Source organism: Blennius ocellaris (assembly GCF_963422515.1).
Source record: "Blennius ocellaris genome assembly, chromosome: 16".
NCBI classification, from domain to species: Eukaryota; Metazoa; Chordata; class Actinopteri; order Blenniiformes; family Blenniidae; genus Blennius; species Blennius ocellaris.
In genome coordinates, this window is record NC_137665.1 from 19,191,071 (window position 1) to 19,262,143 (window position 71,073).

The 71,073-nt window shown below is 47.8% G+C and overlaps 4 protein-coding genes across 5 annotated transcripts in view; 3 read left to right on the forward strand and 1 right to left on the reverse strand.

The window, feature by feature from the left end:
• The first annotated feature begins 4,877 nt into the window (after window positions 1-4,877).
• hdac5 (histone deacetylase 5) lies at window positions 4,878-34,551 on the forward strand. The gene is made up of 28 exons (XM_080510813.1): window positions 4,878-5,093; window positions 14,213-14,302; window positions 16,676-16,884; window positions 17,067-17,211; window positions 17,678-17,783; window positions 18,598-18,713; window positions 21,015-21,146; window positions 21,222-21,355; window positions 21,433-21,549; window positions 23,182-23,293; window positions 23,368-23,478; window positions 23,563-23,756; window positions 24,355-24,473; window positions 24,555-24,759; window positions 24,907-25,027; window positions 25,741-25,874; window positions 26,319-26,439; window positions 27,049-27,098; window positions 27,215-27,322; window positions 27,731-27,786; window positions 27,922-28,009; window positions 28,528-28,647; window positions 28,804-28,901; window positions 29,014-29,132; window positions 29,269-29,402; window positions 29,824-29,905; window positions 29,999-30,158; window positions 30,369-34,551. Exons 2-28 carry the CDS (start codon window positions 14,245-14,247, stop codon window positions 30,406-30,408), a joined length of 3,189 nt encoding a protein of 1,062 aa, XP_080366939.1. The 5' UTR covers window positions 4,878-5,093; window positions 14,213-14,244; the 3' UTR covers window positions 30,409-34,551.
• A 1,937-nt stretch (window positions 34,552-36,488) lies between these two features.
• On the reverse strand, window positions 36,489-40,594 carry pex12 (peroxisomal biogenesis factor 12). The gene is made up of 4 exons (XM_080511778.1): window positions 40,375-40,594; window positions 37,522-37,682; window positions 36,925-37,448; window positions 36,489-36,850 (listed from the first exon to the last, which is right to left on the reverse strand). The coding sequence occupies exons 2-4, from the start codon at window positions 37,642-37,644 to the stop codon at window positions 36,490-36,492; spliced, it is 1,008 nt and encodes a 335-aa protein (XP_080367904.1). The 5' UTR covers window positions 37,645-37,682; window positions 40,375-40,594; the 3' UTR covers window position 36,489.
• A 2,396-nt stretch (window positions 40,595-42,990) lies between these two features.
• Window positions 42,991-51,236, forward strand: foxred2 (FAD-dependent oxidoreductase domain containing 2). Of its 2 annotated transcripts, none has more exons than XM_080512021.1 (10): window positions 42,991-43,130; window positions 44,723-44,943; window positions 45,016-45,321; window positions 45,817-46,068; window positions 46,936-47,241; window positions 47,314-47,480; window positions 48,375-48,540; window positions 48,897-49,123; window positions 49,195-49,365; window positions 49,682-51,236. In XM_080512021.1, the coding sequence occupies exons 2-10, from the start codon at window positions 44,729-44,731 to the stop codon at window positions 49,993-49,995; spliced, it is 2,124 nt and encodes a 707-aa protein (XP_080368147.1). In that variant the 5' UTR covers window positions 42,991-43,130; window positions 44,723-44,728; the 3' UTR covers window positions 49,996-51,236. The 2 variants fall into 2 exon arrangements, with proteins under 2 accessions (XP_080368147.1, XP_080368148.1); XM_080512022.1 differs by having other exon boundaries at window positions 43,004-43,130; window positions 44,726-44,943.
• A 12,871-nt stretch (window positions 51,237-64,107) lies between these two features.
• ppl (periplakin) overlaps window positions 64,108-71,073 on the forward strand; it is a 23,231-nt gene continuing 16,265 nt past the window's right edge. Inside the window, exon 1 of the mRNA XM_080511010.1 lies at window positions 64,108-64,311. Within this exon, the coding sequence (XP_080367136.1) occupies window positions 64,262-64,311 (50 nt within the window). The 5' untranslated portion in view covers window positions 64,108-64,261. The remainder of the gene's footprint in view (window positions 64,312-71,073) is intronic.

Here is a 71,073-nt window from a genome sequence, read left to right on the forward strand (position 1 = left end):
AGAAGCGGGAGGTGAAGGAGGAGGAGAAGGAGGTTTGGGTGGAGGAGACGCAGGAGGTGAGGGAGGAGGAGAAGGAGGTGAGGGAGGAGGAGAAGAAGGAGGTGAGGGAGGAGAAGAAGGAGGTGAGTGAGGAGCAGAAGCAGGAGATGAGGGGGAGGAGGAGGTGGGGAGGAGGAGACGCAGGAGGTGAGGGAGGAGAAGAAGGAGGTGAGGGAGGAGAAGAAGCAGGAGGTGAGGGGGAGAAGGAAGTGAGGGAGGAGGAGACGCAGGAGGTGAGGGAGGAGGAGAAGAAGGAGGTCAGAGTGGAGGAGAGGCAGAAGGTGAGGGTGGAGAAGAAGGAGGTCAGGGTGGAGGAGAGGCAGAAGGTGAGGGAGGAGAAGAAGGAGGTGAGTGAGGAGCAGAAGCAGGAGATGAGGGAGAGAAGGAAGTGAGGGAGGAGGAGACGCAGGAGGTGAGCGAGGAGGAGAAGAAGGAGGTCAGGGTGGAGGAGAGGTAGAAGGTGAGGGAGGAGAAGAAGGAGGTGAGTGAGGAGCAGAAGCAGGAGATGAGGGGGAGAAGGAGGTGGGGAGGAGGAGACGCAGGAGGTGAGGGAGGAGGAGAAGAAGGAGGTCAGGGTGGAGGAGAGGCAGAAGGTGAGGGAGGAGAAGAAGGAGGTGAGGGAGGAGAAGAAGCAGGAGATGAGGGGGAGAAGGAAGTGAGGGAGGAGGAGACGCAGGAGGTGAGGGAGGAGGAAAAGAAGGAGGTGAGGGAGGAGAAGAAGGAGGTGAGTGAGGAGCAGAAGCAGGAGATGAGGGGGAGGAGGAGGTGGGGAGGAGGAGACACAGGAGGTGAGGGAGGAGGAGAAGAAGGAGGTCAGGGTGGAGGAAAGGCACAAGGTGAGGGAGGAGAAGAAGGAGATGAGTGAGGAGCAGAACCAGGAGATGAGGGGGAGAAGGAAGTGAGGGAGGAGGAGACGCAGGAGGTGAGCGAGGAGGAGAAGAAGGAGGTCAGGGTGGAGGAGAGGCAGAAGGTGAGGGAGGAGAAGAAGGAGGTGAGTGAGGAGCAGAAGCAGGAGATGATGGGGAGAAGGAGGTGAGGGAGGAGGAGACGCAGGAGGTGAGGGAGGAGGAGAAGAAGGAGGTCAGGGTGGAGGAGAGGCACAAGGTGAGGGAGGAGAAGAAGGAGGTGAGTGAGGAGCAGAAGCAGGACATGAGGGGGAGAAGGAGGTGGGGAGGAGGAGACGCAGGAGGTGAGGGAGGAGGAGAAGAAGGAGGTCAGGGTGGAGGAGAGGCAGAAGGTGAGGGAGGAGAAGAAGGAGGTGAGGGAGGAGAAGAAGCAGGAGGTGAGGGGGAGAAGGAAGTGAGGGAGGAGGAGACGCAGGAGGTGAGCGAGGAGGAGAAGAAGGAGGTCAGGGTGGAGGAGAGGCAGAAGGTGAGGGAGGAGAAGAAGGAGGTGAGTGAGGAGCAGAAGCAGGAGATGAGGGGGACAAGGAGGTGAGGGAGGAGGAGACGCAAGAGGTAAGGGAGGAGGAGAAGAAGGAGGTCAGGGTGTACGAGAGGCAGAAGGTGAGGGAGGAGAAGAAGGAGGTGAGTGAGGAGCAGAAGCAGGAGATGAGGGGGAGAAGGAGGTGGGGAGGAGGAGACGCAAGAGGTGAGGGAGGAGGAGAAGAAGGAGGTCAGGGTGGAGGAGAGGCAGGAGGTGAGGGAGGAGAGGCAGAAGGTGAGGGAGGAGAGGCAGAAGGTGAGGGAGGGGAAGAAGCAGGAGGTGAGGGGGAGAAGGAGGTGAGGGAGAAGGAGACGCAGGAGGTGAGGGAGGAGGAGAAGAAAGGAGGTCAGGGTGGAGGAGAGGCAGAAGGTGAGGGAGGAGAAGAAGGAGGTGAGTGAGGAGGAGAAGAAGGTGAGGGAGGAGGAGATGCAGGAGGTGAGGGAGGAGGAGATGCAGGAGGTGAGGGGGAGAAGGAGGTGAGGGAGGAGGAGATGCAGGAGGTGAGGGAGGAGGAGACACAAGAGGTGAGGGAGGAGGAGATGCAGGAGGTGAGGGGGAGAAGGAGGTGGGGGAGGAGGAGATGCAGGAGGTGAGGGGGAGAAGGAGGTGGGGGAGGAGGAGATGCAGGAGGTGAGGGAGGAGGAGATGCAGGAGGTGAGGGAGGAGGAGATGCAGGATGTGAGGGGGAGAAGGAGGTGAGGGAGGAGGAGAAGAAGAAGTTGAGGGAGGAAAACATGAAACTGCAGGATGACCTTTGACCTTCACCTCTGTCAATCAATCCATGGCCGCCTGCTCCAAAGCTCTGCACCAATCAGCAGTCCTTCAAAGAAAATACCCAGAAGGCACCTGTGGAGTGTCTCCATGGCAACAGCATCATTCCCAGAATAGCTCTTTCTTCTTATTTCTGTTTCTGTCTCTGCTTCTCTCTCCTTCCTCCTCCTCCTCTTCTTCATCATCCACCTCCTACTCCTCCTCTCCTTCCCTCCTCCTCTCCTTCCGTCCTGTTCCACCTTCTCCTCTCCTCCTCCTCTCCTTCCGTCCTGTTCCACCTTCTCCTCTCCTCCTTCTCTCCTACCCTCCTCCTCAATCTCCTCCTCTCCTATCCTCCTCTCCTTCCTCCCTCCTCCACCTCCTCCCCTATCCTCCTCATCCTCTCCTTCCCTTCTCCTCCACTACCTCCCCTCTTTCTTCCACCTCCTCCTCTTGAGGTGCACTTCTGCTCTGGTGCAGCTCTAGAGTAACTATTGGGTGCAGCTATAGAGTAACTATTGGGTGCAACTCTAGAGTAACTATTGAGTGCAGCTCTAGAGTAACTATTGGGTGCAGCTCTAGAGTAACTATTGGGTGCAACTCTAGAGTAACTATTGGGTGCAGCTCTAGAGTAACTATTGGGTGCAACTCTAGAGTAACTATTGGGTGCAGCTCTAGAGTAACTATTGAGTGCAGCTCTAGAGTAACTATTGGGTGCAGCTCTAGAGTAACTATTGGGTGCAACTCTAGAGTAACTATTGGGTGCAGCTCTAGAGTAACTATTGGGTGCAACTCTAGAGTAACTATTGGGTGCAGCTCTAGAGTAACTATTGGGTGCAACTCTAGAGTAACTATTGAGTGCAGCTCTAGAGTAACTATTGGGTGCAGCTCTAGAGTAACTATTGGGTGCAACTCTAGAGTAACTATTGGGTGCAGCTCTAGAGTAACTATTGGGTGCAACTCTAGAGTAACTATTGGGTGCAGCTCTAGAGTAACTATTGAGTGCAGCTCTAGAGTAACTATTGGGTGCAGCTCTAGAGTAACTATTGGGTGCAACTCTAGAGTAACTATTGGGTGCAGCTCTAGAGTAACTATTGGGTGCAACTCTAGAGTAACTATTGGGTGCAGCTCTAGAGTAACTATTGGGTGCAACTCTAGAGTGACTATTGGGTGCAGCTCTAGAGTAACTATTGGGTGCAACTCTAGAGTAACTATTGGGTGCAGCTCTAGAGTAACTATTGGGTGCAGCTCTACAGTAACTATTGGGTGCAGCTCTAGAGTAACTATTGGGTGCAGCTCTAGAGTAACTATTGGGTGCAGCTCTAGAGTAACTATTGGGTGCAGCTCTAGAGTAACTATTGGGTGCAGCTCTAGAGTAACTATTGAGTGCAGCTCTAGAGTAACTATTGGGTGCAACTCTAGAGTAACTATTGGGTGCAGCTCTGGAGTAACTATTGGGTGCAACTCTAGAGTAACTATTGGGTGCAGCTCTAGAGTAACTATTGGGTGCAACTCTAGAGTAACTATTGGGTGCAGCTCTGGAGTAACTATTGGGTGCAACTCTAGAGTAACTATTGGGTGCAGCTCTAGAGTAACTATTGGGTGCAGCTCTCGAGTAACTATTGGGTGCAGCTCTAGAGTAACTATTGGGTCATGACATTTTTCTGTTGCTCGATGTGCTGCAGCTTGTTCTCTAGAACCAGATCTTCTTAGTGAGCCAAGTCATTCGATCCAACTCTTTTTACTGAGCCGAGTCATTAAAGTTGATCATTTTTTCGTAAGACAAAATATTGTATTTGACTCTTTTAGTGAGCTGAGTCATTAGGTCCAGTTATTTTAGTGAGGCGAATCCTGCGATCTGACTCTTTAAATGAGCCATGTCATTCGGTTGGACTCTTTATGCGAACCGACTATCTTGATCCAACTCTTTCAGTGATCATATTCATTTGATTCTCTTCAAGTCAGCGGCCCCCAACCTTTTTTAGCGCCACTGACCAGTTTAACGTCAGATAATGTTTTCACGGACTGGCTGTCAAGGTATGGCGTATAAATACAATCAAATAAAATTATACGGACAACACAAAAACCGTGATAGTTTGCAAATATGATAATCAAGGTGCATCCACTGTGTACTTGTATGTCTTTCTACTCACCTGTATGTTATTCTTCTGTCTCCTCACTGGACCTTTTCCCTTTTGTAAAGAAACTTTCCAAAGACGACTGCTTGTGCGTTCAATATCAGCGTTAATGTGTCATTTTTCAAAATGAAAGATTGTTCAGACTCGGATAATAAGTCAAATGGAAGTAAAGTTATTTATTCTTTCTGTGCGGCCCTGTACCAAACCGGGGCCCAGAGGTTGGGGACCGTTGCTTTAAGTGATCAGATTCATTGGATTCGACTCTTTAAGTGAGCCGAGTCATTAAGTGATTTGATTCATGGGGTCGGAGCTGGAACGATCAACGACTGACAGAAAAGTAGAAACAAGAGCTATTAAAGTTGGACTGTATCATCCTCTATTGCTTTCTACTGAGTCTATTTTTAGCTCCAGCAGACTGGTCACGTGGCAGTGAAGATGACGTCATAATGTTGTTGTTGGAGGAGAGAGAGACAGCGAGAGAGAGGTAGAGAGAGAGCGAGACAGAGCGAGGGAGAGAGAGAGAGAGAGAGAGAGAGAGAGAGAGAGAGAGAGAGAGAGAGAGAGAGAGCGAGGCTGTAAACATGGAGGAGGTGAAGCGGTAGAGACTCGACTCCGTCAATCCCGCATTTTCCTGCGGAGCGGCGGAGAGGGAGAGGCGGCGGCCGGAGGACGGAGCGGAGGACACCGACGCTCCTCCAGAACCCAACCGGAGGAAGACACCTCTGCGCGGATACATCCACGGTACGTGTGTGTGTGCGTGTGCGTGTGCGTGTGCGTGTGCGTGTGCGTGTGTGTGTGTGTGTGTGTGTGTGTGTGTGTGTGCATGCATGGATATTTCTGCAGGAAGACAACAGTGAAGTTAGAGCCGAGCCGAAGCTAACTGAGCTAACAGTAATAGAACCAGTATAACTACCTGGTTAGAGAGTACTATCTAGTACAGGTCATACTGCGCGAACAGTAATAGGACCAGTATAACTACCTGGTTAGAGAGTACTATCTAGTACAGGTCATACCGAGCTAACAGTAACAGAACCAGTATAACTACCTGGTTAGAGAGTACTATCTAGTACAGGTCATACCGAGCTAACAGTAATAGTACCAGTATAACTACCTGGTTAGAGAGTACTATCTAGTACAGGTCATACCGAGCTAACAGTAATAGAACCAGTATAACTACCTGGTTAGAGAGTACTATCTAGTACATACTGAGCTAACAGTAATAGAACCAGTATAACTACCTGGTTAGAGAGTACTATCTAGTACAGGTCATACCGAGCTAACAGTAATAGAACCAGTATAACTACCTGGTTAGAGAGTACTATCTAGTACATACTGAGCTAACAGTAATAGAACCAGTATAACTACCTGGTTAGAGAGTACTATCTAGTACAGGTCATACCGAGCTAACAGTAGTAGAACCAGTATAACTACCTGGTTAGAGAGTACTATCTAGTACAGGTCATAATGAGCTAAAAGTAATAGTATCAGTATAACTACCTGGTTAGAGAGTACTATCTAGTACAGGTCATACCGAGCTAACAGTAATATCTCTGTGGACAGGATGGCTGTAGCAGCTCTCATTTTGTCTCAAAGGACAGGGTGTCTGTCGGGACGTTTAATTTGTCATTGAGGACAGGATGTCTGTCGGATAACTTGTTTTGTCTCAGAGGACAGGGTGTCTATAGGAGCGCTTGTTTTGTCCAGAGGACAGGAGGTCTATAGGAGCGCTTGTTTGGTCCAGAGGACAGGATGTCTATAGGAGCGCTTGTTTTGTCTCTGAGGACAGGATGTCTATAGGACATGTGTGTGTGTATGTGTGTGTGCGACAACCCTTCCCATGTGCTCATGTCCAATCAGTGTTGTGGCTCCGCCCACACCTGGAGCCGGTGTGGATGTTGGCCGTCAGGCTTGGTGGGGCGTCTCTCAGGACTGCCGACTCCTGCAGGTCAAAGCAGACCAGCATGGCGGCTCGTCGTGGACTCAAACAGTCCAGCCTAAATGTCTTTCCGGAAACCCGCGAGGACAAAGACGCTGCTGGTTCGGTCCTCCGCTGCAGCGGCCTGAGAGCTTGTCGGAGACATTTGGCTGCGTCGTCGCTCCTCTTCCTCTGCGTTAGCGTGAATTTGCATATGCTGCTAACTCCTGCTGCGATTTCGCCTTCCCTGAAACGTCGCGGGCGTTGGAGGGACCAGGAGGGACCAGGAGGGACCAGGAGGGACCAGGAGGGACCAGGAGGGAGTGAGCTGCAGCTCTCTGCAGCGCTCGTGGGCCGTCGGGCTTCGTGACGGCGGAGGTGAAGAAGACGCCTCGCCAAACATCTTCTCCTATGAAAAACCGAGGCCCGGGGGCCGCTTCAGATGGAACCGTGTACTTCCCGCGGCGCCGCTGCTCGTTTGCTGCAGTTCCCGTGGAGACGGTGGCACGACGTGAAGGCGCTGCACCGATGAGTCACGCTGGTTATTTTACTGAACGTGAGACGGAGGGAAGATGAGGACTGATCGCTCTACGGCCTCTAGAGACGCTCACCTCACTGGCCTGCCTCACCTTTTTCTGGATTCATCTGGATTATTGCTCCTTCCACTGCCATCTGAACGTGCAGTGTTTATTTCATCTCGGGGGGGGGGATCTGGATTCCATCCCCCTCGGCTCAATGTTAAAGCTAAAGGTAGCAGGAGTGCTAACGCCAAGGCTATTAGCAGCAGTGCTAACGCTAAAGCGAGCAGCAGAGAGAGACTATAACTATCACATTCCAACTAGTGTGTGTGTGTGTGTGTGTGTGTGTGTGTGGGTGTGCATATGTGTGTTTGTGTTTGGAGAGAAAAAGGTGTTCAGGTGAATTGTTGCCATGGCAGCCAGCAGCCACGGTTGCCAGGGCAGCACTTCCTGCTCCTCTCTTCATAGTAGGAGGGGCGAGGTGTTTTTAGGAAGTAGAAAAGCAGAGAGACACTTTATTTTTCCCGGGAGGAAATACTTGCGACGGCGCCAACACGGAGAAGGGAGAGAATAAATGGGATAGAAGTGAAAACATCAACGTGGCAGTACAGTTATGTTCACGTTTGAAAACACAACAAACACTTTTTACAAAGAGGAGCTGGAGAGTCTTGTCGACACAGGAAGGACAGATCTGAGATGTGAGGGAGGGAGAGAGGGAGGGAGGGAGGGGTGGAAACAGATAGAGCGACAGAAGGGAGAGAGAGGGAGGGAGGGAGGGAGGGAGAGAGAGTGAGGGATGGAGGGAGAGCGTGAGGGAGGGAATAATTGTTCTTGAACATCATTGAAACAAGTGACTTAACTGGTTGAGGTGTGTGTGTGTGTGCGCGCGCGCGCGTGTGTGTGTGTGTGTGTGTGTGTGTGTGTAGGCTGACAAGCATGTCTCTAACAGCTGTTATTAGCAGCAGTTAGCTCTGTTAGCACAGTTAGCTATATTAGCTCAGCTTGCAGCATGTAGCAGAGTTCAGAGTTACGTGATGTCCCTGAACGTGTCCCTGAGGACCGCCGGCTCCTGCAGGTACAACCAAGAACCCCTGGCGGAGCAACATCCGGAACAAACGTTTAGGAATACAGGCGGAGTCAAACGTTTAAAGCAGTTACTGTCAAACCAACATGCCACGCCCCTCATACAGTGGCCACGCCCCCTCACAGGAGGAGCACGTCTGTGAGGCGCCGTTTCAACTTTTCAACGGAGGCTTATTTCTCACTTCCAATGTTTTCAGAAACACATTTCTCTGAACTGTCTCAGTCATAAAAGAGAAAGTTTGTGTCCGAGCCGCCATGTTGGTCTGCTTTTAACTGCAGGAGCTGACTGATGCGTTCAGGTGCATCACGTAACTCCACCCTCCGACATATTAACGAGCTGCGGGGTTCACACAGTAGTGAGGTTGCATGTTGATATAATTAAAATATGACTGGTTGTTGTTGTTGTTGTTGTTCCTCTTCTTCTTCTTCTTCTTCTTCTTCTTCTTCTTCTTCTTCTTCTTCTTCTACTTCTTCTTCTTCTTCTTCTTCTTCTTCTTCTTCTTCTTCTTCTTCTTCGCAAAGGATTTTAACTCAGCTGAACTGTAGTAGAGACAGACTCAGGCCACTCCTCGTCCATCTTTCACGTGTTCTTTTTTTGTTTTTCATGTCTAAATCTGTCGCTTTCATATTTTAGTTTTTGAGGCACACAAATATTTTAGAGTTTCAGTTTTCGCCTTGACAGCCAGCCTGCTCACTGGGGGCTGAAGCTGTTTCAACACATATAATGACGGAATAACATGGAACAGCACGGACTGTCACTCTGCTGCATCCTGGACTACTAAATACTGCATCCTGGACTACTAAATACTGCATACAGGATGCTAAATACTGCATCCTGGACTGCTAAATACTGCATACAGGATGCTAAATACTGCATCCTGGACTGCTAAATACTGCATACAGGATGCTAAATACTGCATCCTGGACTGCTAAATACTGCATACAGGATGCTAAATACTGCATCCTGGACTGCTAAATACTGCATACAGGATGCTAAATACTGCATCCCGGACTGCTAAATACTGCATCTTGGACTACTAAATACTGCATCCTGGACTGTTAAATACTGCATCCAGGATACTAAATACTGCACCCTGGAGGCTAAATACTGCATCCTGGAGGCTAAATACTGCATTCTGGACTGTTAAATATTGCATCCAGGATACTAAATACTGCATCCTGGAGGCTAAATACTGCATCCTGGACTACTAAATACTGCATCCTGCACTACTAAATACTGCATCCAGGATGCTAAATACTGCATTCTGGACTACTAAATACTGCATCCTGGACTGCTAAATACTGCATCCTGGACTGTTAAATACTGCATCCAGGATACTAAATACTGCATCCTGGAGGCTAAATACTGCATCCTGGACTGCTAAATACTGCATTCTGGACTGTTAAATATTGCATCCTGGACTGTTAAATACTGCATACAGGATACTAAATACTGCATGCAGGATGCCAAATACTGCATCCTGGACTACTAAATACTGCATACAGGATGCAAAATACTGCATCCTGGACTGCTAAATACTGCATCCTGGACTACTAAATAGTGCATCCTGGACTGTTAAATACTGCATCCAGGATGCTAAATACTGCATCCTGGAGGCTAAATACTGCATCCTGGAGGCTAAATACTGCATTCTGGACTGTTAAATATTGCATCCTGGAGGCTACATACTGCATCCTGGAGGCTAAATACTGCATCCTGGACTACTAAATACTGCATCCTGCACTACTAAATACTGCATCCAGGATGCTAAATACTTCATCCTGGACTACTAAACACTGCATCCTGGACATGACAACAGTTTGCCCATAACGGCAGCAGCCTGTTTATAGTAATGTGACAAAATCCTGTGTTCTGCTAAACCTGCTGCTCTACTAAAGCTGCTGCTCTACTAAACTGATGCTCAGTTAAACCTTCTGTTCTGTTCATCGTGCTGCTCTACTAAACCTGCTGCTCTGCTAAACCTGCTGCTCTATTAATCCCGCTGCTCTGTCAAAACTCCTGCTGCTCTGTCAAACCTCCTGCTCCTCTGTTACTCATGCTGCTCTGCTAAACCTGTGTTGAACCATGACAGCAGATTTCCCAGCCTCGTAGATTGAACTCCACTTTGAGTGGATGTTGTCTCTTCTCAGATCCTCCTGGCAACCTGGAACAGCTTCAGCTCTTCCACCGTCTGACTGTCATGTGGTTGTCATGGATACAGATATAGAGGACACACACACACACACCCACACGCACACGCACACACACACACACACACACACACACACACACACACACACACACACACACACACACACACACACACACACACACACACACACACACACACACACACACACACACACACACAGCAGTGTGACTCCAGTAGTTGATGCGACTCAAATAGAAATGCAGAGATGAGTCATCCACTGAACTACTGCAGTACACACACACGCACGCACGCACGCACGCACACACGCACACACACACACACACACACACACACACACACACACACACACACACACACACACACACACACACACACCATGTAAACAGCACATGTATTTTAAGAATTGGTACTTCTTTACAGATACTCAAGGCCGATTCAGCCTTCATAAGAACAAGAAGAAAAGTTGGGCTGACGTCAGCCAGCTGCCGGAAAATATGCAGGAGGCTTCCTACTCTGGGAAGCAGCTGTTGAACTCACAGGCCCCGCCCCCACAACAGGCCACGCCCCCTCACAGCACGCAGCACCGTTTTAACTTTTCAACTGCACAACTTATTTCTCATTTGCAATGTTTTCAGAAACACATTTCTCTGAACTGTCTCATTAATAAAAGAGAAAGATTGTGTCTGAGCCGCCATGTTGGTCTGCTTTTAACTGCAGGAGCTCACAGCTTTTCGTGATGCGTTCAGGTGCAACTTGTAACTCCGCCCTCCAACATGTGAATGAGCTGCGGGGCTCATACAAGAGCAAGGTTACATGCTAAATGCTAGGGGTTGCTCCTGCAGGGACACTGCTAAATGCTACATGTCCAGAGATCTGAAGAAGTCTCTCATGAGACTGAAGAGTCTCTAACAAGATTGAAGAGTCTCGAATGAGACTGAAGAGCATCTAATGAGACTGAAGAGCCTCTAATCAGAGACTGAAGAGTCTCGAATGAGACTGAAGAGCATCTAATGAGACTGAAGAGCCTCTAATCAGAGACTGAAGGGTCTCTAATGAGACTGAAGAGCCTCTAATCAGAGACTGAAGAGTTTCTAATGAGACTGAAGAGTCTCTAATGAGACTGAAGAGCCTCTAATCACAGACTGAAGGGTTTCTAGTAAGACTAGCTGAAGTGAAGTGACAGGGTGAATGGGGTTGTTGGACCTGGAGCTGAAGTCCAGGAGGTCAGTGGACCACCAGTAGGTCAGGAGGTCAGTGGGTCTTTGGAACACCAGGAGGTCAGTGGACCACTAGTGGGTCAGTGGACCACCAGTAGGTCAGTGGACCACCAGTAGGTCAGTGGAACACCAAGAGGTCAGTGGACCACCAGTAGGTCAGTGGAACACCAGTAGGCCGAGAGGTCAGTAAGTCTTTGGAACACCAGGAGGTCAGTGGAACACCAAGAGGTCAGTGGAACACCAGTAGGTCAGTGGAACACCAGTAGGTCAGTGGAACCCTAAGAGGTCAGTGGAACACCAGGAGGTCAGGAGGTCAGTAGGTCTTTGGAACACCAGGAGGTCAGTGGACCACTAGTGGGTCAGTGGACCACCAGTAGGTCAGTGGAACACCAGTAGGTCAGGAGGTCAGTAGGTCTTTGGAACACCAGGAGGTCAGTGGACCGCCAGGAGGTCGACCATCTGATGACTCCTGAGCAGAGTAGACTGGTGGTCAACCTGCTGACCAGTCCAGAAGCGTCTCGAACATCATCTCTGCACTGAAGGCCCGTTGTGTCCCGGTCAGTGAGCGGGGCTTGTATTAGGCTGATGGGCACCGGTCGCCAGGTATAATCAGCAGCCTGTGCTTCTCCACCCTGCATCCAGTGGATTCTGCCCCTCTCTCATTCTGCTGCGTGTGACTGCAGGGAGGGATCTGATTGGCTGGAAGTGCCGCCTCTCAGCCCGTCTGGACGCATGTGTGTGATTACCCGACTATAAATGTCTCCTTTGACGTCAGATGCTGGCTGCTGTGGAATGCTGCTCTCCTGCCAAACACACACACACACACACACACAAACACACGCACACACACACACACACACACACACACACACACACACACACACACACACACACACACACACACACACACACACACACACACACACACACACACACACACACACACACACACACACACAGGGCCTGTCCTGTTAGGGTTTCTTTCTTCCTGGTGGGCGTCACATCTCCCCATTTTATCAACTCTTCATTGGCTCACAGTCAAATTTCAAATTGACCAGAAGAAAATCTTAACCTTCACATTCTGGACATCCCCGTCTGGCCCCTCCTCCACGTTCTGGGCGTCGCCGTCCGGCCCCAGCTGTAGATACTATTGCGTCTGCAATACATTTCCTGTAAAGACTATTAGATACTACCGCGTCTACGGTACATCAGACAGTCTGTAGCCTCTATTGCAGTGGTTCTCAAGGTTCTGACAGCTGAGGGCAGATTGAGGAACCCACCATTGGACTGAGTAATCAGCAATAAATAAATTTTAATAATAAATGAGGCTAAACCTTCAACGCCGGAGGAAACTAGAGAAACATTGTAATGCACACAACCATAGACATTGTAAAGGCTCGCCGGCTGGTGGAGAGCGACGCGGTGCTGCCGCCATATTGGATGGGGCGTCTCGCCCTCAGAGAGCATCAGAGTCAACAGGAGTGACAGAACCAGCAACTTTGCGGTGTTTTGTTTCTAAAAGTTGAAGAAGCTGAAAAACCAACCGGTGGAGCTTCTTCAGTCTTTCTCTGGAACTGAACCTCCATCTGATGATGGCAGTCTTTATATGGTGCTTAAAGCTGGATGGATGGATGGATGGATGGATGGATGGAAAGATAGATAGATAGATAGATAGATAGATAGATAGATAGATAGATAGATAGATAGATAGATAGATAGATAGATCCTAAAACCTCTGATGTAGGGATGTCCTAAAACCTGTGATGTTGGGACGCCCTACAATCCAAGGCCAAGTGTCCCCTGAAGACAGGTGTCCTCTCTTCGGAGGGACGGGTCAAGAAGACAAAATGTAGGACCAGTTGATATTGAACTAACCAAAAACCACAAGATCTATGCAATATAACATATACCAGAACATCGTCCACACCAGAACACCGGTGCTCCAGTTAGTCCAGGGGCTCCAGTTAGTCCAGGGGCTCCAGTTAGTCCACATCCTCCAGTTAGTCCAGGGGCTCCAGTTAGTCCACATCCTCCAGTTAGTCCAGGGGCTCCAGTTAGTCCACGTCCTCCAGTTAGTCCAGGGGCTCCAATTAGTCCACATCCTCCAGTTAGTCCAGGGGCTCCAGTTAGTCCAGGGGCTCCAGTTAGTCCACATCCTCCAGTTAGTCCAGGGGCTCCAGTTAGTCCACGTCCTCCAGTTAGTCCAGGGGCTCCAATTAGTCCAGGGGCTCCAGTTAGTCCAGGGGCTCCAGTTAGTCCACATCCTCCAGTTAGTCCAGGGGCTCCAGTTAGTCCACATCCTCCAGTTAGTCCAGGGGCTCCAGTTAGTCCACATCCTCCAGTTAGTCCAGAGGCTCCAATTAGTCCAGGTCCTCCAGTTAGTCCACGTGCGCCAGTTAGTCCAGGGGCTCCAGTTAATCCAGGGGCTCCAGTTAGTCCAGGTCCTCCAGTTAGTCCACGTCCTCCAGTTAGTCCATGGGGCTCCAGTTAGTCCAGGGGCTCCAGTTTGTCCAGGGGCTCCAATTAGTCCAGGTCCTCCAGTTAGTCCAGGGGCTCTAGTTAATCCAGGTCCTCCAGTTAGTCCAGGGGCTCTAGTTAGTCCAGGGGCTCCAATTAGTCCAGGTCCTCCAGTTAGTCCAGGGGCTCTAGTTAATCCAGGTCCTCCAGTTAGTCCAGGGGCTCTAGTTAGTCCAGGGGCTCAAATTAGTCCAGGTCCTCCAGTTAGTCCAGGGGCTCTAGTTAGTCCACATCCTCCAGTTAGTCCAGGGGCTCCAGTTAGTCCAGGGGCTCTAGTTAATCTAGGTCCTCCAGTTATTTCAGGGGCTCCAATTAGTCCACGTCCTCCAGTTAGTCCAGGGGCTCCAGTTAGTCCAGGGGCTCCAATTAGTCCAGGTCCTCCAGTTAGTCCAGTGGCTCCAGGTCTAAAGGAAATCTTCTGCTGTGTTTCCCGCAGGTGTGGCGCTGAAGAGCGAGCTCCTCTCAGCCATGCAGAGTCCTGGGGGAGGAGCCAGTGAGCAGAGAGGAGGAGGAGCTTCTGAAGCAGGTGAGTGACGGGAACACATCAGCATGGCAGCAGTGTCGCCCAGAACACCACGACAACCCAGTGTTCAGTTAATCAGGGCCTGTTACATGTGTTACCTGTTAGTACATGTGCCTGGAAAACCTGTCTGTGGTCCTGGTTTTGCAGGTTGTCCTGGTTTAACAGGTTGTGGTCTTGGTTTTCTTGGTTGTGGTCCTGGTTTGGCAAGTTGTGGTCCTGGTTTGACAAGTTGTGGTCCTGGTTTGGCAAGTTGTGGTCCTGCTTTAACAGGTCGTGGTCCTGGTTTGGCAGGTTGTGGTCCTGGTTTAACAGGTCGTGGTCCTGGTTTGGCAGGTTGTGGTCCTGGTTTGGCAAGTTGTGGTCCTGGTTTAACAGGTCGTGGTCCTGGTTTGGCAGGTTGTAGTCCTGATATGGCAGGTCATCCTGGTTTGGCAGGTTGTCCTGGTTTGACAGTTCTGCTCAACATCCTTCAACCCAAACCAGGTCCATGTGACCCACTGGTCTTCTTTTGGGCTGAACAGCCAGATATTGACACTCTGGAAGTACTGATACTGATACTGATACTGATACTGATACCGATGCCGATACCAGTCTCAAGATATGGTCCAATATTGCACAGAGTACTAAAGAAGAGGGGAAAGATAGTTTTGTACAACACCAGCAACTTCATCACCAGCAACTTTATCAGTAGAGACATTTGGACCAGCAGAGTTATATTGATGTCACTCAGGAGTTTACCTGCTCAACTCTGAGCAGTGCTACATGCTACATGCTAAAGAGTTTCAGGGCTTACACACCAGCAATGCTACATGCTACATGCTAAAGAGCTTTTCAGGCTCACACACCAGCAATGCTACATGCTAAACATGATTAACAGAGACGCTATGCTCTGCTATGCTACTGTGGAGTGTCGTGGTGGAGGTGACGTAGCATCGACACACAGGCTGATGGAGGTGATATAACGTCGACACATAGGCTGTTCAAGGTGACGCAGCGTCGACACACGTACAGGCTATTGGAGGTGACGTAGATTTTACACACAGGCTGTTGGAGGTGACGTAGTGTGGACACACGGGCTGGTAGAGGTGATGAAGCGTCGACACGCAAGCTGATGGAGATAACATAGCATGGACACATAGGCTGATGGAGGTTACATAGCATCTACACACAGGCTGTTGGAGGTGATGTAGCATGGACACACAGGCCGGTGGAGGTGACGTAGTGTGGACACACGGGCTGGTAGAGGTGATGAAGCGTCAACACACAGGCTGTTGGAGATGACGTAGCATTGACACACAAGCTGATGTAGGTGACATAGCATGGACACAGGCTGACAGAGGTTACGTAGCAGCTACACACAGGCTGTTGGAGGTGATGTAGCATGGACACATAGGCTGTTGGAGGTGACGTAATGTGGACACACAGGCTGGTGGAGGTGACGAAGCATCGATAAACAGGCTAGTGGAGGTGACGTAGCATCGACACACAGGCTGTTAGAGGTGATGTAGCGTGGACACACAGGCTGTTGGAGGTGATGTACAGGACACACAGGCTGTTGGAGGTGATGTAGCGTCAACACACAGGCTGTTTGAGGTGACGTAGCGTTGACACACAAGCTGATGGAGGTGACATAGCATGGACACACAGGCTAATGGAGGTTATGTAGCATCTACACACTGGCTGTTTGAGGTGACGTAGCGTGGACACACAGGCTGTTGGAGGTGATGTACAGGACACACAGGCTGTTTGAGGTGACGTAGCGTTGACACACAAGCTGATGGAGGTGACATAGCATGGACACACAGGCTAATGGAGGTTATGTAGCATCTACACACCGGCTGTTTGAGGTGACGTAGCATGGACACACAGGCTGTTGGAGGTGACGTAGCGACAACACACAGGCTGTTGGAGGTGACGTAGCATCAACACACCGGCTGTTTGTTTGACGTGACGTAGCGTGGACACACAGGCTGTTGGAGGTGACGTAGCGTGGACACACCGGCTGTTTGAGGTGACGTAGCGTGGACACACAGGCTGTTTGAAGTGACGTAGCATGGACACACAGGCTGTTGGAGGTGACGTAGCGACAACACACAGGCTGTTTGAGGACTGAGGAGCTGGTCGCTCAGGTCCATGATGGTTTTCCTGGTTGAGGGGGGACCAGACTCTGGGTGCTGGTCTCTGGATCAGGGGAAGGTCTGACCCTCCAGGTCGGGTGTCACGACTGTGTATCACGACATGTGAAGGTTGTTTTTCCTGAGAAAATGAACCCGCTTCCTGTGGTCATGTGAGACCCCATCGCCATGGAAACCCGATGCTGCTGATCCTCACAGTGGAGGCTGGAGACGGGTGAAGCAGTGACCTTTCTGTCCGCAGGCGGGGCTCCGGGGGGAGCAGGAGGAGCAGACTGCAGGGAGGGCGGGGCCACGCTGGACACCTCCCTGAGGGAGCAGCAACTGCAGCAGGAGCTGCTCCTCCTCAAGCAGCAGCAGGAGCTGCAGAAGCAGCTGCTGTTCGCCGAGTTCCAGAAGAAACACGAAGTGCTGACGCGGCAACATGAAGTCCAGCTGCAAGAGCACCTGAAGGTGAGCAGAGCCTCACCTGCACACCTGGACCGGGACCGACCCGTGTGTGTGTGTGTGTGTGTGTGTGTGTGTGTGTGTGTGTGTGTGTGTGTGTGTGTGTGTGTGTGTGTGTGTGTGTGTGTGTGTGTGTGTGTGTGTGTGTGTGTGTGTGTGTGTGTGTGTGTGTGTGTGTGTGTGTGCAGCAACAGCAGGAGCTGCTTGCAGCCAAACGGCAGCAGGAGCTGGAACAGAAGAGGAAACTGGAGCAGCAGAGACATGAAGAGCAGGAGAAACACAGACTGGAGCAACAACTGCTGCTGCTGAGGAACAAAGAGAAGAGCAAAGAGAGTGAGTCACTACCACAGTATGTAATCTGATGTTAGAGGAGGAAGATGCTCTATAATCTGATGGTAGAGCAAGAATATGCTCTATAATGAGATGTTAGAGGAGGAAGATGCTCTATAATCTGGTGTTAGAGGAGGAAGATGCTCTATAATCTGGTGCTAGAGGAGGAAGATGCTCTATAATCTGATGTTAGGGGAGGAAGATGCTCTATAATGAGATGTTAGAGGAAGATGCTCTATAATCTGATGTTAGAGGAGTCAATCTGGGATCAATGTGTCAGTTAATGAGGTTAGATTATTGAGAAGTTAGATTATTAAGAGCTCAGGTTATTGAGGCTCTCCTCCAATCGACTGAATTAGAATTATTTCCCAATTAACCATTGAGACCATAACTAATGTTGGCACTCTGAGACGAAAGGTTTTCCACTTGTAAAGTGTGTGTGTGTCTGTGTGTGTGTGTGTGTGTCCAGGTGCCATTGCCAGCAGCGAGGTGAAGCTGAAGCTGCAGGAGTTCCTCCTCAATAAGAAGGATCCGGGTCCTGGTGGACTGAACCCGTCCTTCAGCCCGTCCAGCTGGTGAGCAGCACCAGAGACACCCCTGGACCCCCCCCCCCCCCCTCTCTCTCTCTCTCTCTCTCTCTCTCTCTCTCTCTTTGGTTTCTCTCTCTCAAAGAGTTCTGAGTGCTCTGACGTGTATGTAAAGGGTAAATAAAAGGGCGACAGCACCCCCTGGTGGAGAATCCGTGGAGGAGAACGCCGGATCAGACAGAACCCATAAGTTCTCTACTCTTTGTGGTTTTCCAGTTAAAACGTCTAAAATCCAGCCCACCAAGTCATTGCAGATTACAAACTGCTTTAAAAGTCTTTTGGTTAAAATGTGCGCCTGGATTGTATTAAAAGCAAGTAATTAAGTTAATTTTATTTGTATAGCTCTTTTCGCAGTCAGTCACAAAGTAAAAGTAAAATAGTATCACATTACTATCACTTCCTGTCAGCAGGGTGACAGTTGATTTCCTTCCCTTCGGTATTTGATTTAGTTCACATATCTTATTTTTATTTTATTTTATTTTTGGTTTGTTGTTGTTGGGTTTCCTGGTTTTTCTCAGAACTTTGGCACCCTGTAATGTAATATTATTTATATAATTTACCTAAGTTTAAAAGTCCTGATTGCTAATGTTAAAAAGCACTGAATGGTTGTCATGTACCGAGCAAAAAAAGTAAAATAAACAACTTGAATTACAAAAAGAAGAAGAAGAAGAAGAAGGTTTGAAGGTTTGAGCAAACATTTCTTGTGGGGAGGTAAAACAACGAGAATAAAATGAGAGAAATGATTGTTGGGAGACAAATAAGCACTTAACGTGTGTGTGCGTGCGTGCGTGTGTGTGTGCAGGGCAGCCCAGCACACCTCCCTGGAGCAGAACACCCCAGGAAACCACGCCTCCTATAAACTGCCCCCACTGCTGGGCAACTACGAGGGCAAAAATGACTTCCCACTGCGCAAGACAGGTAGGACACACACTGTGTGTGTGTGTGTGTGTGTGTGTGTGTGTGTGTGTGTGTGTGTGTGTGTGTGTGTGTGTGTGTGTGTGTGTGTGTGTGTGTGTGTGAGACACACACCATGTCAACCAGTTGTTGAATTCAGCTTTACAACCTGCAAACCACCTGTCAGACACTTTAAAGTGAAACTTTAAAAAAGGTTTTTATTAGTTTTTTCACTTTTTTTTTTTTTTTTTTAACAAAAGAACAATGTGTGTAAACAGATGGGTTGAAAAGTAAGCGGGTCATTTGACGTGTTGCATGTTGGAACAACAACCGTAAACAGATAATCAATGCTGGATCAGTTGAGGCCAATCTGCTTCTACATCTCAACTCAAGTCAGGGATTGTCCTCCGTCGTTCCTTCCATCATTGATAGACACAACTAGGTAAGAACAAATACATGAATATATACGCGGAAGTAGATGGCAGAAGGACGAGGTAAGAGAAAATAAAAGACAGCAACGAAAGGAGAAAACAGAAAATAGACAGAGGGATGGAGTGAGTTTCTGGGTGAATAGTAATGTTTTATAAAGGGTTGACAGGTTTCACTGGAAACACCAGAGTTTGGGAGTGAAAATGGAATTGAACCAGTTTAATGTGGGTTAGAACCTCCTTTAACCAGTTCAATGTGGGTTAGAACCTCCTTTAACCAGTTCAATGTGGGTTAGAACCTCCTTTAACCAGTTCAATGTAGGTTAGAACCTCCTTTAACCAGTTCAATGTAGGTTACAACCTCCTTTTACCAGTTCAATGTGGGCTAGAACCTCCTTTCACCAGTTCAATGTAGGTTACAACCTCCTTTCACCAGTTCAATGTAGGTTACAACCTCCTTTAACCAGTTCAATGTAGGTTACAACCTCCTTTCACCAGTTCAATGTGGGCTAGAACCTCCTTTCACCAGTTCAATGTAGGTTAGAACCTCCTTTAACCAGTTCAATGTAGGTTAGAACCTCCTTTAACCAGTTCAATGTGGGTTACAACCTCCTTTCACCAGTTCAATGTAGGTTACAACCTCCTTTAACCAGTTCAATGTAGGTTACAACCTCCTTTCACCAGTTCAATGTGGGCTAGAACCTCCTTTCACCAGTTCAATGTAGGTTAGAACCTCCTTTAACCAGTTCAATGTAGGTTAGAACCTCCTTTCACCAGTTCAATGTAGGTTAGAACCTCCTTTAACCAGTTCAATGTGGGTTAGAACCTCCTTTAACCAGTTCAATGTGGGTTAGAACCTCCTTTAACCAGTTCAATGTAGGTTAGAACCTCCTTTAACCAGTTCAATGTGGGTTAGAACCTCCTTTAACCAGTTCAATGTGGGTTAGAACCTCCTTTCACCAGTTCAATGTGGGCTAGAACCTCCTTTCACCAGTTCAATGTAGGTTACAACCTCCTTTCACCAGTTCAATGTGGGCTAGAACCTCCTTTAACCAGTTTAATGTAGGTTACAACCTCCTTTCACCAGTTCAATGTAGGTTAGAACCTCCTTTCACCAGTTCAATGTGGGCTAGAACCTCCTTTAACCAGTTCAATGTAGGTTACAACCTCCTTTCACCAGTTCAGTGTGGGTTAGAACCTCCTTTAACCAGTTCAATGTGGGCTAGAACCTCCTTTAACCAATTCAATGTAGGTTAGAACCTCCTTTAACCAGTTCAATGTAGGTTAGAACCTACTTTAACCAATTCAATGTAGGTTAGAACCTTCTTTAACCAGTTTAATGTAGGTTAGAACCTCCTTTAACCAGTTCAATGTGGGTTAGAACCTCCTTTAACCAGTTCAATGTAGGTTAGAACCTCCTTTAACCAGTTCAATGTGGGTTAGAACCTTCTTTAACCAGTTTAATGTAGGTTAGAACCTCCTTTAACCAGTTCAATGTGGGTTAGAACCTCCTTTAACCAGTTCAATGTAGGTTAGAACCTCCTTTAACCAGTTCAATGTGGGTTAGAACCTCCTTTAACCAGTTCAATGTAGGTTAGAACCTCCTTTAACCAGTTCAATGTGGGTTAGAACCTCCTTTAACCAGTTCAATGTAGGTTAGAACCTCCTTTCACCAGTTCAATGTGGGTTAGAACCTCCTTTAACCAGTTCAATGTAGGTTGGAACCTCCTTTCACCAGTTCAATGTGGGTTAGAACCTCCTTTCACCAGTTCAATGTAGGTTAGAACCTCCTTTAACCAGTTCAATGTGGTTTAGAACCTCCTGATCAATGTTGATTAATGACTGGATGGTCCTTGTTAGTCCGCCATTGTGATCCACTCCATGTGCTCCGGTCCAGTGTCAGAACCGAACCTGAAGGTGCGCTCGCGGTTGAAGCAGAAGGTTGCAGAGAGGCGGAGCTCGCCGCTGCTCCGCAGGAAGGATGGAACCGTCATCAGCACCTTCAAGAAGAGGGCCATCGAGATCTCTGGTGAGCCTGGTTCAGTGCCCGGACCGGGGGCCCGGCTCGTCCTGCGTCAATAACAGAGCTCTTCCTGTGCTGCAGTGTCGTCTCTCTGTAACTCCGCCCCCGGTTCTGGTCCCAGCAGCCCCAACAGCTCCAACAGCGCCATCGCCATCACCAACGGCAACGGCAACGGCAACGGCAACACGGGATCCGTGCCCAACATACAGACCGAGGTGCAGAACACTACTGCAGCTCCAGGCTGCCCCCTGCAGGCTGTCGGTGTGTGTTTCACTGTGTGTTCTCCCTGCAGCTCCGCTCTCTGCACCAGACGCTGGGGGCTGATGGGAGTCTGAGTCCTCTCAGCTTGTACTCCTCCCCCTCCCTCCCCAACATCTCCCTGGGCCTGCCTGCAAACACACACGTCACGGTGAGGACACACTCTACACTCTATACTCTACACTCTATACTCTACACTCTATATTCTACACTCTACACTCTATACTCTACACTCTATATTCTACACTCTACACTCTATACTCTACACTCTACACTCTATACTCTACACTCTATACTCTACACTCTATATTCTACACTCTACACTCTATACTCTACACTCTATATTCTACACTCTACACTCTATACTCTACACTCTACACTCTATACTCTACACTCTATATTCTACACTCTACACTCTATACTCTACACTCTATATTCTACACTCTACACTCTATACTCTACACTCTATACTCTACACTCTACACTCTATACTCTACACTCTATACTCCTTACTCTACACTCTATACTCTACACTCTATACTCCTTACTCTACACTCTATACTCTACACTCTATACTCCTTACTCTACACTCTATACTCTACACTCTATACTCCTTACTCTACACTCTATACTCTACACTCTATACTCTACACTCTACACTCTATACTCTACACTCTATACTCCTTACTCTACACTCTATACTCTACACTCTATACTCCTTACTCTACACTCTATACTCTACACTCTACACTCTATACTCTACACTCTATAGTCTACACTCTATACTCTATATTCTACACTCTATACTCTACACTCTATACTCCTTACTCTACACTCTATACTCTACACTCTATAGTCTACACTCTACACTCTATACTCTACACATTATACTCTATACTCTACACTCTATACTCTACACTCTATACTCCTTACTCTACACTCTATACTCTACACTCTACACTCTATACTCTACACTCTATATTCTACACTCTACACTCTATACTCTACACTCTATACTCCTTACTCTACACTCTATACTCTACACTCTATAGTCTACACTCTACACTCTATACTCTACACATTATACTCTATACTCTACACTCTATACTCTACACGCTACACTCTATACTCTACACTCTATAGTCCACACTCTATACTCTATATTCTACACTCTATACTCTATACTCTACACTCTACACTCTATACTCTGCACTCCACACACTATACTCTACGCACTCTACACTTTCTACATTCTACACACTCTACACTCTCTACACTCGACACTCTACACACTCTACACACTATACTCTACACACTCTACACTCTATATTCTACACTTTACACACTATACTCTACACACTCTACACTCTATATTCTACACTTTACACTCTATACTCGACACACTCTACACCAGTGGTCTTCAATAGACTTGTTTCGACGGCGGCAGCAGACACTCTGACACCATGTAGTTGGTCTGCCGGGCCACAGGAGGGCACTGTGGCTTGTTTTTGCCATGAAACCACACAGACGTGTGTAGAGAACAAAACATTTTAAACGTGAACAAAATGTATAGAAGCGACATCCTGGTGACTGATGATGAATCAATTGATGTCAGGGGACAATCTCGACTACTAAACTACTGATATGGACGATAAAACTAGAATAGTACTGCTAGTACGGGTCGCTTACTGGCGCATGAGCAGAAGAAGTAGTTACCGAGGGACTCTGACTCTGTTCAGTCCTGCAATGTTTGATTACATTACGTGTCTGTTTCCTCCTCCAGCCGGCTCAGCAGCTGTCCGCTCAGCAGGAGGCGGAGCTTCAAGCCATCCAATCACTGCGGGCGGGCGGGGCTCTGACGGGGAAGTTTCTGTCCACATCCTCACTTCCTGCCGGTAAGCTCCGCCTCCTTCGTTTGGTTTGTGTGTGACGTGGACAGAGTGAGGATGTGCTGACGCTTTGTGTGCAGGCGGCGGCCACGACGTGGAGGCTCCGCCCCCCGGCTCTCACTCTGCCCACTCCTCGTTACTGCAGCACGTCCTCCTGCTCGAGCAGGCCCGGCAGCAGACCGCCATGCTAGGTACAGCAGCCCGCGGCGCCACAGTCCGCGCCACTAACCTTCGACTTCTGTGACCTCTTGTGACCTCTATCTGCCTCGTCTCAGTCCCCATGTACAGCCAGTCGCCCTTGGTTACAGCTGAAAGGGGCGTGTCCGGCGCCATGCGCTCCGTCAACAAGCTGCCCCGCCACCGGCCGCTGGCCCGTACGCAGAGCGCCCCCCTACCCCAATCCCCCCAGGCCCTGCAGCAGCTGGTGGTCCAGCAGCAGCACCAGCACTTCCTGGAGAAACACTACAAGGTGCACACACACACACACACACACACACACACACACACACACACACACACGTCAGTAGTATAAGACAGACAGGGGGTATGGTTATCGCAACGTGTGTGCGTGTATGTATTGTATCTATTTCCGTGTATGTATTAATGTGTATATATATGCATGTGTATATATTTATATGTGAATGGGTGTGTAATATATGTGAATCAAGATGACTATGAATAAGATTGTAAAGCCAAATGGGACAGGAAGTTAAGATGAAAGTAAGTTTTTATATTTATTAATTTATTTGCCATTTTATGTTGCTATACTTAATTTGTGTTCTTTTGTTAACTACATGTTTTGGATGGTTATCAATATTCAAAAAGAAATTAAAAAAAAAAGTGAATAAAAAAAAAAAAAAGGGGGACGGGGGGGGGGTTATGAGTATATTTGTTGTTTTGATCAACATTGGATGTGGTTTGTTGTTTGAGAAGTCCTGGAATGTTTTCAGATCAACACCCAGCTGATTGACCCAGGAGGCCACGGCGCCTCTCGTCCTGTCGTTTCAGTCTGTGCTGATTGCTTTTTGACAAACCCTCGTAAAAACACCTTGCGCCTTTATGTGTAGATGCTCTCCAAAGGGGCGGAGCTTCCTCGGCCCCCACCCACCCACCCGGAGGAGACGGAGGAGGAGCTAACAGAGACCAATGACATGCTGGACGACGACGAGGGGGCGGGGCTTCACGGGTTTGGCCAGCACTCCTGACTGTCTGTTTGAAACTCTCCCGCAGACCGTTAGCACCCACTCTGACAGCTTTGTCCAATCAGGCTTCAGGAGGAGGAGCCAGATGGGAGCACGGCGCCGGTGGAACGCCTCGCTGGGCCACTGAGGGGCGACGAGCCGCCGGACAGCGTGCACGTCAAAGGGGAGAGCACAGAGAGCGAGCTGGACGAGGACGAGGAGGAGGAGGACGACGAAGACGCCGTCCTACTGAGGGACGGCGATGAAGACGAGCCCGGCAGCTACACCCCGGTGAGGGGCAGGACACCAGTGACAATGGACACACACACACACACACACACACACACACACACACACACACACACACACACACACACACACCTCTCCGTGGCTGCGCTGGAGGAGTGCGTCTCTGATTCAGAAGCTTTTTCCCATCAGGCCTTGCAGCAGCTGGGTGTGTTCCAGTCCTTGCTGCCCCACAGACCTCTGGGTAGAGCACAATCCTCCCCCGCCGCGCCCGCGGGCCCCGCCCACCCCACCAAACACCTCTTCACCACAGGTCAGCCCTCCTGCAGGCTGTGTGTTTGTGTGTGCGATGTGGTGTGTGTGTGATGTGGTGTGTGTGACGCAGTGTGTATATGACAGTGTGTGTGAGACGTTTGTAATGATGTGTGAGAAATTGTGTGTAAGGTGTCTGATAGTTTGTGTAAAGGTGTGTGTAATAGTTTATGTGTGATGCTTTGTGACGGTGTGTGTGACCGTGTGTGAAGGAGTGTGTGATGTGATGTGATGGTGTGTGATGGTTTGTGATGGTGTTTGTGAAAGAGTGTGTGATGTGTCGTGGTGTGATGGTGTGTGTGAGACATTGTGTCTGAAGGAGTATGTGACATGGTGTGTGTCAGTGTGTGATGGTGTTTGATTGTTTGTGACAGTGTGTGATGACGTGAGAAGGTGTGTGTGAGGCGGTGGGTGTGACGGTGTGTGTGAGGCGGTGTGTGTGACGTGTGTGTGACGTGTGTGTGTGAGGCGGTGTGTGTGTGAGGCGGTGTGTGTGACGGTGTGCGTGAGGCGGTGTGTGTGACGTGTGTGTGACGGTGTGTGAAGGTGTGTGTGAGGCGGTGTGTGACGGTGTGTGTGACGGTGTGTGTGACGGTGTGTGAAGGTGTGTGTGAGGCGGTGTATGAAGGTGTGTGTGAGGAGGTGTGTGACGGTGTGTGTGACGGTGTGTGACGGTGTGTGACGGTGTGTGACGGTGTGTGTGTCTCCCTGCAGGGCTGGTGTACGACAGTCTGATGCTGAAGCATCAGTGTGTGTGTGGTAATGCTCACATCCACCCAGAGCATGCTGGGAGAGTCCAGAGCATCTGGTCCAGGCTGCAGGAGACGGGGCTGCTGGCTCGCTGCCAGGTACACACACACACACACACACACACACACACACACACACACACACACACACACACACACACACACACACACGTTATTTTTTCTGTCAGGATTTAGCGTCAAATGCCGGCGATCAACTGATTGAGATGTAAAAATATTGACGAGGCTCTTTGCCTTGACGGTTTATGGTAGAAAGTGGGCGTGTTCAGGGCGGGAGATCTCGAAAAGGAAAGTGTGTGCAGATGTGCGGGTGAACGGTTTTGTAGATCCCAATTTTTTTTGGGGGGGGGAGGGGTGAACCATCTCCAGCTTTTGGTAGTACGAACATTTTTATTAGGAAATCCTACACAAGGTTTTATAAAAGAAGCTCCTGTTGCTTCACAAAGTCAGCATGTCCACACACTGAATGGACTGTGTTTGTGTGTGTGTGTGTGCGCGTGTGTGTGTGTGTCTGTGTCTGAGCAGAGGGTTCGAGGACGGAAGGCGTCTCTGGACGAGATCCAGTCAGTCCACTCGGAGTTCCACACCCTGCTGTACGGGACCAGCCCCCTGAACCGCCACAAGCTGGACCACAAGAAGCTGCTGGGTAACTGCTGCACCGTCCACACGCTGCACTTCCTGTTAAAAAAAACAACTCATCAAGACTGACGAAAAATAAAATAAAATGTAAAAGTTAACCCCTAGAGTGCCAAAATGTGCTCTCTAGCGCCACCTAGAAACACTAGAAATACTATTAAATGACAGGGGAGACACTCCTGTTCACTAATCTGAATCGGTTATTTCTAGACTCGATCGGTTTCGTTTTTTTATGATCCGTCAAAGTTCCGAACGCCGAATTCCGCCTCCTCCCTCCTCCTCCTCCTCCCTGCTCCTCCCTCCTCCTCCTCCCTCCTCCTCCCTCCTCCTCCCTCCTCCTTCCTCCTCCTCCTCCCTCCTCCTTCCTCCTCCTCCTCCGTCCTCCTACCTCCTCCTCCCTCCTCTCATTCAAATATGTGGGAAAACCAAACTCTGTCCTCACAAACAGCGGTGCCAAAATAGCCCCAACAAGTAGCGACTGTGGCTAAACCGTGACTCTGAGCCACATAATAAGCACAGAAACACGACACCATGGACTTCCTGTCTTCAAAATCTCACCTGTGCCCTCTGACCTGTGACCTCTGACCTGTGCCCTCTGACCTGTGCCCTGGTTCCACAGGTCCCATCAGTCAGAAGATGTATGCTGTCCTGCCCTGCGGTGGAATCGGGGTAAATCGGCTTCTGTAGTTTACCGACCGTTTGCCCCCCTGACCTCTGATTGCCCCCCTGACCTCTGTTGCCCCCCTGACCTCTGTTGCCCCCCTGACCTCTGTTGCCCCCTGCAGGTAGACAGTGACACTGTGTGGAACGAGATGCATTCATCTGCTGCTGTTCGAATGGCCGTGGGCTCCGTCATAGAGCTGGCTTTTAGAGTGGCTGCAGGGGAGCTGAAGGTACACACTGTACTACACTGTACTACACTGTACTACACTGTACTGCACTGTACTACACTGTACTGCACTGTACTCTACTGTACTGCACTATACTGTACTGCACTGTACTACACTGTACTGCACTGTACTACACTGTACTGCACTGTACTATACTGTACTGCACTGTACTATACTGCACTGTACTATACTGTACTGCACTGTACTATACTGTACTACACTGTACTGCACTTTACTACACTGTACTGAACTGTACTGCACTATACTACACTGTACTACGCACTGTACTGCACACTGATACACACTTGGAGACAGACATGCACACTTACCCTCTCTCTCTCTCTCTCTCTCTCTCTCTCTCTCTCTCTCTCTCTCTCTCTCTCTCTCTCTCTTTCTCTCTCTCTCTCTCAGAATGGTTTTGCAGTCGTTCGTCCTCCAGGTCACCACGCCGAGGAGTCCACCGCCATGTGAGTACTCCCAGCCGGAGGTAGTACCTCTCTCTCCCCTCATCTGACTGTGTGTGTGTGTGTGTGTGTGTGTGTGTGTGTGTGTGTGTGTGTGTGTGTGTGTGTGTGTGTGTGTGTGTGTGTGTGTGTGAACAGGGGATTCTGCTTCTTCAACTCGGTCGCCATCACAGCCAAACTGCTGCAGCAGAAACTGGGAGTGTTGAAGCTTCTCATCGTGGACTGGGTGAGTCATCTTCATCCTCCTCATCGTCCTCGTCACATCATCGTCATCCTCATCACATCAGTTTCTTTTCCATCGTCATCCTCATCACATCAGTTTATTTTCAGACTTGGTTTCTATAGTGTGTTTTGAATCATGGATAAAACACACACACACACTGCAGTGGATAAAAACTCTTTCTGACTCTTTGTCCTTGTTTTTACTGTCCTGTAGTCTTTGTTTACTGTCCTGTAGTCTTTGTTTGCTGTCCTGTAGTCTTTGTTTGCTGTCCTGTAGTCTTTGTTAACTGTCCTGTAGTCTCTGCTCAGGTCTTTGGTTGCTCAGGTCTGTGTGCAGTACTTGTAGTGTTTGAAAAGGAAGCCAATAGTGCAGTACTGCAGGTTACTCTGGATGGTACATTACTGCAGCCACAACACTGAGGAGGATTTTTACTCAGAGTAAAGACGCCATCTATGAACATTGACACCTTCATTTGCTGTTCCTGCTCCCCGTTGTTCATGACCTTTGACCTCTCCCCGCAGGACATTCACCACGGCAACGGCACCCAGCAGGCCTTCTACACCGACCCCAACGTGTTGTACATCTCCCTCCATCGCTATGACGATGGGAACTTCTTCCCGGGCAGCGGTGCCCCTGAGGAGGTACACACACGCACACACACACACACACACACACACACACACACACACACACACACACACACACACACACACACACACACACACACACACACACACACACACACACACACACAGAGTCTGGGTCTGAGGTGGCTCGACACTCTGTCCTCCCTTCAGGTGGGCTCAGGAGCCGGGGTCGGGTTCAACGTTAACATCGCCTGGACCGGAGGAGTGGAGCCCCCTATGGGTGACGTGGAGTACCTGACCGCCTTCAGGTGAAAGACCGGAGCCAGACCAGGAGCTGCTGGTTGCACACCCGTCCTCTAACACTGTGTGTGTGTGTGTGTGTGTGTGTGTGTGTGTGTGTGTGTGTGTGTGTGTGTACAGGAGCGTGGTGATGCCCATCGCCCAGATGTTCAGTCCCGATGTGGTCCTGGTGTCGGCGGGCTTCGATGCAGTGGAGGGTCACCAGTCTCCACTGGGGGGCTACAACGTGTCTGCTAAGTGTAAGTACAGCCCGCACTGCTGCCCCCATGCTGCCGCTGTGCTCCTGCCCCCTGCACTGCTGCCCCCCGCGATGCTGCCCCCCCCCCCCCCACCCATGGTCCCGTCGCCCAGACTGCCTGACCTCTGCTGTGGCAGGTTTCGGCCAGCTGACGCAGCTCCTCATGGGCCTGGCGGGAGGACGGGTGGTCATGGCGCTGGAGGGGGGTCACGACCTCACGGCCATCTGCGATGCATCGGAGGCCTGCGTGGCGGCGCTGCTGGGAGACCCGGTGAGAGAGGAAACACTCTTCTTCCTCTTCCTCAAGTCAGTAACGACTGAGACGTGGGATTACCTCCAGAATAACAGCGTTTCTTCAAACCAACCAAACTGTCATGATGAAGTTGAAGAAGTGGAACATACCATGTGCTCCTTATGGGGGGGTAACTGGAACGTACCATGTGCTCTATACGGGGTTATCTGGAACGTACCATGTGCTCGTCATGGGGGGGGTTAATTGGAACGTACCATGTGCTCTCTACGGGGGGGTGTTAATCATCAATGCGTTAACTCAGAATGTGTGTCATGTCATTTCATTTGCGCTGCATACATAACCAGCTGTGGGGTTCATGGTTGTGTGCGGTTCTCTGCTGAAACTTGAATTTAACCCTTGACCCCCTCCCCCCCCCCGCGCCCCCCGCCCGGTCTTTCAGTGTGACTCAGAGGTTCAATGGCCCCAGGAGAAGCCGTGTCCTAAAGCCGTGGCCTCGCTGGACAGAGTGATCCAGATCCAGAGTGAGCAGCACTCAGGTGAACATGGAGTCTAAACAGAGACCTGGGCCTGCCTGGTAACGCCCCCCTCCCCCCCCCCCCCCCCCCCCACCACAGGTAAACACTGGCCATGTCTCCTGGCATCGTGTCAGACCAGCGGAAACTCGCCGCTGGACGGCCAGGCAGAGAAAGACGAAGCCGAGACACTGAGCGCCATGGCGTCGCTGAGCGTGGATGTGGAGCCGCCGGGCTCTGGTCCTGAGGACAGAGAAACCAGGTGAGCCTCAGGAGCCTCTCCTTGGTGATGCGTTGGAACCAGGTGAGCCTCTCCTTTGTGATGCTGAGGAACCAGGTGAGCCTCAGGAGCTTCTCCTCGGTGACGATGGACCACCACTGCACGAGACATGAGCAGAGTTCTGCTGCACCTGTAAGAACAAAAATGAACCAAGACACTAAAAATGAGCTGGAATCTTCTGCTCCTCTGCAGGTCCATCGAGGAGCCCATGGAGGAGGAGCCTGTCCTGTAGGAGGAGCCTGACATTAAGGAGGAGGAGCCTGACTTCTCAGAGGAGGAGCTTGACCTCTGGGAGGAGGAGCCTGACCTCTGGGAGGAGGAGCTTGACCTCTGGGAGGAGGAGCCTGACCTCTAGGAGGAGGAGCTTGACCTCTTGGAGGAGGAGCCTGAAATTACGGACGAGGGGCCTGTCCTGTAGGACTGGGAGCCAGTGGAATGAACCTGGGTGGAGCCACAAGGAGCTCCTCCTCCTCCTGGTTCTCCAGCTGGAGGAGCTACTGACGACCAGAGGAGAATGTCTGCATGGGGCAAAGTTCAGTGTCTGTTTTCTCTGATTTTAGCAATCCCCAAGACCACTGCTCCAGTCTGGACCCTAAGAGGACTGGTCCCGTGTGGTCCCTGGGAGGACTGGTCCTGTCTGGTCTCTGAGTCCAGGAGTAGGGGACTCTTGGTGCCTTTCGTTTCAGTCCATAAACCCTCAAACCAGCCAACGTGAGCCTGTCAGGACTGAACACCCCCCTCCCCCCCAGGCTCTGGTGCCTGTTCCTTCAGCCTTTGATCTTTGTTCAGAAGCTCTGAGAGGAAACCGTTTCCTCCTGGACCGGTTCCTCCTGGACCTTCACTACGTACCAGAAACCTCCCGGTGGAATTTTTAAGGAAGCTGGTAAAAGTGTCTCAGGATCAGGTGAGGGTTAGCGGTGTGAGCTCTGAGTGGCTCTCTGTGGTCACGTGACCATCCACGGTAATGTGACACGACAGCCCCACCAAGTCCCTGCTTTCTGTTTGCTGTAAATACTGTTTCCTGTCCTGTTGCCCTGGTTACGTCACTTTTCTATGCTGTACATACATTAATGTATAGAAACACAGATACCTTTCTCTTTTGTATAAAAAAGGTAATAGTCTATAAATGTGTGTGCAAACTGTTTTATCCAATGAGATTGGAGCTTTCAACAGTCAGACAGCTGGAGGAGGTGAAGTCCAGTCAGAGGAGAGTTCACGGTCAAAGGTCATGTGTGGGTCAATATGCTGTTCCAGGTACAGCGTCTTGCAGGCAGAGCCATCGCCAGCTTGTTTTGTTAGCTAGCCCCAGTTCAGTTCGTCGTCGGTCGTTTGAGCATTTCATGAATTTCTAACCTCTGCTAGCCAAACGGCTTATTGTACAGAAGAGCCACACTCTAGAACCCGTACTCCTGCTGCGGAGTCCAGAAGCACTTTACTCTTTGCTGGTTTCAGTATCAGTATATATTCAGACTCTCGGTATCGACGACATGGATCTGGGGAAGTCCACGAGACTCCTGAACCAGGCAGGAATTTCAGTCTTTCTGAGGTCCGTCTGTCCTGGATCACAGAGTCCACAAGGATCCAGCACTCTGCACCTCGTCTGAACACCAGGGGGCAGGGGTGAGCCACATTTCATTAATCCAGTTCACTAAACTACCAGTGAGCACAAAGCGGCGGATGAGAACAACAACGGAGGGTTTATACGACAAGGAGATATTTCAATATTGCTGCTTGTCCAGAGAGACTGTCCATCGTCACTGACCAATCAGCAGATGATTGCACTGTAGCTGTGCTGATGTGCTAGCTACCTCGACGGAGTGCTTACCAAATTGAGTAACGGTTAGGTATGGTACTTTTAGTACCATCTGCACCTTTTGTGAAGGACACATTAAAACCTGAGCCGTCTTGTACCATACCTCACTGTTCTGTACTGTACCATATTGTACCGCACCGGACCATATCGTACCGCACCGTACAGTACCATATTGTTCCATACCATACTGCACCATATCGTACCATATCGTACCAAACCGTACCGTACTATAATGCACCGTACCATACCGCACTGTACTGTACTGTACCATATCGTACCACAACGTACAGTACCATATTGTTCCATACCATACGGCACCATACCATACCATATGGCACCAAATCGTACCGTACTATAATGCACCGTACGATACCGCACCATACGTTCCATATCGTACCGTACCATATTGTACCGCACCGTACCGTGCCATAGGAGCTCCTGCCGAAGCTCCGCCCCTCCTGTTCCTGAGAGGAGGAGCTCCTGCCGAAGCTCGTTGAAAGACGCCGTGTTGTGTTGTGTGTCGACGTTTAAATAAACCAGTTAACAAAACAACCAGTGAGCAAAGCGCCGTATGTAAACAACAACGGGAGGGTTTACTGCCGATGAAATAAATATTGCAAGGCGAGTCCAGCGGCAATCGTCATGACCAATCAGCGGACAGCTGCGTTGTTGCTCCCAATCTCAGACCCGTTCCTCAGTGCTTGCTCCCTCAATGGAGGGGTGGCGGAAAATCGTACCTGGTATTTGCAGTTTCTTTCCCCACCATCCACAACTTTTTCAGTCCGACCACGAGAAAACCCGTCCCGCCTCGCGACGTCCAGGGACAGAAAGTGCGGTGGAACTTGCAGATCCAGAATCCCTATCATTGCCAGCCTTTGAGAATCTCTTGGTTCCGTTAGAAAACTTCACTATTGGTCACCATGAAGCAACACAAATATGAACTAGTTTCCCTGCACTACACTCACTTTAGTGTTAACAGTTTCAGAAGGAACTTTTCCAATAACGTGAAAGTTCACAACTGGACTAACCTAATGTCCACACCAGTCACAGCTAACCTCAACAATGCGACCTACAGGAAGCTAACAAGCTATCACAATGTTGATTGTGCGAACCTCAACAATTTGACGTACAGAAGCTAACATGCTATCTTCATGCCAACTGTGCTAACCTCAACAATATGACGTAGAGAAGCTAATGTGCCATCTTCATGCTCACTGCGCTAACCTCAACAATATGACGTACACAAGCTAACATGCTATCTTCACGCTAACTGTGCCAATCTCCACAATATGACGTACAGAAGGTAACGGGCTATATTCATGCTAACTGCGCTAGCCTCAACAATGTGATGTACAGAAGCTAACATGCCAGTTTCACGCTGTGTATCCTCTGACTGGATTGCTTCCTTCGGGTCTCATAGTTCAAAGCAATACAGGTGGACGGTGAGACGTAGGACCGTTGAAGCCACACAGCAGCATGACAGTTGGTCAAGTGCTGCCCGTGGTCCCTCACACCGCACTGATTGGTCAGTTTGTTAACTTTCAATTAATTGATTTGATTGGCTGATCAGTTCGTCGACCCGTTTCCAGGTACTGCAGTGTCTTGTTGGACTGAACACAAAGGTCATTTTGTCGGTCCAGTAAGCGCAGCGCCTCCTGCTGTACGTTGGAGGAAAGGGACTGTTTTGGTAACTTGAGCTGGACTGGAGCTGATGCAAGCTCAAGTGAAGGAAACAAGTGAGCAACAACTACCTTCTGAACGATGCCTTAAAGCCTTTCAACCTTCAACGGGGAGTGGACTCACCATGGCTTTGGCACCACCTTGTGGCAACAGGCAGAGCGCCAGCCTAAGATATTTCAATGCGTCTGAGATAAAGGAGAAGTGGTGGTGAGACGCCGTCCAGCCAAAGCCGTGTTATTATAGTAATGATCTCTGATGGTCTGTCACCATCAGTATTCAGAAGAAAGTGGAAGGAAACGACATTTCTCTAGTTGTCGTCGTTCTCAGCTGTACACGTGACAACCCGACACTCCAGCGTCCGGCGGAGTCGGTTTGACCCCGTCAGCACTCATTAATTTTACAATCAATACATTACATATCCACGTTTCTAGATACCAGCAAATGTTTTGTTGTCATGGTAACGCGAAGAAGCACATGTGGCAGCGTGGTGGTCTACATAACGACTGGCTGGTGTAGTCAGGGGTTTCCTTTTCAAACTGTGCGGTGGGGTCATACATTACCCAGAATCCTGTGGGGGACTGTTGGTTTCGCGTCCCGCTGGCCACCAGTCCTTCCAATCAGTCACACAGGCGCCAGAGACCTGGTTCTTCTGTCCCTTCAACCCTCGTCCTCACAGCTGTACCTGGTCCAAGGCCCTTATCACCAGTACCGTCATACCAGATCTGATCAGACCCAGCCAGACCTAGATCAGATCCAACCCAGACCCAGACCAGACCTGGAGCTTCCATCCAGATTGAACCCTTCACTTCCGTGAGGAAACTCTTTACAGACCGAGCAGCACTTTGTTTCAGTAACTTGGCAGGAGAGGAAGTTGATTTCTATCAGGAGGTCAGAGGACCAAGGGGGGGGGGGGGGGGGGGGGGGGATGGGGGACACGCCTACTGTGTCCAATCAGAGACGTTCTTTACCTTGTTGTCCTGTTAGTTTTTTATTTCTTTTTGGGGGGGGCGGGTCTTTGTATTGTGCTGGTCCTGAATCACGAACACATTCCACACACTCACATGTATATAAAGCGTATTTAACACGAGTAATACACAGTCGGAGTGGTCACGTCCTGTGAGGGACGGACCCTCCTTCATCCTCAGCCCTGATCTTTGTTCACTGTTTCTTTAAGTGGCCTGTTGTTGACTTTGTCTGGAAACTCAATAAAGAACTTCACTGACTGTCTGCTGGGTCCGGGTTTCATGGTGTCCTGGTCTAATGGTGTCCTGGTCTCATGGTGTCCTGCTTTCATGGTGTCCTGGCCTCATGGTGTCCTGGCCTCATGGTCCACTGTATCAGAGTCCACCAGACTGTAGACTCCACAAGACTTTAGACTTCTATCCATCTATCTGTATCTATATCTATCTATCTATCTATCTATCTATCTATCAACCTATCTGCATCTATAGCTATCTGTATGCCAATCTCTCTGTATCTACAGTATCTATCCATCTATTTATTTGTCTGTATCCACATCTGTTTATTTGTCTATATCGAGCTGTATCTATATCTATATCTAACTATCTAAATATCTATATTCAATTCTGTATATCTTACTGTACAGGTGCTGGTCATATAATTAGAATATCATGCAAATGCGGATTTATTTCAGTAATTCCATTCAAAAAGTGAAGCTTGTATATTGTATTCATTCATTACACACAGACCGACATATTTCAAATGTTTAGTTCTTTTAATTTTGACGATTATAACTAACAACTCATGAAAATCCCAAATTCAGTATTTCAGGAAATTAGAATATCACTGAAGACCGATACAAAAAAAAAAAAGATTTCTAGAAATGTTGGCCAACTGAAAGGTATGTATAGCACTCGATTGTTAGTTGGTGCTCGTTTTGCCTGAAGTACTGCAGCAATGCGGCAAGGCATGGACTGCATCAGTCTGTGGCACTGCTCTGACAGTGGCCTTCAGCTCTTCTGGACCGAGTCTGGCGTCTCACATCTTCCTCTTCACAAAACCCCAGAGACTCTCTGTGGCGTTCAGGACAGACCAGTTTACTGGTCAATTAAGAACAGGGATACCATGTTTAGCACCGTGTGCTGTTATAAGTCCTGTTGGAAACTGAAATCTGCATCTGCATGAAGTTGGTCAGCAGCAGGAAGCATGAAGTCCTCTGAAGAACTTCCTGGTGCCGGCTGCGTTGACCTTAAGGACCAGTAAGGAACGTAGCAATTGGCTGTCCTCAAAGTCGCTAAATGATGTCATCACCTCGTTTGCATAACTGGACATTGACGTGTAATTGTATGGCACGCTGTAGGAAAGAGGAAAAACGTCATGGAAGAGACAAAGTACCCCCAAAAAAAGCATGCATGTATCTGTCACCAACAGACAGAAGAATCCAGAGACTGATAGCTCCTTACCATCGGTCCAAATGTACAATCCCACATCAGAACAGTCACAACAAACAGTTAAATCTGTTGGATCTCATTCTGAAAAGGGAGACGAGAACTAACAACAGTTAATGTAGGCTCAGGTCTGGTTCTGGAGCTCCGGTTGATTTGAGGTGGATTCATGATTTATGAGTGTTTTTTAGTGGCAGCAGAAACGGAGACAAGAAAGTTTTTGATGAAACGTAAAACTTTATGAGATTCAACACAACTCAGTCCTGGAACGTCTCCATTAGAAAATCTGTCACTTTCAAATCCTCACGGCATCCAACTCAAGGAGACTGAGGAGCCCTGTGGTCCCCCGATACCCCCTGATGGTCCCTGTGTCGCCCCAATACCCCTCTGATACCCCCCCGCCCCCCCATGCAACTCAGCTCTCGGGGCAGTAGATCTTGACCAGGTGCTGCAGGTGGGCGGGGCCCCCGGTCAGCGGGCAGCGGCGGTTGGTCTTCACGTAGGCGTAGAGGCAGCGGTAGCAGAAGACGTAGCCGGAGGTGGACAGCGCGGTGGCGTTGACCCGGGGGCGGAGACACAGCGGGCAGCTTCCGTCGGCGACGCCCGGCGGCCGCAGGTGGAGCGGCGGCGGCGGGGCAGGCAGCGCCGTCAGGCTCTCGGCGGCGCCCCGGCCGTCTGAGGAGAACCACCAGTCCAAGAACTGGAGGAAGAAGACGCCCAGCGAGAGCGAGCTGGACAGGGACGAGGCCACGCCCCTCGCCGCCCGGGACAGGAAGCTGTGGAGAACCGCAGAGACCGTTACCTGGGGGAACCCGCGGCCCAGAGGACCTGATGTGCTTGCTACCGGTACCTTGAGCCGCCGCTGCTGGCAGCGGCCTGCATGTCTCGCAGGTCTGCGGCGTTGAGCCGCAGCAGCCGGACTCCCGCCAGCCACAGCAGGGGATTGTGGGTATCGGTCCTCCCGAAGACGTAGAGCAGCTGCTGGCAGAAGGTCCAGGTCTGCCAGGCCGAGCTGACGTACGGGAACGCCGCCACGGCCGCCCGGTACAGCCGCCGGCCGGGGCTCGGCGCCGGCCGGATGGAGAAGTCCTCCTCGTCCCGTTGCCGGGCCAACGTGGCCTCCATCTTGGCCCGCAGGTACGGCACCAGGATCAGGAGCAGGAGCGAGCGGCGGCGCGCGGCGGCGGACAGCCCCGGACGGGCGGCGAGGCCCCGCCCACACGCGCTTCTCTTCAGGCCGTAGAAGTTCTCGGAGAAGGAGGCGGCGCAGTGGGACAGGAAGTGGTTCTGAAGGAGGAGGTCCAGCAGCAGGTGCAGCTCGTCAAAGCGTCGCCACAGGAAGCCAAACCGCGCCGGGTTGGACTCCGCCAGGACCTGAGCGGCCCAGAACAGATGCCATGAGGACCGGCGCCGCCCAGAGCTCGCCGGCTCGGCGCCCTGCGCTCACCTTGACGGCGTGTCTCAGCGCCGGTCTGACCGCCTCCATCAGGGACTCCTGGGCCAGGACCTCGAAGAGGGACGGCTGCTCCAGGGCGGCGCTGGAGGTCAGGTGGGCCCCCGCCTCCGCCATGCTGCTGGACCGACAACTGGTCCACTGAGGACCTGAGCCTGGACCAGACCTGACACAGTTAGACTACAGGCACAAACTACAGATAAACTACAGGTACAAACTACAGTTAACCTACAGGTACACACTACAGTTTAACTACAGGTACAAACTACAGTTTTACACTACAGGTATAAACTACAGTTAAACTACAGGTACAAACTACAGTTAAACTACAGGTACAAACTACAGTAAAACTACAGGTACACAATACAGTTAAACTACAGGTACATACTACAGTTAACCTACAGGTACACACTACAGTTTAACTACAGGTACAAACTACAGTTTTACACTACAGGTATAAACTACAGTTAAACTACAGGTACAAACTACAGTAAAACTACAGGTACACAATACAGTTAAACTACAGGTACATACTACAGTTAAACTACAGGTACAAACTACAGTTAAACTACAAGTATACACTACAGTTAAACTATAGGTACAAACTACAGTTAGACTACAGGTACAAACTACAGTTAAACTACAGGTATACACTACAGTTAAACTGCAGGTACAAACTACAGTAAAACTACAGGTACACAATACAGTTAAACTACAGGTACACACTACAGTTAAACTACAGGTACACACTACAGTTAAACTACAGGTACACAATACAGTTAAACTACAGGTACAAACTACAGTTAAACTACAGGTACACAATACAGTTAAACTACAGGTACACACTACAGTTTAAACTACAGGTACACAAAACAGTTAAACTACAGGTACAAACTACAGTTAAACTACAGGTACAAACTACAGTTAAACTACATGTACACACTACAATTAAACTACAGGTACATACTACAGTTAAACTACAGGTACAAACTACAGTTAAACTACAGGTACAAACTACAGTTAACCTACAGGTACACACTACAGGTACATACAACAGTTAGACTACAGGTACACACGACAGTTAAACTACAGGTACACAATACAGTTAAACTACAGGTACACACTACAGTTAAACTACAGGTACACACTACACTTAAACTACAGGTACACAATACAGTTAAACTACAGGTACAAACTACAGTTAAACTACAAGTATACACTACAGTTAAACTATAGGTACAAACTACAGTTAAACTACAGGTACAAACTACAGTTAAACTACAGGTACAAACTACAGTTAAGCTACAGGTATACACTACAGTTAAACTATAGGTACAAACTACAGTTAAACTACAGGTACACAATACAGTTCAACTACAGGTACACACTACAGATAGACTACAGGCACACACTACAGTCAGACTACAAGTACACACTACAGTTAAACTACAGGTACAAACTACAGTTAGAAACTACAGGTACACACTACAGTTAGACTACAGGCAAACACTACAGTCAGACTACAAGTACACACTACAGTTAAACTACAGGTACAAACTACAGTTAGAAACTACAGGTACACACTACAGTTAAACTATAGGTACAAACTACAGTTAGACAACAGGTACAAACTACAGTTAAACTACAGGTACACACTACAGTTAAACTATAGGTACAAACTACAGTTAGACAACAGGTACAAACTACAGTTAAACTACAGGTACAAACTACAGTTAAACTATAGGTACAAACTACAGTTAAACTACAGGCACACACTACAGTCAGACTACAAGTACACACTACAGTTAAACTACAGGTACAAACTACAGTTAGAAACTACAGGTACAAACTACAGTTAAACTACAGGTACAAACTACAGTTAAACTACAGGTATACACTACAGTTAAACTACAGGTACAAACTACAGTAAAACTACAGGTACACAATACAGTTAAACTACAGGTACACACTACAGCTAAACTACAGGTACACACTACCGTTAAACTACAGGTACACACTACAGTTAAACTACAGGTACACAATACAGTTAAACTACAGGTACAAACTACAGTTAAACTACAGGTACACAATACAGTTAAACTACAGGTACACAATACAGTTTAAACTACAGGTACACACTACAGTTTAAACTACAGGTACACAATACAGTTAAACTACAGGTACAAACTACAGGTACAAACTACAGTTAAACTACATGTACACACTACAGTTAAACTACAGGTACACACTACAGTTAAACTACAGGTACAAACTACAGTTAAACTACAGGTACAAACTACAGTTAAACTACAGGTACAAACTACAGTTAACCTACAGGTACACACTACAGGTACATACAACAGTTAGACTACAGGTACACACGACAGTTAAACTACAAGTACACAATACAGTTAAACTACAGGTACACACTACAGTTAAACTACAGGTACACAATACAGTTAAACTACAGGTACAAACTACAGTTAAACTACAAGTATACACTACAGTTAAACTATAGGTACAAACTACAGTTAAACTACAGTTATACACTACAGTTAAACTATAGGTACAAACTACAGTTAAACTACAGGTACACAATACAGTTCAACTACAGGTACACACTACAGATAGACTACAGGCACACACTACAGTCAGACTACAAGTACACACTACAGTTAAACTACAGGTACAAACTACAGTTAGAAACTACAGGTACACACTACAGTTAGACTACAGGCACACACTACAGTCAGACTACAAGTACACACTACAGTTAAACTACAGGTACAAACTACAGTTAGAAACTACAGGTGCGCACTACAGTTAAACTAAAGGTCCATCCGTTACCTGTAAACTCGTGTCACCGACGTGTCGTCATCCCGTAGACCTGTGCAGCTCTCACACATGCACACACTAGGTTACAAACAACAACCACACACACACACACACACACACACACACACACACACACACACACACACACACACAGTTACAAGCTACACACAGACACACACACTCCAAGCGACAGCTAAACACAAACTCAGTTCCAGACGCGCCACTCAGCCGCCATCTTACTCCGGGCAGCAGTTTCCTGGTTTTTCTTCTTCCCCTTCTTTCATTTCTTGGCGGGTTGCAAACAGCTTTCAGCTGCATACCGCCACCTACTGTACAGGAGTGTGTAGCGTCACATACCCGCCTTTACATTCTCCCTATTAAATGAGTCTCTCAGAAAGTTGAACAACGCCTTCCTGACATTAGATACGGCTCTAGACCCTAGTCCCAGCCAGGCTCTAGTCCAGGGGTGGGCAATCCTGGTCCTGGAGGGCCGCAGTCCTGCATGTTTTGGATGTTTCCCTGCTCAAACACACCTGTTATCATGATGAGGCTCTGCAGAAAGCTTGACAAGGAGCCACTAATTGCTGTCAGCTGTATTGATGTGAGGAGACATGTAAAACGTGCAGGGCTGCGGCCATCGAGGACCAGGATTGCCCACCCCTGCTCTAGTCCCTAGTCCCAGCCAGGTTCTAGTCCCTAGTCCCAGCCAGGCTCCAGTCCCTATTCCCAGCCAGGCTCCAGTCCCTAGTCCCAGCCAGGCTCCAGTCCCTAGTCCCACCCAGGCTCTAGTCCCTGGTCCCAGCCAGGTTCTAGTCCCTAGTTCCAGCCAGGCTCCAGTCCCTAGTCCCAGCCAGGTTCTAGTCCCTAGTCCCAGCCAGGCTCCAGTCCCTAGTCCCAGCCAGGCTCCTGTCCCTAGTTCCAGCCAGGCTCCAGTCCCTAGTCCCACCCAGGCTCTAGTCTCTGGTCCCAGCCAGGTTCTAGTCCCTAGTTCCAGCCAGGCTCCAGTCCCTAGTCCCAGCCAGGTTCTAGTCCCTAGTCCCAGCCAGGTTCTAGTCCCTAGTTCCAGCCAGGCTCCAGTCCCTAGTCCCAGCCAGGTTCTAGTCCCTAGTCCCAGCCAGGCTCCAGTCCCTAGTCCCAGCCAGGCTCCTGTCCCTAGTTCCAGCCAGGCTCCAGTCCCTAGTCCCAGCCAGGTTCTAGTCCCTAGTCCCAGCCAGGTTCTAGTCCCGTTGTGCTGCTCTCACTTCCCCGTCCAGCTTCTTTCTTTCTGATGCAGGTTTTACACAGAGAATGAAGACGTCAGAGCACCATGTGGAGTTTTTCTGGACAAATCGACGGATTGTAGAAAGCAGGACTCCGGGAATTACTTTTCACAGGTAAGGTTATAATATTACTATCGTTTGAATAATGCAAATATGAACTTATTGTTCTGTATTTCTGTCCACCAGTGAACTTATAGTAGCTGACATGAGTTAAGATTCCTCTCATGTCTCCTCCTCCACACTGAGAAACACTGACAACATGTGACTGGAGAATAGATTGAAACAAGTTTACTCACAGTTTCAGCAGCTTTGCTTTACTATCAACATTTATGCATCAAAATAGGACTTTGGTGAAGAAAGGTTGTATGAAATTGGAAGGAAGAAATAAGGAGTTAATAAGCTTAATCTTGTTTTGACTCTCAAATGTCCGAATTTTATTTTGAAGGTTTCCCAAAGACAAGGCTTTGAGGAGGAAGGATTCACCTTGTGAGTCCTCTGTGGTTTGCAGGGAAGATTTTAAACGGGATGAGTTCGTCCTTCATCTTCATCTTCATCTTCATTTTCACCTTCACCTCCAAAGAACAGGTGGCTCAATCAATAGGCTATTAGCATTCATGGATGTAAATATCCTATTACCAATCACAAGGCAGGTGGAATACTTATCTCTATAGACTGTGTGTGTGTGTGTGTGTGTGTGTGTGTGTGTGTGTGTGTGTGTGTGTGTGTGTGTGTGTGTGTGTGTGTGTGTGTGTGTGTGTGTGTGTGTGTGTGTGTGTGTGTGTGTGTGTGTGTTTTATAGTTGACCTATCATAGATCACAAATCAGAACATTCTATTATTGTTTATTCCACTATAAACATCAAAATACACCAAACCATGTATCCAGTATCAGAACTGCGTGTATGAAGTTTGCAGGAAAGGAAACCAGGTGAAGATCAGTTCAGTATTCAGCGACTTATGGTTGATTAAAGTCTCTGACACTTCATTGCTCCTGTCAAGCAGATTAGACTGAGCGGCTGACCGGACCAAGATGGCGGCGTCACACCACTCGCCAGCGATAATAGGTCAAGGAGGCGACTACTCTTTATTCTGTCTGTAGAGCGGTACTATGTATTATGTAGAGTGGTTGTATGGCCACAGTTCTATAGCATGTAGTTCTATGATATGTACCGTAGTTTATGAGGGTTATTTCAAGAGTGAGTAGTTGTTTGGTACGCAGATATATGGTGTATATACTATAGGTTTAGATCTATGATTTTGTTTTGTTATGTATTCTATGGGCAGTGCTTCTATGACGCATAGCTCTATGGTGTGTAGTTCAGTGACGTTATATAGCCACGCCCCTCCTCGACGTAGTCGTCCATTGGTGTGTTTTTTCCAGGTCGGCCGGACGCGCTTTTCTTTTCTTTTCTTTGTAAACATGAAAACATGTCAACAAACATGTCAACAAACATGATGACGTGTTTCCGCCTCCTGATGTTGGGATCGAAGGATCGTCTGATCTGACAAGGTAAAGACCTCGTCTGGAAATATCTGGCAGCCTCCTCATCCCGGAGGAGTGAGACAGGAGAGAGAGGAGGAGTGAGACAGGAGAGGGAGGAGGAGTGAGACAGGAGAGGGAGGAGGAGTGAGACAGGAGAGAGGAGGAGGAGTGAGACAGGAGAGGGAGGAGGAGTGAGACAGGAGAGAGAGGAGGAGTGAGGCAGGAGAGACAGGAATGAGAGAGACAGACAGGCGAGACAGACAGGAGAGACAGGGAGCAGTGAGACAGGGAGGGGTGAGGTAGGAGAGACAGGGATGAGTGAGACATGAGAAACAGAAGGATTGAGATAGGAGATATAGCAGAAGTGAGACAGGATATACAGGGAGGAATGAGGAGAGACAGGGATGAGTGAGACAGACAGGAGAGACAGGGAGGGGTGAGTGAGGCAGGAGGAGTAGGACAAAAGAGACGGGGAGGAGAGAGACAGGAGGAGTAAGACAGGAACAAGAAATACAGAAGGAGAGAGACAAGGGGCGTGAGGTAGGAAGAGTGAAACAGGAGGAGAGAGACAAGATGGTATCAGTATAATACTAGTATAGTATCAGTGTGGTATTGGTATGGTATCGGTGTAATACTGGTATAGTACCAGTGTGGTATTGGTATGGTATCAGTATAATACTAGTATAGTATCAGTGTGGTATTGGTATGGTATCAGTATAATACTAGTATAGTATCAGTGTGGTATTGGTATGGTATCGGTGTAATGCTAGTATAGAACCAGTGTGGTATTGGTATGGTATCAGTATAATACTAGTATAGTGCCAGTGTGGTATTGGTATGGTATCAGTATAATACTAGTATACTACCAGTTTGGTATTGGTATGGTATCGGTATAATACTGGTATAGTACCAGTGTGGTATTGGTATGGTATCAGTATTATACTGGTATAGTACCAGTGTGGTATTGGTATGGTATCAGTATTATACTGGTATAGTACCAGTGTGGTATCGGTATGGTATCAGTATTATACTGGTATAGTACCAGTGTGGTATTGGTATGGTATCAGTATTATACTGGTATAGTACCAGTGTGGTATTGGTATGGTATCAGTATAATACTAGTATAGTATCAGTGTGGTATTGGTATGGTATCAGTATAATACTAGTATAGTGCCAGTGTGGTATTGGTATGGTATCAGTATAATACTAGTATAGTATCAGTGTGGTATTGGTATGGTATCGGTGTAATGCTAGTATAGAACCAGTGTGGTATTGGTATGGTATCAGTATAATACTAGTATAGTACCAGTGTGGTATTGGTATGGTATCAGTATAATACTAGTATACTACCAGTTTGGTATTGGTATGGTATCGGTATAATACTGGTATAGTACCAGTGTGGTATTGGTATGGTATCAGTATTATACTGGTATAGTACCAGTGTGGTATTGGTATGGTATCAGTATTATACTGGTATAGTACCAGTGTGGTATCGGTATGGTATCAGTATTATACTGGTATAGTACCAGTGTGGTATTGGTATGGTATCAGTATTATACTGGTATAGTACCAGTGTGGTATTGGTATGGTATAGCTGACAGTAGTTCCACATGGTCCAGCAGGTGATGTGGGCGCTGACAGTGGTGATGGATCCAAAGGGTTGGGGTCTGGTCATGGTCCAGCTGGTCCTTCTGGTTCTGGGCTCCTCTGAGCGGCGCTATGAATACTGCGTGCTGGGAGGAGGTCCTGCAGGACTCCAGATGGGTCACTTCCTGTCCAAGGCTCAAAGGAACTACGTCATCCTGGAGAGGAACTCGGGCCCCGGCAGCTTCTTCAACAAGTAAGAGTGTTAAGGATGCGTGGTGGCTCTGGTGCTGCTCGGCCTTTCCATCACTTCCTGTTTGGTCCTTAGGTATCCCCGACACAGGAAGCTCATCAGCATCAACAAGATCCACACGGGGAGACAGAACCGGGAGTTTAACCTGCGCCACGACTGGAACTCGCTGCTGAGCGACGACCCCGCCCTGCTCTTCAGGAACGTGAGCAGCGAGTTTTACCCGCCGGCGGACACCATTCCCCGCTACCTGTCCATGTTCCAGGACGCGCTGGGCTTGAAGGTCCTGTACGGCGTGGACATCGGGACGATCCGGGCCGAGCCGTCGGCCGCCGTCGGACGCTACGTCCTCACCGACCAGCAGGGGTCACACTACAGGTGCAGGTGAGTTGAAATGACCTTGTGCCTGTGGAGTGACCCTGTGGATTGACCCTGACCTTGTGGGTTGACCATGTGGATTGACCCTGACCTTGTGGGTTGACCCTATGGATTGACCCTGACCTTGTGGAGTGACCCTGTGGATTGACCCTGACCTTGTGGAGTGACCCTGTGGATTGACCCTGACTTTGTGGAGTGACCCTGTGGATTGACCCTGACCTTGTGGAGTGACCCTGTGGGTTGACTCTGACCTTGTGGATTGACCCTGACCTTGTGGAGTGACCCTGTGGATTGACCCTGACCTTGTGGGTTGACCCTATGGGTTGACCCTGACCTTGTGGAGTGACCCTGACTTTGTGGAGTGACCCTGTGGATTGACCCTGACCTTGTGGGTTGACCCTGTGGATTGACCCTGACCTTGTGGAGTGACCCTGTGGATTGACCTTGTGCCTGTGGAGTGACCTTGACCTTTAGAAGTGACCTTGTGGCGCTTGTCCCCAGCGTTCTCCTAGTGGCCACGGGCCTGTGGGTTCCTCAGACGGTGGACTTTGTGGGGTCGGACCTGGTGGAGGGCTACGAGTCCGTGTCCACGGACCCGGCAGACTTCAGGAACCAGAACGTGCTGATCCTGGGGAAGGGGAACTCCGCCTTCGAAACGGCCCAGAGCATCATGGGAAGCGCCAGTCGGGTGCACCTGCTCAGCTCCAGTCCGGTCCGGCTCGCCTGGCAGACACATTATGTTGGAGACCTCAGGTGAGTGGCTTTACACCAGGGGGCGGGGCCTCTCCACAGCGGGGTATAATCCCTGCAGGGGGGTGTAATCTCTGCAGGGGGTACAACATAACAGTAAGCGGTGGAACATTATGGTGGAACATTCCAGGTGAATGTAAAACATTACAGTAGAACATTCCAGCTGAATGTAGAACATTATGGTGGAACATTCCAGGTGAATGTAGAACCTTCCAGGTAAACGTACAACATTACGGGTGAACGTAGAACATTACGTTGCAACCTTCCAGGTGATTGTAGAAGATTTTGGTAGAACATGGTGAACAGAGAACATTACGGCAGGGTTAGCATTCCAGGTTAATGTAGAACATGACAGTAGAACATTCCATGTCAATGTAGAACATTAAGGTAGAACCTTCCAGTTGACCATAGAACATTCACGTGAACATAGAACATTGCGGTAGAACCTTCCAGATGAACGTACAACATTACAGGTGAACGTAGAACATTACGGTACAACCTTCCAGGTGATTGTAGAAGATTTTGGTAGAACATTCTAGGTGAACATAGAACATTACGGTAGGGTTAGCATTCCAGGTTAATGTAGAACATGACAGTAGAACATTCCATGTCAATGTAGAACATTAAGGTAGAACCCTCCAGTTGACCGTAGAACATTCACGTGAACATTGAACATTGCGGTAGAACCTTCCAGGTGAACGTACAACATTACAGGTGAACGTAGAATATTACGGTACAACCTTCCAGGTGATTGTAGAAGATTATAGTAGAACATTCTAGGTGAACAAACATAGAACATTGCGGTAGAACATTCCAGGTGAATGTAGAACATGATAGTAGAACACTGAAGTGAGCGGCCCGTCTCTGCAGAGCGGTGAACAACGAGCTGCTGGACACGTACCAGCTGAAGTCGCTGGACGGGCTGCTGGAGGCGGGGCTTGAGGGCGTGGCGCTCGCTCGCAGGCCGTGGCGGTCGGGGGCAGCGGGGGCCGACAGCGGAGCCCAGCTGTTCCTGACCCTCGCCAGGTCGCTGGAGAAGAAGCAGAACGGCTCGGCGGCGGCGGCGACGCCGGCAGAACTGCCGGGACGCCACACGGACAACTTCCCGCTGCGGAAACCCTACCACCGCGTCATCCGCTGCCTCGGCTTCCGCTTCAACTTCAGCGTCTTCCACAGGTGAGGCGCCGCGCGTCGCTGTCAATCGTCCCGTCGTCCTGGCCATTTGTGACAGGGTGAACGTCTCCGTAGCTCCGCCCGCCCTCCACCCAGTCACAACGCCAAAGGACGGCTGCCGGCGCTGACGCCCTGGTACGAGGGCAGCGGCACCCCGGGCCTGTTCGTGTTGGGAACCGCCGCACATTCCAGGGACTACCGGGCGTCTGCCGGCGGCTTCATCCACGGCTTCAGATACACAGGTGACTTTAACTTTAACCTGACTCCACCCTGACTGTACCTACGTCCACCTACCTCCACCTGACTCCACCTAGTTCTATCCCAACTGTACCTAACTCCACTTGATTCTACCTAACTCCACCCTGACTCCACCTAATTCCACCCCAACTGTTCCTAACTCCACCTTGACCACACCATAACTCCATCCGTACTGTACCTAGCGCAACCCTAACTCCACCTAAGTCCACTCTGACTCCACCCCAACTGTACCCAACTCCACCCTGACTCCACCTAACTCCACCTAACTCCACCCCAACTGTTCCTAACTCTACCTGATTCCACCTAACTCCACCCCAACTGTACCTAACTCCACCCTGACTCCACCTAACTCCACCCCAACTGTTCCTAACTCCACCTGATTCCACCTATCTCCACCCCAACTGTACCTAACTCCAACTGATTCTACCTAACTCCACCCTGACTCCACCTACCTCCATCCCAACTGTACCTAATTCCACCTGATTCTACCTAACTCCACCTAACTCCATCCCAACTGTTCCTAACTCCATCTGTACTGTACCTAAAGCAACCTTAACTCCACCTACCTCCATCTGACTCCACCTAATTCTACCCCAACTCTACCTAACTCCACCTTGACTACACCATAACTCCATTCGTACTGTAGCTAACACAATCCTAACTCCACCTAAGTCCACCCTGACTCCACCCTAATTCCACCCCAGCTGTTCCTACCTCCACCTTGACTCCACACTTACTTTATCTGTACTGGACCTAACTCAACCCTGACTCCACCTAACTCCACCCAACTGTTCCGAAGCCCACCATGACTCCACCTAACTCCACCCTGACTCCAGTTGTTCTGAGTGCTGGTTCTTCTGGTTCTTCTTCCACCACAGTCCGAGCCGTCCACCGTGTCCTGGAACAGCGGTACCATGGTAACCGCTGGCCGGCAGCCCGGCTGCAGACGACTCAGCTGCAGTCCTGGATCGTGAAGAGGCTGGCCGAGGCGTCGGGGCCGTACCAGATGTTTAGCGTACTGGGAGACATCGTACTTCTTCGAGGGTAAGTCCGATCTGTGAGGCGTCAATTTAGTGCTAAAAACACAAGCGTATAAAAGCTGTAATCACACAGTTGGACCACTTGCTGTCGCTCGCTGTGACTTCTGTGATCTTTCTGCCCGGTGATGTTGAGTTTTGGCACTTTGGGGGCGGCCATTGCATAGACGGCCTCGTAATCCCTCCTCCTTTCCCATTGGTCCCTTTAAACGTCACTGCTACCAGAGCGGTCCGGGGCGGGGCTCGTGCCGAGGTTCAACCAGACACCTTCTGTCTCTCCTTTTTTTTGGTGACTGGTCAGGAGGTGGAGCTTTCATAGTTGTTGCTCTCTGATCCAGAAGTGAAGCAGCGGTTCTGTTGCAGGACGGACTGTGAGTACGTGGAGGAGTTCCCGCTGCAGGCCCTGCCTCGGTTCTCCCGGCTCTCGGGCCACCGGGTGTCCAGCCAGGGGCTCATCGTGGTGCTCATGCAGTACGGCCACAAGAACGTGGACTACCTGGGGCGGCACAGAGCGGAGACCGACTGGACCAAGGCCTGGAAGTCCAACTTCCTGCACCCGGTGCTGTACTACTACCAGACTCTCCCCAGCGGTGGGTAGCGGCTCCGCCCACGTCCCTCCTGGTCCGGGAGTGGCCTGTGATGGCTTGGTTTTGTTTCCCAGACGACGACATGAAGCGGCTGCCCGCCGGCTGGCCCTTACCGAGGCCCGCGGCGCTGCACCACATGGTGGAGGACTTCCTGACGGAGTGGGACGGCCCCGCGTCGCACCTCCAGCCGCTGCGCCGCTTCCTGGAGCGCTGCCTCCGCACTGACCTCCGGGCCTTCTACGCAGGTGACTTCAGCAACGACGTCACCGCAACTGCCTACATCCACCCAACTACATCACTGCAACTACATCAGCTCAAATACATCACCGCAACTCCCTCACTTCAACTACCACCGTCACTGCAAGTCCCATCAGCTCAACTACACCCATCACCGCCACCACATCACCACAACTATTTAAGGCAACGTCATGTATGAGCAGTACAGAGAATAGTACCACCATGTTGACTGGCTCCTGCTCTTTGTTGTCTTCGTGTTTCTTTTTGTTGTGAAAATAAATAAACTAGAAGTAAAAAAAAACCTGTTTTCTTTCCGTCTTTCAGAGTCCTGTTTCTGCTCGTCTCTGACACACCGCAAGCCTCCGCCGTCCTGCCAGCAGGGATACCTGAAGAACCAGGGCCTCCTGAAGAACCAGGCCCTCCTTAAGAACCAGGTACTCCTGAAGAATCCGGGCCTCCTGAAGAACCAGGACCACCTGCAGCAGCCAAGCCGTCGGCGGCACTTGGACAGTTCTGCACTCTTCCAGGCCGACCAGGACTCTGGTTCACCAGGAGCTGGCCCAGCAGCACTAGAGTACCTGGTGCCACCTGGCCCTCAAAGTCTGGACCCTCAAGGTCTGGACCCACCAGGGCTCTAGGACTGACACTTGACCCCATAGACATTGTAAAGGCTCACTGGCGGGTGGAGAGCGACACGGTGCTGCCGCCATATTGGATGGGGCGTCTCAGCCCTCAGAGAGCATCAGAGTCAACAGGAGTGACAGAACCAGCAACTTTGCGGTGTTTTGTTTCTAAAAGTTGAAGAAGCTGAAGAGCCGACCTGTGGAGCTTCTTCAGTCTTTCTCTGGAACTGAACCTCCGTCTGATGATGGCAGTCTTTATATGGTGCTTAAAGCTGGATGGATGGATGGATGGATGGATGGATGGATGGATGGATTGGTAGACGAGGGGCACGGCTGGGTGAAGTTCCTTCTGATAGACGGCGCTGAATGAAGAAATGACGTCATTTATTTCCTCAGAAGAAACTTTGTTCTTCTTCTGGAGAATGAATTGGCCTTTTACTGTACCAGAAGTCTTTGATCTGGAGAACTTTGACTTTGAACCAGGATTTCACAAACTGTGGAATAAATACTTTTTTTTGGATCATTTTTTATATCGGAGTCCTGTGGCAGTTTTTTTTTTCCCTTTTCGTATAAAGATACACAAGTAATCTAAGGCAGTATGATGTTCAAGGCCCCACAGAGATGACATTTTAAAATTTTGTTCTGGACGTTATATATATGAGAAATGATGGAAACCTGATGGATTTAGTGTTAATATTAGATTTAGTGATTTGGCCCAGGCAAGAGTCACACAGGAGGCTCCGAACTCAACATAAATCTGGAAAAGCCACTGATCAGGTGTATCTGGTTACTTAAAGGTATACAGGAGGATTTTCAGGAATTTTAGGAAAGAACCGCCCTCTCCACCGTTTGAAAAAAATGCGCATGCGCAACGCTGTACCTGCTCCCGAGACGGAACGCCTACTAAAACGCGTGCGAGAGACATGCACGAGCCCAGTTCTCCTCGTGCACGCTCTGTTTACAAGTCACAAGTCGGCATCGCTCACATAAGCTCACTTTACAAGAAGATTTGCACCAGAGGGGGTGAAACTGTGTAAAAATGTCCGAGAATAATGCATCGGGTCGGCCACCGGCATGATGAGGACCGTGTGGAGTGAGCTGCGCGCAGGGACGAGCACGTACGACGGGCTTACGTCATATATCACCAGAATGATTGACAATTGGGAGGACCAGTTATTTTGATGATCCACCCGGAAGAAGAAAATCCTCTACTATACCTTTAATTTACAGGGATTTTTTTTTAATGTCCCCATAACTCTAACTGCTGGTGCTGTGGCGCCCTCCTGTGGACTGTTTCAGACCAACTAAATAAACTTCAAAAAACACAAAAATAACATAAACATTCATTTCTATTTATGGTTTCTTTGATGACCACTCATCTGAGCCACAACAAATAAATGTACATAAACAAATTCGGTAGATAGTTAAATGGAAAAAGTTATGAAACTTCGGGATTAGAAAGTCAAAATAGTCAAAAAATACGTCGTTTTAGTTGGTTGTTTTTATGTGTTGAATTCAAGTCCGTTTTTAATTGATCTGAATGTTGATGGAAGTGAAAAATTCATAACGGCAGACGATGTATGTAAATCGAGGGATTCCCGAGGAATTACGCGACGCTATCCAATCAGAACGCATGTTTTCCAGGTAAGACGCAGCGTCACTGAGCAGAATGGGGAACACAAATCGGGAAGAACGGTATCACGGCGTTCATGCGAGAATCACATGATCGCGTTCTCTGTGCGAGAAATGGACAGGCCTGGCGATGGCGTGATCCGTTGGCGATACCAAAGTGATTTTTGCCGAAAAAAACATTAAAATATCACCAAAAAACCACGAGCCGGTTCGGTCAAGCCTGGTAGATGATTCAGTTCGGGAAAGCCTTAATGTCGAGCCCTGGTCTTAATATTTTTGTACCGCGGTACACCTCTGGACCAGACCGAACGGTACGGGTACCAGTACGTACATTGGTACACCCTTACCATGCAGAGCTTCAGAGTATCTCACCCCCAATAATGTCCAGAACCACATCTGTGTATTCACCTTTCTCAAAGGGTTTGTTATAAAGTTCTTTGTGTCTCTGGACCGTCTAAATTTCACCTGCTCCAAGGGCCTCTTCTGGCCAGACCCCATTGCATTCTGGGGGATTTCAACTCAAATGTCTTTCTTCCTTTTGTTCGTCACCACTCCTAGGCGTCGTAGTATTAATCGGACCTTTGGCACGATAGACTTAATGGATCACAACCCAAAACACGTCCGCTGATGAGAGGGCGGGTCTTTGACAGCCATCTGATATTAAGCCTTTCTCAGAGGTTGGAAACAATAGAAATGAATTAAAACAGTAGGATAAAATAAATATGAGGAAAACAGACATTATAAGTTGACATTTATTTTCAGTCGTTTCATCATTCCCTTGCCATTGCAGGTTCAAGCCACTAGGTGGCGCATTGCGCTTGTGGCAGGAGGGGACTTACACGTAAGCAAGGCAGAGGACTGACAGCCTCCCTGGTTATCCAGTTAGGGAGGCAAGGCACTAATAAGAGAATTTAGAGTTTTGAAAAATTGTAAGTTACTCTCCCTAGTAACAGGTTAATTTGAAATTAATGAGTAACTTAAAGTAACTGAGTTACTTTTGAAAGTAGTAACTAGTATCTGTAACTGAGTTACCAATTTAAAGTAACTTGCCCAACACTGATATTAAGTACCTGAAGGAGTCACGGCGTGTCTGTGGAGGAACAGGAGTCATTATGAAAGACTCCTCACCCTGACCTCGTTCTGAAGACGATGTACCGTCATGATGATCTGGAACACAACAGTTTGTTTATTTTGTCTTTATTGACACAAGGACACTTTTCAAGAAGTTTTTGATTGTTATGAAATTTGTCCTGACGAGTGTCTCCTGTTCGTCACAGCACCGGTCAATAGAATGTCCCCAGTAATGGACATTATACAGGCGGAAAAGATTCCCACTCAACTCAATGTAACAATGTAACCACGGCGACGGTTCAGTTAAAACACAGCCGTCATGACAAAATAGCAAAATCTGTCCAGATGTTTGTGGTGCGCTGGCTTTGGAACGCCAGCGATGTTTTAGGAGCGATTCTTGATAATCGTCTTCCCGTGTGAGATGAGAGTGGAACTAACGTGAGGACGTCAGCTGAAAACACTGGTCCTCCAGTTGTGAGGCGACCAGGTGAAGACTGGTGACGTGTGTCTGTTGACAGTTTACACAGACTGGGACCAGGACGGACTGCCAGAGGCTTAATGCTGCAGACACACACAGCAGCAGTTTCCTGTCAGGATGGCTTTGCTGGGGTTTGGAGAGCTTTGGCACGCACACACACGCACACACACGCACACACACGCACACACACACACACACACACACACACACACACACACACACACACACACACACACACACACACACACACACACACACACACACACACACACACACACACGCGCGCTTACCATGTACAATCCAAAGCATTATGAAGCAGATTATTTAGCCTTGTTCTCAGGTTCTCTGCTCACTGTCCACCTCCGACCTCCCTCTTCACCCGCGATTGTTGTCGGCTGTGCCTTATTTCCCCTGAGCGACCATACGTGCTTTCTGTTTGCCGTTGGTTCGTCCCATTTCTTCGCAGATTCTTTTCCCCTCAGGTTTTGGAATTTGGCTTGAACTTTGGTTTCACCCACCTCTTTGAGAAGTTGCGTAATCTATATTTGCCTTCTTATTGGGGCGTCCCTTTTGTTCGTCAAACGTATGTGTTTGAGTCTTCTCACATGGAAAACCTGCACTTAATTGAATTTGAAAAACCACGAGTGGATTGTCGCAGAGCCAGAAGTTTATACAGTCATTTAACACATACAGGACATATATTTTGCTCTTACAAAAACAGCCAGTACATACGTCAGAGAAAGATTTTAACATGATGTATAGATTCTTGTCTTTATTGCGTTAAAAGAGTTTATTGGCAGGAATAATCCGTGTTGTAAAAATGGGGAACTCGAAGCCAACTTGAACCACCCAATGTGGATTAATCATTGAAAGGTTTGTCACTTTCTCATCCAATCACACCTTATTTGCCGCTGACCCACAGAGCAGCCTGGCCTCCTGGGAGCGGCTACCAACCTGTCAGTTGATCCACGTAGGAGGAGGACAGCCCAGCCTGCTGGCCTCATGACACGGCGCCGATGTGTGCCACCACCCCTGCTAACAATGCGTTTTAAAAGCGCCATGGCTGTCATACCTGTCATTCCAGCGGTGGGCCAGCCTCCGCGGTGACAGCGCCGGCACACCTTAAGAGGGTCACGCCTCACGGCGGAATGTCAACCATGAGTACAAACAATGCCGTGGATGCTTTCTGCTGGCACATAACTGCACACATAGCTAGCCGTGTAGTATCGCTGCCGCGGCGTCACGTGGCCGCATTTTCTGCACGCCGCTTCACTGGGACGATCTCCGCTCACTGCGGAAATCTGAAGCGGCGGTTTCACACCTGCGCGAAGCTGCAACACAGGTGAAACCGAGCCAAACAAGCATGACTCACATCCAGAGAGAACAGACAATGTGAGCGTTGTCGGGCGCCTGGAGTCGGTCCAGGTCTTTAACCTCACAGATCGGCTAAAAGAAGCCAGAGGTTCCTGTTTCCTGACCCAGCAGGGTCGGTCCAGGGCCGCATCATCTCAGTGTACCGGACCGGCACAATGATGGCACATTTTAGGAATCGCCACTTTATTTTCTGCTGTAATGACGACAATGTGCACACCACACCGCGCCGAGAGTAAAAGCGCCGCTATTGCAGTCAGCAGGAAAAATGCAGGAAGTAGCAAGTTCAAAGGTTAATGCATGCGCTGCGGCGATTGGCTGAATCAGATCAGGCTTTTTAGTTAGAAAATCTATTTTTTTAGAAATACATGTTTTATTGGAGCATTTATTAATTAACCAGGCAACAAATTATAATCTTCACACATAGAAAAATTTATATAAACCACTGAAAAACAAATCACATTTCTTGGGGGTATCTGAAGAACATGCCAATTAGCCGAGGCTAACTAGCTTAGCCACCATATGTTAAAGCGGGAGGATTTCCGGTTTCGGTCTCGACCAATCAATGAGCCGTGTTTCTTCTTTACTTCAATTGTGGTCAGTGTTTGTTTCAGGCGACAGCGCCCCCGAACCAGCAGCTGGTGGAATTGCGTGACATTTTCCAGGAGAATTGGTCCGGTCTCAAGGGTGACTGTGAGCGCTACCCGAGCCAAGTTAATCCCCCCCCCCGCCAAAGAAATCTAAATAAACATGGCTTTCTGGGATATCAAAGATGTCAAGTGATGCTCAAGTGATAATATAAACATTTGACCAATTCAACTAAAAAACCCTGACTTTCTCAAAAAGAGTATATTTAACCTACGATATTCTCGTGGGACTTTGCCTCTGGAACCTTTGGGAGTTTTTCTGGCTGCGAAGATGTAAACAAACTGGGGTTGTTCCACGAAATTTAAATGCTGAAAAATACGTGATTATGCAAGTGTCGTGATAACTTTGCTACAGAAAGACGTTGACAACGTATCAGAGATGTACATCAACGACTAAGCCTGTGTCCTAAGTATTTACATTTTTCTTGTATTGTGTGCCTTCTGGCAGAGGAACTTTAAGCCCTGAAAGCCAAACCAGGGCTTTAGAGTCACCAGTAACCCGGGACTTTCTAATCAGTGTGAGGAAACCCTTCCATCCTCAGTTGCCCCCTTTTCAACCCAGAAGAACCAGGTGCTACGTGGGTGATGGTGGGTGGTGGTGCTTCGCTGGTTCCAATCTGGCTCAGCTCGGCAAACGTCCACAGACCCAATGGCTCTCAGTGCAGTCGTCAGCTCCAGCGGGGGGGGGGACCGGCCTCCGTCAGAATGCTGCTGCACCCGTTCGGCAGTCAGCTCAGACATTCCTGCCGAGTACAATACCTGGATCAGAGACGGGCTACACCCTGCTCGAATTCTTTGCTTCTCATCACACTTCGCCTGCTGGTGGCGTTTCCTCAACGAACGATGAGACCGATTTGTCGACGGGCCCTCCAGTGGAGCTGGTTTCAAACACACGTACTTTCACATGTTTCGTTCTGATTCTCATTCGCCGTCTCACATACGAAGCAATATAGACATGGAACAATCTCGGGTAAAAACGCGAGGCAGAGCTTGCGAATGAATCCTGAATGTCAGGGTGAGAAGACAGTGTATCATGTATCATGTGTCTCAAACATTTTTATAAACCTCCATCAGCTCCATCGGTAGAACAGAGTCGATGATTTCTAACTCCTATCACTTTCCTTGGTGTTGTGAGGCGCCTCATAACAATCCCCAGCTGGTACCTTTCCTTCGTGGAGACACTTGCTCTGGTCCAAAACTGTGCGTTTGATGCAAATTCATGTCTTGTAAGATGTAAACGTGAGTGACTGTCTCAGTCGTCAGTTAGACGAAGCAGAGACAATGAGTAGATGGACATTGGGACCTTGTTCTACATGGGAATGCCTGGTAGGCCTCCAATCAACAGCCATCTAGTGTTAAAATACCTCCTGGTGTGGGAATTATACCATTAAAATCAAATAGCATTAAAAAGAAATAAATTAGATTGGTCTGGTACAGTGGAAGGCGGGTCAACATTTTTTGGGGGGGGGTTCCTTGTCAATGACTTATCATGCCAATGACAGGAGCAACACATTTGTAATATATGAATATTTCTATAATGTAACCTAAAGTGGCCTGAGTCACTTCAGAAGGAGGATGGAGGAAGAACACACACATTTCTGTACAGAAGCACAGGAATGAGGAAATGTGCTTGACTTCAACAAAATCTGACAACGCAATTCAAATGTCTTGAGCTGGCCAAAAGTCTAATTTCATCCTATTTATTAATTCCTGGTTCGTGTCCAGAGAAGGTCCTCAGTGTGTAGATTGTCCTCATATAGTCAGTGATTCAGTGATTCCTGCAGCCAGTTTTGGGGAACTGGAGGCACTGAAGCTGGGCTGTGACAGGTTGGTCATGATACGTTCATACAACGATTCCAATATTTCTTATTTTGTTTTGGTTTAGAATCACAAAATATCTTGTACACATTTTGTTTATATAACTATAAGACATGTTAATACACTGACCTATAGTTGTTTTTTTTTTGCTTGAAGTTGGTTTCCCATTCGGTGGCACATCACCTAAGGTGTTTTGTGACTCGGGACTTTTTAAACACTGCAACAACAGAATAATGGTTTTATTGAAGTATACGTCTCTATTATGCTGCGCAGCAGTATTGTTGCTGTTTGTGCTCATATTATGTAAAACTCACTTCCTAAAGGTTCTCGAGCAGTATTGGTCGTCTCCACACCTGGACCGACGCCCCAGAAGTGAAGAAAGTGTGTCCTCTCTCTCTTTTAAAAAGTGTGTTGCTCCAACCAGCCAATCAGAAATCAAACCCTATTTAGTGTCATTGGGGGTTTAGCCAATCACAATCAAGGTAGGCTCCTCCCCCTTTGACTCCTCCCACAATCAGCCAGCTCTGCTCTGGCACATGGCACCACGAAAGGAATCTGAAATTTGTATTTTTATGTTTTCAATAACTGTTCTCACATTTCAGATCCATGTTACTGTTTCACATCTTTTATATATATATATATATATATATATATATCATTATTCTTTCTTTTTTTTACATGTACCACTCCCTGTACTTGATGTATCTTGTTAAATGTTGTTTTTGAGACGCTTCATGAACTAATTCCAGATAATGTGTTCTTCCAGCTTGTGTCAGGGTCCAAAGGTGAGACGTGGTTATTGTTGGACAACAGACACACTGACATGAGACCCTCCACCCTCAGCGACACTCTGCTGAGACTCACTTTGCTCACCTCAAACTCCACATGTAACGTTTGAACGTTTGACTGTTGGAAGGGAAAAGTGCTGTGAAACATTTGGTCACAGCACGAAAACTCTCTTTGGAACGGTTCCAGCAGTGCCGATATGAACATGGTGAGATGTCCACATCAAGTGATTCTAAACTGTATGAGTCAACATTCACAGCTTTTACACACCAACAAAAACAGTTTGACTTTTGTTTTTGGTTTTGTTTTCTGACTGTGTTTCCGAGGAGGGTTGCGGCACGTCGTTAATGTTTAAGCGGCGTCTTTATTGACCCATCATGTGCGCCGACTCTCAGTCCTATCAGTGGAGGAATCCAGAGTTGATGAGACCCCCTGTCATATATCACCTCCAGTTTCTGGTGACACAACAGGTGATAGGACACACACACACGACGCACACGTTTGTATGGCGTTGGCCTTGCAGAAATGAAACGTTATCTCTATGCTGAGTGACTCTCACGACCTTGTGGTTCACGTGAGAAGTGAGTTAAACGTCCGTCCTTCTAATTCTTTCCTCTTCCGTTGATATTCAGTTGTAGTGACCCTGCTTCAGCTGCTTCAGCTGCTTCAATGGACAATTGGTAACAGTCCTCACATGCTTTTAAACTCCCGGCAGTGAAACGATCCTCTCAGATCTTTAAAGAGACAGTCAACCAGGTGATCGGTGATGAGTGCTGATCTTCACGTTCCAAAGAAGGGGTTGAACCCAGTGGGAGCAGAGGGCGGTTGAAGTCAGTGGGAAGAAGCGGGGAAGCCCAGAGGAGGAAAAAAAGAGGATGTGACAGGTTTTAATCTGTTTCACAATCTTTACCGTAAGCCATTCAGATTCCTAATCACTTTGACTTAATGTATTTCTTTAATTTCATTATGACGCGCCACGAATTGCCTGTAAATACATTTGCTTTGTCTTGTCTTCTGTCATTCATTTGTTGCCGTGGAGACACACCGGTGTCTTCAACACCACAACAGGCTGACTCTCAAACATAATGTTGACAAAGACTCTGTGTGTCGACCAGTGTTTGTCTTCACTGCAATATTTTGGCAACTTTGAAATTCTCCCAGTTGTTCACAACCTGTTTCAAAGGAAATCTGTTAAAACTCAATGGAAACGACGGCGAGGGGCGGATGTGGTCGTAACTTATATTATTGTGAGGTGACATGGTGGCTACGTTGAACAACTTTTATTCCAAATGTTTTTCATTAAAAAAAACAACAACCCAAAAACCAAAAAGAAGTTCAGAAATCTCAAATGTTTAATCAATTCAAAAACGAGAATTATCTACCTTGAGAAATCCAGGCCCTCATGAATTGTCCTGTTTTGGCACAATAATGAAATGAGATCAGACTCACTGGAGGCTAAAAGCTGCAGAACGCCACAAATAACTAAATCAAATTAAATGTTAAACTCAGAATTCACTTCTGCTTATCTGTGGGGTTTTTGTGTGTGACTGTGTCGCTCTACTGGCAAAACAGTCAAAACAGATTACTGTGTATTCTTTAAATTACTATTATTTTAGTTATCACTACCAGTGATGTTTGTAACACGTTACTCTAATATGACCACGAGGAATCTGACACGTTACTATTTCTAAACCAACACAACTTTTCCCTCGATGATGATTTCCAAGGCCGGAGATGCTGGACGACGCGAGCACAGTGAGAAGGTCACGGAAAGAATAAAGAATAACAGAAGAGAACAAATAACACATTCGATTTCCCATTGGGGATAACGTTAATCGACGTGAGAGTGTCATGGTGACGGAGAGCAGCTTTGAGGAGGTTTGTGGGGTCGACGGTGCACAAGTTCAAACAGGATCCACAGATTGTCGGAGAGCTTTTCGGTAATAAAAATTCCCACAAACGTAAGCAGGCTACAATGATATTTTACACGGTGACTGTTCCACCTGGAGGCAGGCTGTTGGCTGTTACTGATGGCTGTAACCATCTGCTGCCTGTGCTGCTCCTCCCACCTCAGCCTCAATGTTTACAAAACGCTGGTATCACGTGAATTATTACCCCCCACCCCACTTTTTTTTAAAAAATGAAAGTAAACATACCGAGGTCTTGCTGCAGAACATGAATAATGTAATTAATTTTTCAGCAAAATAGTACAAAACAACTGGTGATAGCAGGTTTTTTTTTTTACAAAACGTGAAAGAATAAGTAATAATGATCAGTCAGAAGTTTAATTAGAAACCAGATCTGGGTTTAAAGTGCAGGATGTGGACTCTCTCTGTCCAAAGGAACAAAAACAACACTGGTACATGTTTGTACTGTTAATAACCTTCCAGTGATATAACATTAGAAGCGGGGGGCATGTTGTTACTCGCATGAGGGGATTAAAGATGAAACTTGAAGTCAGAGACAAAAAAAAAAACCTGCGGCTGCATTCTTTTTAAGCAGGCGTCAGAGATCCTCTGCAGACAGAGTCACACCGGGATACTGTCGTTTCTCCACCGTATCCATGATGTGCAGGTTCACGACTGGGCCTGATCTTCTAAAAAACACCAGTCACACAGTCTCTCTCTCCCTGAGTCACAGCTTGCTAGTCCCTTTACACGTTCATGTATGGATTTTCTTTAATGCACACAATCCCTTATAAATGGTTTCCATTAGCAGTAAGACCTCAATCCTACAAATAAGGAGCAGCTGTATTCTTGACCTCCTGGTGTTTTGTGGTGTCACCACAATGGCATTCCTCTATCTTAGAAGTAACGGAACCCTACTGTTGTTTCTCATCGTGTACTACAATAAAGTTGTATTTATTTACTTATATTTTTTTTGGTATGTGCAGGGTCCTGTGAAATGACGAAGGTTTTCATTGAGTTTTACAGAAAGGCGCTCCTTGTCGGATCGATTGACCGACATCTCGAATGCGGGAAATGAAGACGTACGATTCAAAATCTACAGTTATCAAGTGTTCAGCAGCATCCTGTTTTCCTGACATGGATGAAATTGTATAGAAAATGGGCATCACGGGCATGAATGTGCATAATTTCTTAAAAGTTTGATCGAAGACCTAAAAGAGAACTACAATCCAGAGGTTTACAATCCAGAGCAGGGGTCTCAAACTCAGATCCTATTGGGGCCGCAGCCCCGCGTGTTTTCCACATTTCCCTGCTTCATACCGGCTGATTGCAATGAACGGCCCCTTATCAGGCTTTGTGTGTCAATGTGGCGATGAACCACCAGGGCATTCAGGTGTATTTCAGAAGGGTGACATGGAAAACATGCAGGGCTGCAGCCGTCCAGGTACCCGAGGCCACATTTACACGACAACGTTTCACGTGACAACACCGAATCTGTTTTTTTTTTTTTAAACCACACAGACGTGATGCAGAGAACAAAACGCTATAAACGTGAAAATGGAGAGAACCCGACATCCGTATGGACTGATGACACATTGGATGCTATCAGAGGAGAGTCTCAACTATTAAAACCACTGATATGGAGGATAAAACTACAAGTCAAACCACTGCGGGTCGGCCATGTTTGTTTACAACTGGGTGAACGGAGGGAGGAGGAGAGATGCACAGTGACAGTAGTAAACAGTCTCTGCAGGAGGGAATAGCAAAGAATCTTTCCACCTTGGGAGCCGGATTAAAACCTTCACAGTGGATCCGCACACTGGCACCATGTATAGGGACCCCCTTAAAAGTGAAGAAAGTTTTGCACATCCCCTCGTATTCACTGCCGTGTAAATGGGGCCTGGGTTTTGAGACCTCTGACCAAGAGAAATGTAGACCTCCTGATGGTATGACTTGTCTTGTTGAGAGCCCGACGGGGAGAAACCAGCGAGCATCCCAATCAAACGCCTTCAGGTCAACTTTGAGTCTCTTCTAGATTGTTGACCTTCTCATTGGGAGCCTCTTCTGTCAGAGATCTCACTGTTTCAGTCATGAGCCAAAGGACGTGACCACAGCTGAGGGTGAGGATGTAGACCGGCCAGTTCGCCCAGGGCGGGAAACCAACCAGATACACTCCTGAGTCTGATCCAACGATTGGGAAAGTTCTCAACAGGTCATCAGTGAAGGTTTGAGAATTTTACTCGGCCTATGGTTATGAATAGGAATGTGAAAACAGCACACAGGACATTTTAAGAGCTTTAGACTGAACTGTAAAACTGTATAGTGCTGATTTCTGTCTGTAAGATACATTGATGATTTTGTCTTTGAAGTTGACCTCCGAGAGAAGTTGTGAGTCATTTGCTGCAAACTAGAATCCAACCACGCCCACTCTCCCCAAAGCAATGGGCATTTTTCTGACTTTACATTTGAGAGCGTGTCCTTTTCTGGTGTTCTGTAACACATAGACCTTGGTTTTTGACAGACAAAGCCTCAGGGCTGTTGCGTTACCCCTGAAGATTCAGGTGGGGTTCTTCCACCCAAGCCTACATCATGTAGAACATCATTATCGGCCAAGGCGACAGAGGACAGCACGACTTAGAGAAAGGCAGGGGAAAGGGAAAAGGTCTGCATCTCTATTGTGGAATCATCTGCACTTACCCTAACCTTTGGTTCCAGATTGAGTAGCGACAGGCTATCAGACTCTGCCAACCCTGTCACTTCACTACCTCCCCAGCTTCAGATATCAATAGACCTCGCATGAAGCCATCCGAGGCGACACACAGACATGACTGTGTTGAAAAAAAAAAAAAAGTCACCAGAAGTTATCCTTCTTTTGCTAATGATAAATAGTTTGCACTTCTTTTATTACAAAGGCCTTTTAAAATCTCATTAGCCCGTCTTTCAACTTTTCCACGCTCAGCCACATTCACGGAGTGTGAGAGGTCTGACTGGTCGAGCCAGTGTCACCCTGGTTGCCACACCTCCCAGGGACAAAGCGACTCACACACCCACATACGTGCACATAAGCATACATGCGCCCCTGGAGGTGTATTCATGTTGTAATGTGCATTATAGCATGAATGTCATAGTGTCACCTTTTATCAAACGGGTATGTTTGATATCGCAGCAAATAACAGAGTGCGCCGGTCGACTACCAGCTGAAAGGCAACGATCTGTACAGACTGCTTTCTTCCCAACAAACAAATATGTTGCCACACCCTGTTTTACACTGCTTCGCATTTGTTTGCATTGTGTGTTTTTTCTTGTCTTACTAACCTCTTAAAGTCCAACGCCATGGACACTACACCAGTCTGACCGATTGTTGAGAAGCTTCATATTTGAATATTTTACATTAAAGGATCAAGATGTGGTTTACAGGCTTAAGTATATATACCGGCGCAAGACAGGGTAACCAACAAACCAAACAACCAACTAACTAAGCATGAGGATAGAGTGAAAGTTACTCATGGAAATAAGGTGAAGGTTGTGGGTCAGGGTAGGCGTTATCTCAGTGACAGGACCCACAAGTAGTGACGTTACGTTCATATTAATCAACTGGCCGTTCGAACTGTCGGTCAACCAAACAACCAAACAACCAAATAACCAACCAACCGAACAAACAAACAGGCAGCAAGTTGATCAACCAACCTAAAAAGCAAACTTTGGATCTTTGATCCAAATTAAAAATGTGAAATAATAATAATGACCCACAGCATTACTGTGTAGTGGCTAGCACCCTCGCCTCCCAGTGAGAAGGTAATGGGTTCAAGTACAGGCCGGACCTTTCTGCGTGGAACTCACATGTTCTTCCTGTGTGTGCATGGGTTTCCTCTGGGTACTTCAGTTTCCTCCAACGTCTAACAACATCCATGTGAGGGTAATCGATAACCTAAATGGACCTAAAAGTTATTAATGTGAGTGTGTGTGGTTGTCTGATCCAGGTGTATCACCCATAGTTAGCCATTAACTGTTATTAATGGATGGATGGATGGATGTTGGAGAGGTATGAATTATCAAGGTGCTTTTATATTTATATATGTATTATATATTACATAAGGTGCTTTTTTATATATATATATATTTTTTTGGTTTTGTTTTGTTTATTTATTCATTTATTTATATAATATTATTTCCAGTTTCAGATGGAAAGGGGTTAATAATACATGTTTATATTACATGATGACTTGAATATAAAGATGACCCCTGTGTGGGTGTGTGTGTGTGTGTATACAGTCCCAGATGTGTGTTTGTGGGCGGAGCCACGCGGCCCTGGCCCCGCCCCCGCCCCGCCCCCCTGTCCCCGGACTGACAGGTACACCGGCGGCCGGTGAAAAGCTGCGTGTTGCAGGTGAGGCGTGCAGTGCTGCGGGGACACGCAGTGCGGGAGGGCCAGTCTGACGAGAACCAGGGTGTGTGGACCTTCTTTTTTCGGACACACGACGCGTTCACAGCCACCGGAGAGCCTGCGGATAGTTTTTGTTTTTGTTTTTGTTTGTTTAACGTCGGAAGCCGCTCGCAGGTGACCCGTCACCATGTTCAAATCCAAGAAGAAATCCACGGTGATCACGCCGCCCAAACCTGCGTAAGTAGCGCTTCTTGTTCCATGTGATGAGGCAGAGGAGAGACTTCACTCACGAGCTGTCAACTAGAAAGCAGCTGCCTGTTTTAAGCCCAATAACTTCATATTATACGTTATTGTATAGTTTTTTCCACTATTCTGTCGTTAACACGGCTCAGTTTAATCAACCCCCCTAAAAAACAAAAACAAAAACGTGATGTAGTCCTAAGAAATAAGCAAAATGTGCTTAGAAAGTACGATTTACCCGTGAAGTGATTGAATCCACGTGAATTACATGTACGCCGAATAAAACACCGCGTTCCACTTTCACGTGTTGCACGTTGACTTTCAATCAGTTCGTGACGTATCGTTAATGCACTTTAAATATTTCTTAAATCGTTGGTTCTGTAAAGGCAGCCTGGTGCGCTGGGGCGTGCCCGGGTCTCAACGCGTTCCAGCACAGGTGGACTATTTTGTCTCGTGAAACGCTCCTTTCCAGATGAGCGGCTGTGACGTCACTGGGACTGAGTCCCGAATACAGAAAAAAAAAACGACCAGAGTCTGTACATTCCGTTGCATTTGTTCGCTTTAACACCCAAAAAAAGTGTGGGTGTGGCTGATAAGTGAAGTAGTAAAGTTGTAGTGACTGGTTTGAGCAGTAATCAGCTGTGTGTGCGCGCATGCGCGTGTGTGCGAGCCTCTCCCACAAACTGTTGGCCCTATCGACTCGGAGGCGTTCCTCAGGGTTGGTCCAGGCTGGAAATGATTAAGTTGTTGAACATTCGACTCGAGCCCCGCAGGACTTTCTGGAGACCGTGGAAAGATAACTCTCTGTCACTCAGCAGGTGTGGGGAGCATAAAGGGACCTCCATAATAATACACCCCCCTCCTCTTCCCCTCCACACACACACACACACCCCTCCCCGGCCTCCAGTAGAAAATGGTTTTATGTCCCTGCTGTGAGACTCTGAACCTTCCAGTTACAGGCAGAGAATCGCACCAGAGCAGGTCTGTTACCTTCACCTGGGTCAAAGAAAAAAAAAAAAAAAGCAGCGAAGGAATCTAAACAATGCAACTCCACCCTTGTTTCTTCTGAATGGCGTTGCTGGCGCACGCACGGGAAGACCGGGAGCACAAAGATGGCGAGCTGTTTGGGTTGGATTGGGTGGAATGCTGTAGCGACTCACGCCACCATTCCCCCATTTCTACTCCAAAAAACCTGATTCGTGGCGGATTTATTGGGTGTTTTTGGTCAAGATGAGCTGAAAACATTCGCCGCCTTGTTTGGAAATCATGCGTCTCATTTGTTTGAATCTGCACTTGGTGGGAAATCAAACAGGTTCAAACACAAAGAGTGAATCTGCAGAAAAATATCAATACAAGAAGTTAGAAATCGGACGTTTCGTGTTAAATGTGCGACTTTATCGGAGTTCCTAAAGATATTTTCTAATGTGTTCCTCCTATTGGTGTAAAACTGTAGAATTGATTTGATCGCGAGAGAGTTCAATAATCCTATATTATATAAATATGTGTGTGGTTAATGAGTATTACTATTAGTAGATGTATAGTCACATGGTGCAGCTTAAAAATGAAGTAGAATACGAATGCTTTTATAATTATATTTCTATAAACTACATAAAGTTTCACTTCACGTTCATGAATGTAGGCAGACCGAAGCAACTTTTGACCGAAATAAGAATCAAAACGTGTAAAACTCCTCTCATGGTGTCGCCACAATCATATCAGCCACAGATTACAGCTCCATAAATAGTTTTGCAGAAAACACCTTGATATATTTCCACCGTACACTTCAGCTTTCTGATTTACGCAGGAAACGTGTCTGCGCTGACATCCTTTGATGTTTAACCTGATATTGAAATAAGCACATTTATTTATTTTTATTTTTATTTTTTTAAATCTTTTTTTGGTTGAAAAATACAATAATGTACACATAGGATATTGTACATATCATATCCTTTTCTTTTCTTTTTTTTAAACAATAAAAATAGCAAGAACAATAGAACACAGTCTCTGACAACAATATAATAATGAAATACTACGAATGTAAAGTAAAAAGTAAACAACAAAAGAAAAGAGATTTTTTTTTACAAATTAAATTAAACATGAATAGGATAAGTAATAGCAATAATGATTTTAGAAAATAACAGTAACCACAACAATGACTAAGTAATAATTAAATGGGTGTATAGACAAGTATATGTATACATAAATAAATAGAATAAGCGCGAAATTACTCTTAAGTACAGATGGGTAGCAATGAAGTACAACACCACAAGTTACATAAGTGTGGTAGAGGAATAAGCAATAAATAAGCACATTTATTACATATAGCGTGTAACAAAAGCCTTTGAAGTCTTGAGTTAAATGGTTGAAAGGTCAGTTATGTTCTCCCACGATGAACTCACTGGTGGAGCCACAAGGGAAAGACGACAGAAGGTCCACGGGTTTATAAAGACTGAGGGACCAGGGGACGACCCTGGACCTCCGAGGATCTGGGCTCAGCGTCCACGCCCTCCGTGACTCGCTGCTCTCACGCAGCTCTGCTTCCAATTTGATTTTTTTTTTTCCCCGCTGGGGGAAACACGTGAGCTGCTTGCAGACCCAACGCTCGCTGCCCGTTTCCTCACGTCTCCTTCCCTCGGACGGAGCTTACAGGGGCCGGATCCCTTCCCCTGTGCAGGAAGAAGAGAGCCCTACATCTTTCTTTTGGAGTTTTTTTTTTGTGATGGTTAACTTTGTGTTGCAACGTGACAGAACTCCACCTCGGGGGTGTTCCTCATCTGGACGGGCCCCGGCAGGCGAGGCCTCTTCGCAAGAGCTCGGCGTTGCTCACCAGTCCTGGCCTGCCGCTCTCCTACAAGCACTCCGCGGGAATCGCCGCGCTTTTCCGCAACCCTTCGGCGCTCGGAGAGCCGTTTGGTCCCCGGTTTCCCCACACACACACACGTTGCCATTCATCGTGTCACTGTGTTGTCATGGTGACAAATGTCTAACGAGCACACCAGGCGTGCACGTCGGTCTTTTTTATTTTGACAGGCTAACAAGGAACACGGCACACGAAAACTTCCTGAACTCAACCAGATGAACTAGCTAACTCCATGAACGAAGCCGCAAACACACAACACTTCAAAGCTAATACAACCCCAACAATGACATCTAAAGCACGACAGACACAAACTCCCATGATGCATTGCATTGTGACGCTACATATTATTAAAATGGCGGATATATGCAGGCGATCGGGATTGTTTTGTGTTTAGAACCATGAGTGTGAGCGGCGTGGCTTTTAATGTCGTTTAGTTGTTGTGTGACTCACTGTGATTTGCCGTCACTCCCAACAACTCCACAATGAACCCCCCCCCCCCCCCCCCCCCATCACGGTCCAGAGCACCGCGGCCTTCCTGGGTCAAAGATACAGGAAGCTGCCGGCTTCAGACGCCCTCCAGCTGCCGTCCTCTATCTATACTTCTCCTTCCTGAAAGTCCACTTTCCTCCCAATCAGCAGCTTCCAGGAAGGTTTTCTCACTCTGCGGTGTTTGTTGTGGCGTTGGACCAGACCAGCTGGATGACCTGTGAACATCTGCACATCAAAATGTTTTGCCATGTCGTCCAAGAAACCTGAAAAAGCTGAAACGTACGGAGTGAAATAAGTGTCATTTAGACGTCACCTCATTTTATCCCTTTGTGGGGCGACTTGCTACATGTGGCCACTTTCATTCTTCTTTCTTTAAAATAAGCCATTATTATGTAATTAGTACAACTAAAAACACACCATGAAAGATGTTTTGAAGACAATCAGTGAATAGACTTGTCTTTAAACTATACATTGTGAAATATGTTTCACAATTTCCAACAGGTGTTTTTTTTTAGATACAAATTTGAACAATAGTTAAGAGGGTCGAAAAAAGAAAAAAGGTCATTCAAATTTAAAATTTGCCATAAAGATAAGAAATTCTAAATTTCAAAGATGTCGCTGGGTTAAAAACGAGTCCAAATTGTGACAATACTGTGGATTTCTTGTTGATCTAGTTTGTAATTTGTGGTTTTGTTGGTGTAGTTTGTGGTTTCGTTGGTGCAGTTTGTGGTTTCGTTGATGTAGTTTGTGGTTTCGTTGATGTAGTTTGAGGTTTCGTTGGTGTAGTTTGAGGTTTCGTTGGTGTAGTTTGAGGTTTCGTTGATGTAGTTTGAGGTTTCGTTGGTGTAGTTTGAGGTTTCGTTGGTGTAGTTTGAGGTTTCGTTGGTGTAGTTTGAGGTTTCGTTGGTGTAGTTTGTGGTTTCGTTGATGTAGTTTGTGGTTTCGTTGGTGTAGTTTGAGGTTTCGTTGGTGTAGTTTGAGGTTTCATTGGTGTAGTTTGAGGTTTCGTTGGTGTAGTTTGAGGTTTCGTTGGTGTAGTTTGAGGTTTCGTTGGTGTAGTTTGAGGTTTCCTTGGTGTAGTTTGAGGTTTCGTTGGTGTAGTTTGAGGTTTCGTTGTTGTAGTTTGAGGTTTCGTTGATGTGTAAATGTGCAGAAAAATCTGCCGGTTCAAGTCTGACAAGCAATAAAAGAGGTTACTCATAATAAAACAACCTCCCACAGTAAATAAACCAGAAGCAAACTTACTTATCTTGAAAGTATCAAGATAACTTTTTTAAGCTGTCTCATAAAGACATGTTTCTTTATGAGACACGTCAGAAAGGTGGATCACCCTGAAGAAGTTTTTCTTCTCTATGGACTCACTTTTATCTCTTACCACTTTAATTTGTCATGTTAAGATGAAAATAAGATATTTAACTCTTTATATAACTTCGGCTGTGGAAAAAAAAATCTATTTAATGCGAGTTATTTGGAAATGATTGTACATTACAAATTAGATCAAATGTTTAAATGTAAATTAAGTGAAATGTATTTGGCCTGGATGAACAGACAGACTGTGACTGGACCAGACATGAGCGCAACATGAACTGGGGACTTTAAAACAGGCTTCATTATATTTGACTGTAAGAATAAAAGGAGATAATCCAGACTGAACAGACCTTTTGGTTCCGGCAGAGAGGCTGTACACTTAGAACCAGACCGCCATGGATGGATGGATGATATTGATACCACTGATCCAAGACCCGTGAGAAAAGTGGTTGGGCTTCGTCTCCAGACTCTGATTTCACTTTCCAGTGAAGCCAAATTCAGCAGGACTCGCCCACCCTCTCTGTTTCAAGTCTAATTCTTATTAAAAATTCTACATTTGTGACCGAAGTTCACACAAAGTGCATAAATACTTTTCACTTCATGCAGTCCTCTCTTAACGCCGGCGCATTTCCAAGAGCTCTAATTGGTCAGGAGGCGGAGTTTTAATGCTCGTTGATCTCTGTAGTACCATCTCACCATGGCGATTTATTGTGGTAACAACTAAACCGGTGTCGTAATACAGAAAACCCAGGGTTAATCCATGAAGTTACTTTAATTAAAAAAAAAAAAATTAAAATCCCACTTTGTAGTCCAAGCCTCTCAATTGAGAGTTTTTTTGAACGGCTCCCTCTGCTGGACAGGTTGTGTAACAGAGTTTTAAATATGACTTTCCTTTTTCTTGTTATGTAACCACTGACATTGATGGAAATTCTGCACCAAATGTGTAAATGCTTCAGTAAGCCAGAGTGTTTCTGAACATGCATTTTAAAGTGTGTGTGTGAGACCAACACACACACACACACACACACACACACACCGTCGTGGTTGACTGTCATTGGTTAAGGTGTGTCTCCTGTGCAGGCAGAAAGCTGCTGGGCCTGTTTTATAGCCCTGAAGGAGAGACAGAGTCAGGTGAAAGTATGTCAAACACACAGGGGTGACTGGTCATGGGGGGGGGGGGGGGGGGGGGGGGGGGTGGTGAGCCCCACCTGGTGTCATCAGAAAGAACTGCATTTAATAATAATAATAATTCTTTAAGATTATCTACAATATTTTCTTGTTTGTGAACATTAGTGCAGCTCGCCCCTCTCTCACCATGCATTATTACATTAGTGTAGCGCGCCCCTTTCTCACCATTCAGTGTGTATTGCATTAGTGTTGCTCACCCCTCTCTCACCATGCATTACTACATTAGTGCAGCTCGCCCCTCTCTCACCATGCAGTATTACATAAGTGTCGCTCACCTCTCTCTCACCATGCATTACTACATTAGTGCAGCTCGCCCCTCTCTCACCATGCATTACTACATTAGTGTAGCTCGCCCCTCTCTCACCATGCATTACTACATTAGTGTAGCTCGCCCCTCTCTCACCATGCAGTGTGTATTACATTAGTGTAGCTCGCCCCTCTCTCACCATGCAGTGTGTATTACATTAGTGTAGCTCGGCCCTCTCTCACCATGCAGTGTGTATTACATTAAGGTATCTCGCCCCTCTCTCACCTCTGGCTAAAAGGTGCTGTGCCCACTTTACTCTGGAATTCAGTGCAGTCACTGAACTTGAGGTAGAATCTTGCCCCACCAAGTGTGTGCATCGAGAAACGCCTCTGCAAACACACCGTGAGTCGCCTCAAGTCTGCCATCAAATGTCATCTGCTCTGGATTTGAAGTCATAAGTAAAGACAAACAACAAATTCATGCCGACTCCACCCAGGCTACTCGGTGTATCGTAGTTCGTGTTATCACTGACCGGCTGCAGCGCCTCCCTGGATTCCTGAACACTGAAACCGCTGCAGGTTTGACGGCTGCTTCTTGGCGTCCGCCTGCGTACCAATAAATTCCTGCATGTTTGGATTGTGTAACATGCTGCAGTGCAACACGTTTC

Bases quoted from the DNA above. Each gene is read 5' to 3' on its own strand.
- hdac5 (XM_080510813.1), top strand. From the start codon at position 14,245: ATGCAGAGTCCTGGGGGAGGAGCCAGTGAGCAGAGAGGAGGAGGAGCT. The intron at 24,474-24,554 runs GTTTGGCCAGCA...TTGTCCAATCAG, and splicing joins GAGGGGGCGGGGCTTCACGG to GCTTCAGGAGGAGGAGCCAG. The intron at 29,403-29,823 runs GTGAGAGAGGAA...CCGGTCTTTCAG, and splicing joins CGGCGCTGCTGGGAGACCCG to TGTGACTCAGAGGTTCAATG.
- pex12 (XM_080511778.1), bottom strand. From the start codon at position 37,644: ATGGCGGAGGCGGGGGCCCACCTGACCTCCAGCGCCGCCCTGGAGCAG. The intron at 37,449-37,521 runs GTGAGCGCAGGG...TGGGCCGCTCAG, and splicing joins CGCTGAGACACGCCGTCAAG to GTCCTGGCGGAGTCCAACCC. The intron at 36,851-36,924 runs GTACCGGTAGCA...GGTTCTCCACAG, and splicing joins GCCAGCAGCGGCGGCTCAAG to CTTCCTGTCCCGGGCGGCGA.
- foxred2 (XM_080512021.1), top strand. From the start codon at position 44,729: ATGTGGGCGCTGACAGTGGTGATGGATCCAAAGGGTTGGGGTCTGGTC. The intron at 49,124-49,194 runs GTGGGTAGCGGC...TTTGTTTCCCAG, and splicing joins CTACCAGACTCTCCCCAGCG to ACGACGACATGAAGCGGCTG. The intron at 49,366-49,681 runs GTGACTTCAGCA...TCCGTCTTTCAG, and splicing joins CCTCCGGGCCTTCTACGCAG to AGTCCTGTTTCTGCTCGTCT.